Consider the following 72,089-nt stretch of genomic DNA (forward strand, 5'->3'; position numbering starts at 1 on the left):
CACCCATAATCCTCCTGCCCCCCTAAACTCACCCCAAACCCCCCAGCCCCAACCAACCCACCCGGCCCCACCAACCTCCGCAGCCCCTACCAACACCCCAGCCCCCCAAACCCGCCAGCTCCCCCAACCCCATAGCACCGCCAACCCCCACAGCACCGCCAACCACCCGCCATCCCCTTCAATCCTCCTCAGCCCCCCAAAACCCCGCAGACCTCCAGCTCACCCCAACCCACCCAGCACCCAAAGCAATCCCCAAACCCTGCCAGGCCCCACAATCCTCCCAAACGTAAGCAGACCCGCCCAACTCCCCCAGCCCCCAAGTCTCCCATCTCACCCCAACCCATCCAGCCCCCATAGCTCCCAAACCCTAGCAACCCCACAGCCCCCCCGGACCCCCACCCAACCCCCCAGTCACTGCAAACCCGCCCAGCCCCTGCCAGCATCCCCTAATCCCCCCCCAACTCGCTCAGGTCCCCCAACCATCCCCAACCACACGCCAGCCACCCAGCTCCCCTAACAACAATAACAACAACAAAAAGATTACATTTGTATAGCGCCTTTAACGTCAGGAGGACGTCCCAAGGCCCTGGACAGTGTACAGCATTTCAGACCCAAGCTGGGGTCAAACTCAAACCCCCAGCCCCCCCAACCACCCGCTAGCCACCCCAAACCCCCAACCCCCACAACTCCCCACCAACCCCTCGCCAGCCCCACCAACTCCCCAGAACCACCCCAGCCCCCCAACTCTCCAGAACCCCCCAGCCCCCCGCCAACCACACGCCAGCCCGCCCAACCACACACCAGACACCCAACCCCCAGCCACAACCAACCCCCCAGCCCAACCAACCCCCCCAAGCAACTACCAAACCCCCCCAGCCCCTCCAACCCCCCCAGCCCTCAAACCCCCCAGCCCCCTTAACACCCGCCAGCCCCTGAACTGCATGCTAGCCACCCCAACCCCCCCAGCTCGCCAACAACCCCCAGTACCCCAACTCACACCAACGCCGGCCAAACCCACCCCAGTCCCCACAAACGCCTCGCTTGCCCCCACCCAACCACCCGCCAACGACTCGGCAGCACCCCCAACCACCCGGCAGCCCCCCCAACCACCCGGCAGCCCCCCTGAACCCCCAGTCCGCCCAACCACCTGTCAACCCCCCAACCCCCCAACAACCCGCCAGCTCCACCAAAACCCCCAGCCCCCACCAACCAACCCAACAACCACAACCACCCCCCACCAACCATCCCTGTCCTCACCGATCGCCCCATCCCCCACAACCACCCGCCAACCCTCCCCACCTCCCGCAACCACCCGCCAGCCTCTCCAATCACCTCCAAACCCCGCATGTATACACCTCACACATCCTATACACACCTCACACATCCTATACACACCTCACACACCCTGTACACGCCTCACACACCCGGTACACACCTTACACACTATATACACTTCACACACTATATACCATCACAAACTGTATCCACACACAGCTACACATCATGTACACATTCTATACACGGTCACACACTCTATACACAGTGAAACACCCTACACAGTGAAACACCTTGTACACAGTCAAACACTGTATATGCACACCCTATACACAACCGTCACACACCCTGTACACAGTCACGCACCCTGTACACAGTCACACACCCTGTGCACAGTCACACACTGTATACCTATGCATGCCTCACACACCCTATACACACCGCACACACCCTAATAATAATAATAATCCTTGCATTTGATATAGCGCTTTTCACGTCGGGAGGACGTCCCAAAGCGCTTCACAGAACACACTGTAAAGTGAATTGACTGTATATTTGTGGGCGAACGCGGCAGCCAATTGCGCACAGCAATGTCCCACAAACAGTCGTAGATTGAAAATGACCAATTTTTTTTTATTATTATTTTTGGTTTTTGAAGGGATTATTATTAGGCGTGTGGAGTAAGGAAACTTGCCCAAGGTTTCGCCCTGCCGGGAATTGAACTCAGATCTCTCGCTTGCAAAGCGAGTGCTCTAACCACTGAGCTACAGGACTCCACCCTGTATACACCTCACACACTATGCACACTTCACACAGACTATAGACACCTGACACACACTATACACACCTCACACACCCTGTGCACACCTCACATACTTCACACACTATACAAACCTCCCACTCACTATACACACCTCATACACACTATACACTCCTCTCCACACCCTGTCCACACCTCACACACAATATACACATCTCACACACAATATACACACCTCACACACACTCTATACGCACCTCACACACACTATACACAGCCTACACACATCGGACACAAACACTATACACACCTTACACACACTATGTTGTGGAGTCCTGTATCTATCTCAATGTTTAGAGCAATCGCCTTACAAGCCAGAGTCCTGGGTTCAATTCTTGGGAAACTTGGGAAAGTTTCCTTACTCCACACTCCTCATCATAATCCTTCAAGAAAAAAAAATAATAATTTGGTCACTCAGTCTACAACTGTTTGTGGGACACTACTGTGTGTAATTGGCTGTCGAGTTTCGTCCACAAGTATACAGTCAATTCACTTGTATATTCTGTGAAGCGCTTTGAGACATCAAGAAGACGTGAAAAGCACTGTATCAGATGCAAGGATTATTATTATTATACACACCTCACACATATACACACCTCACACACACACTATACACACCTCACACACTATACACACACTATACACACCTCACACACAAACTGTGCACACCTCACACGCACACTCTACACACCTCACACACCCTGTACATACCTCACACACCCTGTACACACTTCACACACCCTATGCACACCTCACACACCTTAGCACACCTCACATACCCTATGCACACACACATACACTATACACACACCGTATACGCAGTCACACACCCTGTGCACAGTCACACGCTCTATACACAATCATACACACTTCACACACACTATACGCACCTTACACACGCTATACTCACCTCACACACCCTTACACACCTCACACACCCTTACACACCTCACACACCCTATACACATCTCACACACCTTAGCACACCTCACATACCCTATGCACACACACATACCTTATACACACACACTATACACACACCGTATACGCAGTCACACACCCTGTGCACAGTCACATGCTCTATACACAATCATACACACCTCACACACAATATACACACCTCACACACACTATGTACACCTCACACATACCTATACACACCTCACACTCACTATACACACCTCACACACTATACACACACCTTATACACACACAAACCCTATACACATACAAATCCTATATACACACACACGATACTGTGATGATTTGAGGAGGGAGTTCAAGGAGCTGGGAACTAAATTAAAACAAAGAACATCAAAGGTAGTGATGTCAGGATTGCTGCCTTTGACATGTGCAAATTGGTACAGGAATAAGCAAATTAGAGAGTTAAATGCATGGCTGAGGGAGTGGTGTGGAACGCAGAGGTTTCATTTTAAGGGCCACTGGCACCAGTATTGGGGGAAAAGGGGTCTATTTCAAAAAGATGGGCTCCACTTAAATCGGGCTGGGACAAATGTCCTAGCAAACCGAATACACGGAGGTAAATAAAGCTTTAAACTAGTAACGTGGGGGGGTGGGGGGGATACAATTAGAAATAATCGCAAGCCAGCAATATTAAAAAAACTAAAGGTGGCAGAACAGAATAGCTCGGGAGATAAACAGAATAGCTCAAAGAGGGGTAAGAAGCTCAGTAAAGAAGATAGGGCATCAGGGAGTAGGTAAATGGTAAGAAATTAAAATCGCTATATCTAAATGCACGAAGCACTCAGAATAAGATAGATGAATTAAAGGCACAGATAGATATGAACAGGTATGATCTAGTAGCCATTACTGAAACATGGTTACAGGGAGATCTGGGGTGGGAGTTTAATATTCCGGGGTTTTCAGCTTATAGGAAGGATAGACAATGTGGAAAACGAGGTGGCGGGGTAGCCTTGTTAATAAAGCATGGAATAAAAACAGTAGAGAGGAAGGATTTCAAGTCCAATAACCAGGATGTAGAAACGGTATGCTTAGAATTACCAAATAAAAAGGGGCAGAAAACATTAGTGGGAGTAGTTTATAGACCCCCAAACAGTGATCACAGCATAGCGCAGGGTATTAATCAGGAAATTAGAGGAGCATGTAGCAAAGGTAATACAGTAATAGTGGATGATTTCAATCTTCACATAGATTGGGAAAACCAAATAGGCAAAAGTAGGGTAGAGGAGGAGTTTATAGACTGCATGAGAGATAGCTGTCTGGAGCAGTATGCAGAGGAACCAACTAGGGAATAGACCAACCTAGACCTTGTTTTGTGTAACAAAACAGGGCTAGTCGTTAATATAGATATTAAGGCTCCTCGAGGGCAGAATGATCATAACACGATAGAATTTAGTATTAAGTTAGAGAGCGATGTAGTCAAATCTGAAGCAAGGGTCTTAAATTTAAGTAAAGCTAACTTTGCAGGTATGAGGGAAGAATTAGCTAAAATAGACTGTGGAATTAGATTAATGGATATGACAATAGACCAACAGTGGCAAACTTTTAAAGATGTAGTGCAAAATTCTCAGCGATCACGTATTCCCTTTAAGGAATAAGAATACCACAGGGAAAGCAGTTCATCAGTGTCTAACTAGAGCAGTTAAAGAGAAAGTATAAAACTAAGGCCTATAAAACTGCCAAAAAGAGTAGCAAACCTGAGGACTGGAAGTGTTTTAGGGACCAACAAAGGAAAACCAAAAAGCTCATTAGAGTGAGAAAATGGATTATGAGGGGAGGAACATTAGGAACATTAAGACAGATTGTAAGAGTTTTTATAAATACATTAAGAGGAATAGGCTAGCAAAAGTAAATGTGGGTCCATTACAGGCAGAGACAGGAGGAATTATAATGGGGGATAAGGATATCGCAGAGTCCCTAAATAAATACTTTGCTTCTGTCTTCACGTTAGATGACACAAGAAGTTTACCAGAAATAGAGATGAACCAAGGGGCTACTGATAGGGAGCAACTTAGGGAGATTTACATTAGCAAAGAATTGGTGCTAGGGAAATTGTTGGCATTAAAAAGTGACAAGTCCCCTGGACCTGATGGTTTGCATCCTAGGGTTTTAAAAGAGGTAGCTCATGAGATAGTAGAGGCCTTGTGTCCAATCTTCCAAAATTCTTTGGATTCTGGAATGGTTCCCATTGATTGGAAGATCGCAAACGTCACACCACTATTTACGAAGGGTGGGAGAGAAAAGATGGGGAACTATAGACCAGTTAGTCTGACATCGGTGGTAGGGAAAATTCTAGATTCCTTAATTAAGGATGTTGTAGTGGGATACGTAGAGGATCACAATATGATTAGACAGAGTCAACATGGCTTTACAAAAGAGAAGTCATGCTTAACAATTTTTTAAGTTTTTTTGAGGACATATCAAGTAGATTAGAGGGGAATCAGTGGATGTGGTGTATTTAGATTTCCAAAAGGCATTCGATAAGGTGCCGCATAAAAGGTTGATTCACAAGATTAGAGCCCACGGAATTAAGGGGAATATATTAGCATGGATTGAAGAACAGCTAACGGGAAGAAAATAAAGAGTAGGGATAAACGGGTCCTTCTCAAATTGGTGGGATGTGACTAGTGGAGTGCCACAAGGATCAGTGCTTGGGCCTCAACTATGTACTATCTACATCAACGATCTAGATGAAGACATCGAACTTAATATATCCAAATTCGCGGATGACACTAAACTAGGAGGGAGAGTAAACACCGAGGATGACATTAAAAAAATGCAACGAGATATAGATAGGCTAGGTGAGTGGGCAAATAGGTGGCAGATGAAGTATAATGTAAGGTCGTCCATCTAGGTGGAAAAACAGCAGAGCAGATTATTTTTTAGGAGAGAGACTAGATAGTGTTAGCGTTCAGAGGGACTTGGGTGTCCTTGTACACCAGTCACAAAAAGTTAGTTTGCAGATACAGCAAGCAATTAGGAAGGCTAACAGTATGTTGGCATTTGTTACAAAAGGGTTAGAATATAAGTGTAGGGAAGTCTTGCTGCAACTGTATAGGGCCCTGGTGAGACCACACCTAGAATATTGTGTGCAGTTTTGGTCTCCTTATTTAAGAAAGGATGTACTTGCCTTGGAGGGGTTACAACGTAGATTCACAAGGTTGGTACCAGGGATGAGGGGGATGAATTATGAGGATAGATTGAGCAATTTAGGCCTATATTCTTTAGAATATAGAAAAATGAGAGGTGATCTTATAGAAACCATTAAGATTATTAAGGGGCACGACAGAATAGATAGTGGGAGACTTTTGCCCCTGGTTGGAGAAACTATAACCAGGGGTCACAGTCTTAAAATTAGGGGTAAGCCCTTTCGCACTGAGTTGAGGAAAAACTTCTTCACTCAGAGGGTAGTGAATTTATGGAATTCTCTGCCCCAAAAGGGCTGTAGATGCTCAGTCCTTGAACATGTGGAGTCCTGTAGCTCAGTGGTTGAGCACTCGCTTTGCAAGTGACAGACCTGAGTTCAATTCCCGGCAGAGCGAAACCTTGGGCAAGTTTCCTTACTCCACACAGAGCCTAATAATAATCCCTCCAAAACAAAACAATAATACATTGGTAATTTTCAATCCACGACTGTTTGTGGGACACTGCAGTGCGCAATTGACTGCCGCGTTCGCCCACAAATATACAGTCAATTCACTTACAGTATATTCTGTGAAGCGCTTTGGGACGTCTAGAAGACGTGAAAAGCACTAATCAAATGCAAGGATTATTATTATATTATATATTATTATATTCAAGACTGAGATTGATAGATTTCTTGTAGATTAAGGGATATGGGGATAAGGCAGGTAGGTGGAGTTAGAATAGATCAGCTATGATTTTATTGAATGGCGGGGCAGGCTAGAGGGGCCGAATGGCTTACTCCTGCTCCTAATTCTTATGTTCTTATGTTCTTATACACACCTTATACACACCTTATAGACATACCCTAAACATACACACATTATACACACTCCCTGTAGGCACACCCTACACACACACTGTACACACACCATATACATAGTCACACACCCTGTACGCAGTCACACAACCTATACACAGTCACACACCCTGTACACAATCATATACCCTATACATACCTCACGCACCCTATACATTCCTCACACACCCTATACACACCTCACACACCCTATGCACACCTCACACACTATACACACACAAACTCTATACAAACACACACGCTATATACACACACCCTAATGCATCACACTTTACAGACATATCCTATACACACACACACACACACTATACATACTCCCTGTAGACACACCCTATATACACATATTGTACACACACCCTATACCCACACTGTACACACCCTATACACAGTCACACACCCTTTTCACAGTCACACACCATATACACACACCCTGTATACAGTCATACACAGTCACACACCCTATATAGGATACGTCTATAAGGTGTGTGTATAGGGTTTGTGTGTATATAGGGTTTGTGTGTGTATAGGGTTTGAATTCAAGATCCTCATCCTTACCTACAAGGCCATTCATGGCCTTGCTCCCTCCTACCTCTCCGACCTACTATCCCCCTACCTACCTGCCCGTACCCTCCGTTCCTCTGGCTCCGGTCTGCTCCACGTCCCCCGCCCCAACCGCCCTACCATCGGTGGTCGGGCCTTCAGCCTCTCAGTCCCGAGGCTCTGGAACTCTATCCCCCAGTGCCTTCGCCGCCTCCTCCCTTTCCTCCTTCAAGGCCGGTCTCAAGACCTTTCTCTTTGACCGTGCCTTCAGCTCCCCTCTCGACTCTCTACGCCCTCCTCGCTCCTTCCCTTCCCCTCACCCTGACCATTTCCCCCTCCTCGCTCCCTCCCTTCCCTCCCCTAACCCTGACCATTTCCCCCCTGCTCGGGTCCTGACCCAACTGTCCAGCACCTTGGGACGTCCTCCCGATGTGAAAGGCGCTCTATAAATGGAATCTTGTTGTTGTTTTTGTGTGTGGAAAGGGTTTGTGTGTGTATAGGGTTTGTGTGAGTATAAGGTTTGTGTGTGTATTAAGGTGTGTGTATAGTGTGTGAGGTGTGTATAGGGTGTGTGAAGTGGGTATAGTGTGTGTGAGGTGTGTTATAGCATGTGTGTCAAACACCCTGTACACAGTCACACACCCTGTACACAGTCACACACCCTATGTATCCTGTGAAGCGCTTTGAGACATCTCAAAGGCGTGATGAGGCTCTATATCAAATGCAAGAATTATTATATATATCGATCCGTCGCTTCACGGCTGTTGTGCTGTGTTTATGTTTTTCACTAGACAAAGTGGGTGATGATTTGCATGATGATCAGAAGCTGAGGAGGCTATCGTGTGTGTGAGTGTCACATTGCTGCTCCAGGGAGGCACGGTTATAGCAGGACCATGAGATGTGACTGTGTGAGCAGGGAGCAGTGCAGTGGATGTCGCCGCAGTGGCTCTGTGTGAGCGATGGCTTCTCTGGACTTACCCTATCGCTGTCCTAGGTGTGGGGAACACAAGCGTTTCAGGAGCCTGTCATCATTACGAGCTCACCTGGAATATAACCACACGTATGAAACTTTGTACGTCCTCTCCAAGTCTAATAGTGTCTGTGACACCAGCCTGCTGTCTCCCAGTGACCTGCCAGTCCTCATACCCGCTGTCCGCAAGGACATTTTTGAAAGCACATCTTTCAGGAGCAAAGAACAGCGCCATCTGTACGACTTACAGTGCGGAGAAGACGTGGCTCAGAGCTCTGCCAGTTACATGCCCGAGGGGAAGCTTCCAGTCAATGAAATACTGATGAAGAAGGCGCTGAGCTCTCCCCCTGCCTCAATAGCGGGGGACACTGTGTACGAGGAGGGCGAGACTCGTCTGAAGGTCCAGGCATTAGAGACATTGAACCTGAACCAGCATCTGGAGAAGCTGTCACAGGAGGTGGAGCAGAAGATCGCAGCGCGGGTGGACAGGCTACAGGGCGAGCTGGAGAAGAGGAGCTGTGAGCTGGAGAGGGCGAGGCAGGACAGCCTGAAGCTGAGCCGAGAGAAGCGGGACATGGAGGAGAGGGCCTCAGAGCTGTCCCGACAGGTGGACGTGAGTGTGGAGATGCTGGCGGCCCTCAAACAGGACCTGGTGCAGAAAGATCAGGAGCTCGTCCACAAACAGCAGTGAGTCGGTAATGTTCTTCTCACATACAGCAAGAAAGAGGCCAGAGAGACGGAGAGAGCGAGAGAGAGAAGCCACAGAGAGAGAGCACATACAAAGAGAGAGCCCAGAGAGAGTGAGTGAGAGCATAGAGAGAGAGAGCACACAGAATGAGAGAGCACCGAGAGAATGAGACAGCAGAGAGAGACAGAACATGGAGAAAGAAATGAGCGCAGAGAGAGAAAATGAGAGAGCAAAGAGAGAGATAGAGCAGAGAGAGAGAAAGAGCAGAGAGAGAGAGAGACAGAGCATGAAGAGAGAGAATGGGAGAGCAAAGAGAGAAAGTACGGAGAGAGCACAGAGAGAGAATAGAGAGAGAGAGAGAGAGAGCATAGAGAGAACAAAGAGAAAGAAGAGAGAGAGGGAACACAGAGGGAGAGAGAGAGGGAATGGAGAGAGAGCACACAGAACAGAGAGAGAGAACAGAGGGAGAGAGAGGGAACAGAGAGAAAGAGAGAGCACAGAGAGCGAGAACAGAGATAGAGCACAGAGAGAGAGCAAACAGAGGATAGCGAGAGAGAGCGAGCACAGAGAGAAACAGCATAGAGAGAGAGGGACAACACAGAAAGAGAAAGAGCACAGAGAGAGGGAGAGCATAATAGAGAGAGAGACCACACACAGAGCATAGAGAGAGAGAACAGAGAGGAAGAGAGCACATAGAGAGAAAGAGAACAGAGACAGAGAGCACAGAAAGAGAGAGAGCAAGAACAGAGAAAGCAAACAGGGAGAGCACAGAGAGCGAGAACAGAGAGAGAGAGAGCACAGAGAGCGAGAATAGAGAGAATAATAATCCCTCTAAAACAAAATAATAATAAATTGGTCATTTTCAATCTACGACTGTTTGTGGGACATTGCTGTGCGCAATTGACTGCCGCGTTCGCCCACAAATATACAGTCAATTCACTTTACAGTGTGTTCTGTGAAGTGCTTTGAGACGTCCTCCCGACGTGAAAAGCGCTATATCAAATGCAAGGATTATTATTATTATAGAGAGAGAGCACAGAGAGTGAGAATAGAGAGCACAGAGAGTAGGAAGAACAGAGAGAGAGAGAGAACAGAGACACAGAGAGAGAGAGAGAGAGAGAGCACGGAGAGAGATCAGAGAGAGTGTGAGCACATAGAGAGAGATAAAGTACAGAGCGCGAAAATGAGAGAGCAAAGAGAGAGAGCGCACAGAGAGAGAGAAAGAGTGAGAGCAGAGTGAGAGACCGAACATAGAGAGAGAGAGCGCGCATAGAGAGAGAACAGAGGGAGAGAGCACACAGAAAGAATGAGAAGAGAGAGAGACCAGAGAGAGAGAACCCTCCTCTTCGACCGTGCCTTTGGTCAACCTCCTACCCACAAACTCCCTGCCCTCCACCCCCACTGACTGTCCAGCACATTGGGACGTCTTCCTGACGTGAAAGGCGCTGTGTACGTGTCATGTGTTGTTACTCACCAGTTTGCTGCTCTTTGGAGTCTCGCTGATCTCTGAGAGAGGAAACAGGTGACAACACATGTTGTTGTTGTTGTTGAAGCTGTTGCTATTTACTGAGTTCTTGTTCTGTTCATTCATGATTTTTCCACAATGTGTCTTATTTGTGGATAAAAATTCTAAAACCTACAAACAACAACTTGCATTTACAGAGTGACCCTCACCCAGGGCAGAGTCCTTCACCCAGGGCAACGTCCCTCACCCAGGGCAACGTCCCTCACCCAGGGCAACGTCCCTCACGCAGGGCAGAGTCATTCATCCAGAACAGCGTCCCTCACGCAAGGCAGCGTTCCAGAGCTTGACAGTAGCGGAGGTGACCATAGGCATGGTCGAATAGGAAGGTCTTCAGGCTCGACCTGAAGATGGGAAAAGAAGGGGCATGGTGGAGGAATAGAGCGACAGTGTTCCAAAGTTTCGGGGTGTAGGGGCTTAAAGCGCGGCCACCAATGGTGGAATGGAGGGACATGCAGGAAGCCGGAGCCAGTAGAACAGGCCTTCAGCCACTACGACCTGAAACTCTGGAACTCTCTCCCTCAATCCCTCCACCTTGCCCCTCCCTCCCCACTTTCAAATCCCCGCAAAAGGCCTTCCTTTTGATCGTGCTTAAGGTTACCCCCGTCTTCCCTCTACCCCTGGCTCAGTGTCAGACTCCTCCACTGTCAAGCATTCCAGCACGTTAACCCGTGTGAAAGGTACTATATAAATGCAAGTTGTTGGAAACAATATGTAGAGTCCTTTAACTCAATGGTTGCAGCTCCGCAACGTTGCCCAGCTCCGCCACTGTCTCACACCGCAGGCCGCCAAAACCCTCATACATGCTTTCATTACGTGGAGGCTTGAATATGCAAACTCATTGCTTGTCGGCCTCCCCAACTCCTCCCTCCATAGGCTGCAGATCATCCAGAACTCTGCAGCCCGTGTCCTCTCCTGCATTAGGCTCCGTGATCCTGTCACCCCCATCCTCGCCCAACTCCATTGGCTTCCCATCACACAGAGGATACAGTTCAAGATCCTGGTCCTCACCTTCAAAGCCCTCCAAGGTCTTGCTCCCCCCTCCCTCTGTGACCTCCTAACCTCCTACCATCCTGTCGCTACCTCCGCTCAGTGAGCTCCGGCCTGCTTCACGTCCCCGCCTCGCTCGCCCCACTATTGGTGGGCAGGCCTTCCGCCACTCTGCCCCCACCCTCTGGAACTCCATCCTGCAGTCCCTCCACCTCGCCCCTTCCCTCACCTCCTTCAAGACCCATCACAAGACCCTTCTCTTTGGCCGTGCTTTCCCCCTGCCCTCCACCCTCCCTGACCCCGACCCCAAGCTCGGGTCCGTAACTCTGTCTGTCCAGCGCCTTGAGACATCCTCCCGACGTAAAAGGCACTATACAAATGTAATTTTGTTGTTGTTGTTGATTAGAGCACTCGCCTCGCAAGCAAGAGACCTGGGTTCGATTCCCAGCAGGGTGAAACGTTGAGCAAGTTTCCTTACACTACACGCCTCTGTTTACCAGCAGTAAGTAGGAACCCAGTTGTTAGTTGATTGGCGGATTGCTTTCCGGGGATAATAATTCCTTCAAAAAATAAAATAACAATAAAATAATAAAATAAAAATCACTTCAATCCAAGACTGTTTGTGGGACATTGCTGTGCGCAACTGGCTGCCCACAAAATTTACGCTTTACAATATATTGTATGAAGCGCGTTGAGACATCTCGAAGACATGATAAGCCGCTGTATCAAATGTAAGAATTATTATTATTACTAAGCAGTGCCTGTGACGTCTGTGGGCTAATGTTGTGGGGTCTCTATTGATGTTGACAGGGAGGTATTACAGATCGACAGGTTCTTACAAGAGACGGCTGCTCGGGAGGCCACGGCCAAGGGGCGTCTGCAGCAGTTTATTGAGGAGCTTTTGGACAGAGCAGACAGGGCGGAGAAGCAGCTGATGGTGATCAGTAGTTGTGCCAGCACACCCAACGGCAGTGTGGGGAGGTGCAGCATCTCGCGGAACAAGGGCATCAGCAGACGTCAGGTACTTGGGCTTACGTCTAGCTAATGATGAGCATATCACAGTCACAGTGTTATCAGCGTGTTGGCAGGTTTCAGAGCCTGAGCACAGGGTCAGACAATAGCCTCACAATATTACCCCTTTCTAATCACAGAGATTCTGAAGAAACAAATTATATAATTAATGATGTAAATTGTATCTCACATTATATCATGGAGCTGGCAGGGCAAAACCTTAGGCAAGTTTCCTTACTCCACACACACGCCTCTGTTTATCAAGCAATAAGTAGGAAATCAGTAGTTAGTCGATAGTCACATCGCTTTTCCAGGAATATTACTCCCTTCAAAACAAAAATAAGTTTAAAAAAAAATTTGGTCACTCAATCCCGACTATTTGTGGGACACTGCTGTGTGCAATTGGCTGCCTCGTTTTGCTCACAAATTATAGTCAATTCACTTTACATTATATTCTGTGAAGCACTTTGAGACGTCTCGAAAATGTAATAAGGCGCTATATCAAATGTAATATCAAATATCAACTCCGCATCCAAACACTCCCCACCCTCTCAACACTCCCCACTCTCTCAACACTCGCCATCCCAACACTTCCCTTCCCAACACTCCCCACCCCCCCAACACGGCCCATCAAACCATTCCACATCCCAACAATCCCCATCCCCAAACTCCCCAACTCATCACTCCCCACCATCTCAACACTCCCTATCCCATCACTCCCCACCATCTCAACACTCCCCATTATCCCAACACTCCCCGGCGCAACAATCTCCATCCCAATATTCCCCATCCCAACATTCCCCACCATCCGTACACTCCCCATCCCAAAACTCCCCACCATCCCAACATTCTCCATCCCCAAACTAACCATACCAACACTCCTCATCATCTCATCACTCCCCACAATACCAACACTCCCCACACCAACACACCCCATCCCCACGCTCCCTAACATTCCCCACCATCCTAACACACTCGATCCCAACATTCCCCACCATCGCAACACTCAACACTACCTATCCCAACACTCCCCACCATCCCAAACTCCCCGGCGCAACACTCCTATCTCAACACTCCTCATCCCAACACTCTTGATCCCAACACTCCCCAACATCCCAACACTCCCCACTCCCCACCTTCTCAGTACTCATCATCCCAACAGTCCCCATCCCAATACTCGACATCGTCTCCACACTCCCCATCCCAACATTCCCCATCTCAAAACTCACGACCATATCAACGCTCCCCATTCCAACATTCCCCACCATGCCAACACTCCCCTTACCAACACTCCCTATACCAACACTCCCCATACCAACACTCCCCATACCAACACTCCCCATACCAACACTCCCCATCCAAACACTCCCAACACTACCCATCCCAAATCTCCCCACCATGCCAACACTCTCCATCCCAAAATGACCCATCGCAACACTCCCCACCATTCCAACTATCCCAATAATCCCCACTATCCCAACACTCCCCACTATCCCATCACTCCCCACCATCCCAACACTCCTCATCCCAACACTCCATGCCATCCCAACACACCCCATCCCAACATCCCCACCATCCCAACACTCCCCATCCCAACACTTCCCAACATCCCAACACAGCTGTCTCCACACTCCCCATCACAACATTCCCCAATCTCCCAAAACTCTGCACCATCCCAACACTCCCCAATATTCCAACAATCCCGAACCTCTCAACACCCACTATCACACCACTCCACTTCCCAACACTTCACTTCCCAACATTTCCCATCCCAACACTGCATCCCAACATTCCACATCCAAACACTCCCCATCCCAGCACACCCCACCATCCCCAAACACCCATCCCAACACTTCCTAACCGAACACTTCCCATCCCATCCCTATACTCCCCATCATAACATTCCCCATCCCAACACTTCCTACTATGCCAAGACTCCCTACCATCACAAAACTCCCATACCCAACACTTCCCACCATTCCAATACTAGCAATCCTAACACTCACCACCATCCCAAGAATCCCCATCCCAACATTCCCCATCCCAACACTCCCCATCATCTCAATGCTCCCCAGCATTCCAACAATCCCCAACATCCCAACACATGCCACCATCCCAACACTCACCGCCATCCCAATAATCCCCATCGCAACACTGCCCACCATCTCAGCACTCCCCACCTTCCCAACACTCTCCATCCCAACACTCCCCAAACCAACAATCTCCGCCATCCCAACACCCCCCATACCTACACTCCCAACCTTCCCAACTCTCCCCAGCTTCCCAACACTCCAAGCCTTCCCAACACTCCACACCTTCCCAACACTCCCCACTTTCCAAATACTCCCCACCTTCCCAAAACTCCCCTCCATCCCAACACTCCCCTCCATCCCAACACTCCCCATCCCAACACTCTCCACCCCAACACTCCCCATCCCAACACTCCCCATCCCAACACTCTCCACCATCCCAACGTTCCCCACCATCCCAACGTTCCCCACCATCCCAACGTTCCCCACCATCCCAACATTCCTCACCATCCCAACGTTCCCCGCCGTCCCAACGTTCCCCACCGTCTCAACGTTCTCCACCATCCCCACATTCCCCATCCCAACACTCCCCACCATTCCAACACTCCACATTCCAACACTCCCCACCATCCCAACACTCCCCATCCCAACACTCCCCACCATCCCAACGTTCCTCACCATCCCAACACTCCCCACCATCCCAATACTCACCAACACCCCAACAATCCTCATCCCAACATTCCGCACCATCCCAGCACTCTCCACCATCCCAACACTCCCCGCCCAACACTTCCCACCATCACAACGCTGTCCATTCCAACATTCCCCATGATGCCAACACTACCCACTATCCCAGCACTCCCCACTCTCCCAGCCCTCCCCACTGTCCCAACGTTCCCCAACGTCCCAACGTTCCCCACCCGCCCAACGTTCTCCACCGTCCCAACGTTCTCCACCGTCCCAACGTTCCCCACCATCACAACACTCCTCAAGAACCCAACACTCCCCATTCCAACCATGCCCACTATCCCACCACTCACCACCTTCCCAACACTCCCCGCCATCATAATGCTCCCCGTGTCAACGCTCCCCACCATCCCAACACTACCTACCATCCCATCCCTTCGCAACACTCGCCACCATCACAACACTGCCCATCCCAAAATTCACCATGACCCCAACACTACCTATCTTCCCAACACTCACCAACATCCCAACAATCCCCATCCCAGCACTGCCCACCATCCCAGCACTCCCCATCATCCCAACACTCCCCGCCCAACACTCCCCACTATCCCAGCACTCCCTACCATGCGAACATTGCCCACCATCCCAACGTTCCCCAACGTCCTAACTTTCTCCACCATCCCAACACTCCCCACCGTCCCAACGTTCCCCACCCTCCCAATGTTCCCCACCCTCCCAACGTTCCCCACCCTCCAAACGTTCCCCACTCTTCCAACGTTCCCCACCGTCCCAACGTTATAATAATAATAATAATCCTTGCATTTGATATAGCGCTTTTCACGTCGGGAGGACGTCCCAAAGCGCTTCACAGAACCCACTGTAAAGTGAATTGACTGTATATTTGTGGGCGAATGCAGCAGCCAATTGCGCACAGCAATGTCCCACAAACAGTCGTGGATTGAAAATGACCAATTTATTATTGTTTTTGGTTTTGGAGGGATTATTATTAGGCTCTGTGTGGAGTAAGGAAACTTGCCCAAGGTTTCGCCCTCTGCCTGGAATTGAACTCAGGTCTCTCGCTTGCAAAGCGAGTGCTCTAACCACTGAGCTACAGGACTCCACGTTCCCCACCATCCCAACACTCCCATCCATCCCAACACTCCTCACCATCCCAACACTCCCCATTCCAACCATGCCCACTATCCCAACACTCCCTGCCTTCCCAACACTCCCCACCATCATAACACTGCCCGCTCAACACTCCGCATCCCCACACTCTCTGTCCCAACACTCCCACATCCCAGCACTCCACATCCCAACACTCCCTACCATCCCAAAACTCCCCTTCGCAACACTCGCCACCATCACAACACTGCCCATCCCCAAATTCCCCATGATCCCAACGCTACCCAATTTCCCAACACTCACCAACATCCCAACAATCCCCATCCCAACACTGCCGGCCATCCCAGCGCTCCCCATCCCAACACTCCCCATCCCACCACTCTCCACCATCCCAACGTTCCCCACCATTCCAACGTTCTCCACCATCCCAACGTTCCCCACCATCCCAACGTTCCCCGCCGTCCCAACGTTCCCCACCGTCCCAACTTTCCCCACCATCCCCACACTCCCCACCATTCCAACACTCCCCATCCCAACACTCCCCACCATCCCAACACTCCCCATCCAAACAATCCCCACCATCCCATCACTCCCCACCATCCCAACACTCCCCACCATCCCAACACTCTCCACAATCCCAAAGTTCCCCAACATCCCAACATTCCTCAACATCCCAACGTTCCTCACCATCCCAATGTTCCCCCACACGCCCCACTTTCCCAACACTCCCCACCATCCCAATACTCACCAACACCCCAACAATCCTAATCCCAACATTCCGCACCATCCCAGCACTCCCCACCATCCCAACATTCCACGCCCAACACTTCCCACCATCACAACGCTGCCCATTCCAACATTCCCCATGATGCCAACACTACCCACTATCCCAGCACTCCCCACTCTCCCAGCCCTCCCCACTGTCCCAACGTTCCCCACCGTCCCAACGTTCCCCACCGTCCCAACGTTCCCCACCCTCCCAACGTTCCCCACCGTCCCAACGTTCCCCACCCTCCCAACGTTCCCCACCGTCCCAACGTTCCCCACCCTCCCAACGTTCTCCACCGTCCCAACATTCCCCACTGTCCCAACGTTCCCCACTGTCCCAACGTTCCCCACCGTCCCAACACTCCTCAAGAACCCAACACGCCCCATTCCAACCATGCCCACTATCCCACCACTCACCACCTTCCCAACACTCCCCGCCATCATAACACTCCCCGTGTCAGCGCTCCCCACCATCCCAACACTACCTACCATCCCATCCCTTCGCAACACTCGCCACCATCACAACACTGTCCATCCCAAAATTCACCATGACCCCAACACTCCCCGCCCAACACTCCCCACTATCCCAGCACTCCCTACCATCCCAACATTCCCCCCCATCCCAACGTTCCCCAACATCCCAACTTTCTCCACCATCCCGATGTTCCCCATCATCCTGATGTTCCCCACCATCCCAACGCTCCCCACCATCCCAACGTTCCCCACCATCCCAGCACTCCCCACCATCCAACGTTCCCCATCCTCCCAACGTTCCCCACCCTCCCAACGTTCCCCACTGTTCCAACGTTCCCCACCGTCCCAACGTTCCCCACCATCCCAACACTCCCCATCCCAACACTCCCCATCCCAACACTCTCCACCATCCCAACGTTCCCCACCATCCCAACGTTCCCCACCATCCCAAAGTTCCCCAGCATCCCAACGTTCCCCACCATCCCAACATTCCTCACCATCCCAACGTTCCCCGCCGTCCCAACGTTCCCCAACATCCCAACTTTCTCCACCATCCCGACGTTCCCCATCATCCTGATGTTCCCCACCATCCCAACGCTCCCCACCATCCCAACGTTCCCCACCATCCCAGCACTCCCCACCATCCCAACGTTCCCCATCCTCCCAACGTTCCCCACCCTCCCAACGTTCCCCACTGTTCCAACGTTCCCCACCGTCCCAACGTTTCCCACCATTCCAATACTCCCCACCATCCCAACGTTCCCCACCGTCCCAACGTTCCCCACCGTCCTAAAGTTCCCCACCGTCTCAACGTTCCCCACCGTTCCAACGTTCCCCACCGTTCCAACGTTCCCCACTATCGCAGCACTCCCCATCGCAGCACTCACCATCCCAACACTCCCCACCATCCCAACACTCCCCACCATCCCAACACTCCCCACCTTCCCAACACTCACCACCATCACAACACTGCCCATCCCAACACTCCGCATCCCCACACTCCCTGTCCCAACACTCCCACATCCCAGCACTCCACATCCCAACACTCCCTACCATCCCAAAACTCCCCTTCGCAACACTTGCCACCATCACAACACTGCCCATCCCAAAATTCCCCATGATCCCAACGCTACCCAATTTCCCAACACTCACCAACATCCCAACAATCCCCATCCCAACACTGCCCGCCATCCCAGCACTCCACATCCCAACACTCCCCAACCCAACACTCCCCATCCCTTCACTTCCAACCAACTGAACACTACCCATCCCAACAATCCCCACCATCCCAACACTTCCTACCATCACAACACAATTCATCCCGGCACTCCCCATCCCAGAACTCCCCACCGTCCCAACACTCCCCATGTCAACACTCCCCTCCATCCCAATACTCCCCATCATCCCAACACTCCCCTTCCCAACATTCCACACCATCCCAACAGTTCCCACCATCCCAACACTTCCTGCACCGCGCATTTGTGATCGGAGCTGCTCCTCCCACAGTAGCAGCCTGGAGCCAACAGCATGAGTGGCCAGGCGTCTAGGACACTGTGTGTACAAGTGTGTAGTGGAGGTGGGAGTTTTCAGCTGATTCCGCAGAAAAAGTACAGCTGCACTTTTCTACTGGCCCAGGTTATTACTGATTATTATTGGGTATAATTGTTGGTTATTACTGGTTATTACTGTTGGTTACTAATTACTGTTGTTCCTTACGCCTCTTGTAGGGCAATCGAAGCAACAACTCAACAAGTGTTTCTCGAGGGAATATTTCCGATCAACAATCACTGCCAAATGTTAGGTACAGTACAGTGCTGGTCACCGTCTGGTGTGTGTAACCCTAACCCTAGTCCTGGTCAAGAAAATAATAAGTGATGCAAAAGGGGAATCTGAGAAAAAACTTGCAAGGAATATCAAGGGCAGCAGTTAAAGTTTTTATAAATATATTTAGAATGGTAAAGAGGGATTTGGGCCCATTAAAGCCAGATGTAGGTGAGACAATAATGAACAAGAAGGAAATGGCAGACTTGGTGAGTGAATACTTTGCTTCTGTTTTCACAATAGAGGAAGTGGAAAAAATACCAACGGTACAAGGGAACCTAAAAAATAAGCCAAAGGGAAGTACTAAATTGATTTAATATAAATTTAAAATATGGTATTGGACAAAAATAATGTGAGTAAAGATAGACAAATCTCCAGGACCTGATAGATTCCATCCCAAGGTATTAAAAGAAGTAGGGGAGGAAATTGCAGATGTGGTAGTCATAATTTTCCAAAGCACTCTGTATTCGGGAATTGTGGCCTTGGATTGGAGAATTGCAAATGTCACTCCATTATTTAAGAAAAGAGGGAGGGAGAAACCAGGTAACTACAGATGTCAGCTTAACTTCAGTTGTGGGGAAGTTACTGGAATCTCTCAACAATGACATAGTGACTGAGCACTTGAACAAGTATGAGCTAATCAAAGAGAGTCAGCATGGATTTGTGAGGGTAGATCAAGTCTAACGAATCTAATTGAATTTTTGGAGGAGGTCACTAACATGGTGGATAAGATGTTGTCCAGATGAACTTCCATGTGACATTTCATAAGGTTCCGCACAAGAGGTTATTAGCAAAAATAAAAGATCATGGAATTGGAGATAACTTTGTGATGTAGCTTGGTAATTTGTTACATTGCTAATTGGTTGGGAGGCAGGAAACAGAGAGTAGGCATAAGGGGAACATTCTCTGATTGGCAGGGTAGGTGACAAGTGGTGTTCCCCAGGGGACTGTACTGCGGCCTCAGCTTTTCACTATATATATGTGTATATATATATAAATACAAACTTGGATAAAGGAATAGAGAGTTTTATTTCCAAATTTGCAGATGACACAAAGTTAGGAGGCACAGTAAATTGTGTATGGGAGCAGGAAGATACAGAGTCATAGACAGATCAAGTGACTGGGCAAAACTGTGGCAGATTGAATTCAATGTGGGAAAGTGTGAGGTCATCCACTATGGATCTAAAAATAGCTAAGCAGAATATTTTCTAAATGGGGAGAAACTCAGAATTATGGAGGAGCAAAGGGAATTGGGTGTCCATACACACATCACTAAATACAAGCTCACTGGTACAAAACACTATCAAAAAGGCTAATGGAATTTTGGCCTTTATTTCAAACGGGTTGGAATATAAAGGAGAGGAAATGATGCTTCAACTATATAGAGCCTTGGTCAGACCCCATCTGCAGTAATGAGTTCAAGTTTGGGTACCGCATATTAGGAAAAATATATTGGCTCTGGAGGGGGTGGAGTGCAGATTCACCAGAATGATACTAGAGTTTAAAGGGTTAAATTATGAGGACAGTTCCATAAAGTTGGGTCACTATTCCCTTGAGTTGTTGAAGGTTAAGGGGTGATCTGATTGAGGTTTTTAAAATAATAAAGGGATTTGATAGGGTAGATACAGAGAAATTATTTCCTCTGATGGGGAATCCAGAACAAGGGTCATCATCTTAAAATTAGACCTAGGCCATTTAGGAGTGAAATTAGGAGGCAGGTTTTCAACCAAAGGGAAGTGGAAATCTGGAATTCTCTCCCTCAAAACGCTGTGGATGCTGGACCCATTCACATTGTCTAGACTGTGGTGGATAGATATTTGTTAGATCATGATATGAAAGGTTACGGTGCAAGGGCGGGTAGCTAACTGGACTTGGGTACAGATCAGCCCTGATCTTAAATGTCGGAACAGGCTTGAGGGGCTGAATTGCCTACTCCTGTTTCTATGTTTCTATGGTCACTATCTGATACCGGACAGTGAGGTCAGTGTGTGGTGCGAGACAGTGTGGTGTGACACAGTGAGGTCTGTGTGTGTTGTGACACAGTGTGGTCACTGTGGTGTGAGACCGTGTGGTCAGCCTGTGATGTGGGACAGCGTGTGGTGTGAGACAGTGAGATCACTGTGTGATGTGGTGTGCTGGTCAGTGGGTGTAAAATAAGCTGAAATGAATTCTGGATGATGTTTATTTTACTACAGAAAAATATCAGCAAGAGAGAACCTCCCGTCAGCACCTTCTCTCCTCACTGATGCACGTTTCACCTTGTGGAACCAGTGCAGGCCCTCCTGATCTTGGTGTACTTGTTCAGCGAGGACCACACTCCCCGCTAGGGCTTTGGCTTGTAGAGTTAAACAGGAGATGAGTGGGAAGAATCTTGCTTGACACCTTTTAAATCCTTTAAACTTCACATCTGTGATCTGACCCGTTCAGCTTTCCCCGAGCTTTGTAACATTGCCCAACTCTGCCACCATCTCTCCCCTCAGGCTGCTGACACTCTAATCAACAACAACAACAACAAATTGCATTTATATAGTGCCTTTCATGTCGGGAAGATCGCATCCAGGCTAGATTAGGACAAGTCTCTGCTCACTAGGACTACCCAGCTCTTCCCTGCACAAGCTACAAACCACCCAGAACTCTGCAGCTCATGGCCTCTCCCTCACCAAGCTCTGAAGTTATTACCCCTTTCCTCACCTAGCTCCACTGAGCTACCCATTCCCCAGGAGTTCGAGTTCAAGATGCTCATCCTCACTTTTAAATTCCTTCCAGTCTTGCCCAACTAGACTCACAAAGCAAGAGGATCTGGGTTCGATTCTCAAGCAGGGCGAAAAGTTGGGCAAGTTTCCTTACTCCACATGCCTCTGTTTACTGAGCAGTAAGTAGGAACCTGGTTGTTAGTCGATTGGCAGATCGTTTTTCTGGGGGTAATAATCCCTTCCCAAAAACTAGATTAAAAAAATGGTCACTCAGTCAACGGGCTGTTTGTGAGACACTGCTGTGCACAATTGGCTTTCAAGTTTCGCCCACAAAATATAATGAAGAGATTTGATAGGGTAGATACAGAGAAATTATTTCCTCTGGTGGGGAATCCAGAACAAGGGTCATCATCTTAAAATTATGCCTAGGCCATTTAGGAATGAAATTAGGAGGCAATTTTTCAACCAAAGGGAAGTGGAAATCTGGAATTCTCCCTCAAAACGCTGTGGATGCTGGACCCATTCACATTGTCTAGACTGAGGTGTTATGAAGCGCTTTGAGATGTCTCGAAGACATGATAAGGCCCTATATCAAATGCAAGGATTATTATATGATTATCCTGCCTACCTCTGTGACCTCCTCAAATCCTACCAACCTGCACGCTTCCTCTGCACTGACCTGTTTCATGACCCCCCCCCCCCACCACACCCTCCCAGCGTCAGCGATCAGGCCTTCACCCCAACTGCTCTCACTGTCAGGAAGTCCCTCCTACAGTCAGTTGTCGGTTGTACATTAGTGATAGGATAGATTGTAGATTCAGTACTAGTTACTGAGGTCAGACTGTAGATTTAGTATTAGTTACCAATTCTCCCACTGTAGATGTAATGATGAAATGTTTGGGGTAGGGAGTTATCCAACTCAATTCCTGTTAACCCTGAAAGCCAAAGCCCTAATGGATAGGTGATCCTAGCTGGACAAGCAGTCGGAAATGGCAAGCTATGTGATTTTAGCTGGATAGGCTCCAGCAGTTACCCCAGCACACAACCTGGGGTCCCCAAGCCTTGGCTCTTGCCAACCTGCAACTAATACTTTACGGAATTAGGTAAACAGGATGTGCCCTTCCAGGGAGAGAGAGTGCATTCCAATCCAACAATCTATCTCTGGGATTTCCATGTTTAGGTGGGATGCATGGAATTCTCAGGTTGGTTTGGAGACTCTTAAGCACAGTGATGGATTTCCGCATGTGTCAGACACCTGGCTGACTGAAAAAAAATAGTGCTGACATGTTTCTCTCTAGACCAAAGCCTGTTCCCCATGCGGTTCGATGCTATGACAGTGACAGTTTTACTCCGTCTGTGGCTGTCCCCCGCTGTGATCAGAGCACAGAGAGGAACTATCACCACAAGCAGAGCCACAGCGCCGAGGGCAGGTTCAGCAGAGACCCTGCGTCACGGAGCTCAGCGCTCCGGAGACAAGCCGTGGAAAACTGGCATCGCAGACCGGATCGTAACAGCACTGAGGGAGAGGAGGGCGACGTGTCTGATGTGGGCTCCAGAACCACCGAGTCAGAGGCTGAGATGTGGGAACAAGAGAGTAAATGTCCAGCACTCACACAGCACTTCGGGTCCAACCGAGCCAAGGCACATCGGCTAGCAACAGGTAGGGACCCAGGTACAGCATCGGTCACCAGGTCACAGGCTGAGCAAGAAACACACACACCTCACAATGTGACCATTGTACACTGTATACGTATATCCTGTAGGCACTTTGTATATACTGTGTATGTATCACAGTGCAGATTGTACACACACAGTGTATACACATCACTGTAATTCTTGTTATAATCCCCTCCAATCCGGCTTCCGCGCTGCCCACAGCACGGAAACAGCCCTGGTCAAAGTCACTAATGACATTCATCTGTGATCAGGGCTCCCTCTGCCTCCTTGTCCTCCTCGACCTTTCTGTCGCCTTCGACACTATCGACCACTCCATCCTCATACACCGCCTCTCCTCTTTACTCAGTCTTCACGGACCTGCCCTTGCCTGGTTCGATTCCTTTCTCTCTCACCATCTCCACTTTGTTGCCTCTTACCGGTTTCTCGTCCAGCCCCCGCACTGTCACATTTGGCGTCCCTCAGGGCTCTGTCCTTGGCCCTCTCCTCTTTAATACCTACATGCTCCCCCTTGGTGACATCATCCGCAGACATGGGGTCAACTTCCTTATATATGCGGATGACACCCAGTTCTATCTTTCTGCTTCCACCCTCAACTCCAGGACCACAGGACCAGGACATCAAATCCTGGATGAGGGCAAATTTCCAACAGTTGAATGTGAACAAGACTGAGGCCCTCCCGATTGGCTCGCGCCAGCGCCTCAACACCTCAGGCTCTGGCAGCATCAACCTCCATGGTTGCACACTACAACTCACCAAGCCAGTCAGGAACCTCGGTGTCTTGTTCGACCCTCAACTGTCTTTTCTTCCCCACATCCAAACCATGACCTGCTCTGCCTTCCCTCACTTCCATAACATCGCCCGACTCCGCCACTACTTCACCTCTCAGGTCGCTGAAACTCTTGTTCATGCCTTCATCATCTCCAGGCTCGACTGTGCAAACGCCCTGCTTGTCGGCCTTCCCAACTCCTCCCTCCACAGGCTGCAGATAATCCAGAACTCTACAGCCCGTGTCCTCTCCCGCACCAAACTCCGTGACCCCATTCTCGCCCAACTCCATTGGCTGCCTATCCTTCAGAGGATCCAGTTCAAAATCCTGGCCCTCACCTACAGAGCCCTCCATGGCCTCACCCCACCCTATCTCTGTGACCTCCTACCCCCTACTAACCCGCCCGCTCCCTCCGCTCAGCTGGCTCCGGCCTGCTCCATGTCCCCCGACCCACCCGCCCCACCATAAGTGGGAGAGCCTTCAGCCACTCTGCCCCCAACCTCTAGAATTCCATCCCCCAATCACTCCGCTTCGCCCCCTCCTTAGCCTCCTTCAAGTCTCGCCTCACAACCCTCTTCGACCATACCATCGGCCACCCCCTTCCCCTCCCTTCCCTTCTCCCCCACTGACCCCAGCTTGGGTCTGAAATGCTGTACTCTATCCAGCACCTTGGGACGTCCTCCCGACGTGAAAGGCGCTATACAAATGTAATCTTCTTGTTGTTGTTATTGATAATGAACAATTTGATTCTGCCAGAGACAGAGTTGGAGACATGCCAAGTCTGCTCTGTTGGTTCCTAGGTAACAGCAGACCCGTCAGCTACAAAGCAGCCAAACTCGACAAAGGAAGCTCGTGCCAGTCAAAGGAGGTGATCAGTCCTGAGGTGCTGAAGATGAGAGCTGCATTATTCTGCATTTTCACTTACCTGGACACCAAGACCTTGCTCCGAGCAGCAGAGGTTTCTCGAGATTGGAAGTATGTGGCCAGACACCCCGCGGTGTGGACACGAGTCTTGCTGGAGAACGCGAGGGTCTCTCCCAAGGTACACACTGCACAAAGGGTAAACACTGCTGCAGGTGCACACTGCCCCAGGTGCACAAAGCCACAGGTACACACTGCACAGTTGGAACTGGTACACCAGTGCAGCCCTGGGCATTGCACAACTCACTCACTACATCCACAGGAGAAGCTGTGCTGTTACAGGGGATCAGTTACAGTGTGTTATTACTAGAGGCTCAGTAGTAGTGTGTTATTACTAGGGGCTCAGTAATAATGTGTTATTACTAGGGGCTCAGTTATAGTGTGTTATTACTGTGACAGGTGGAATCCTGTAGCTCAGTAGCTAGAGCACTCGCTCCTCGAGAGGAGCTGGGTTTGATTCCCAGGAAGGGCGAAACATTCAACAAGTTTCCTTACTCCACATGCCTTTGTTTACCAAGCAGTAAGTAGGAACCCAGTTATTAGTTGATTAATAATAATAATTTAGTGACTCAATCCACCACTGTTTGTAGGACACTGCTGTGCGCAATTGGCTGCCACGTTTCACCCACAAAAGACACAGTCAATTCACTTAACAGTATATTCTGTGAAGTATATTCTCAAAAGACGTGATAAGACACTATTAAATGCAAGAAATATTATTATATTGCTGTATTTCAGTTCATGATGACTCTGTCTCAGTGGTGCACACAGACGCACTCGCTCACTCTGCAGAATGTCAAGCCTCGGCCAAAGGGGAAGAAAGAGAGTAAGGAGGAATATCTGAGGAACACACAGTAAGTCTCCAGTCTTTTGATCAGTGATCAGAGGGTAAAAGGTATAAAAATTGATATAAGTATTTAAATGGTGTACTAGAGTCACAGAATGATATGGTATGGTAACTGGCCACTCGGCCAACTGGGGCATGGGGTGGTGATAGGTGCACCCTGACAGGTGCACCCTGACAGGCACACAATGACAGGCACATTACTGACAGGCACACAGTGATGGGCACACAGTGACAGGGACAACAACAACAAATGATATATATACACAGCGCTTTTCACATCGGGAGGATGTCCCAAGGCGCAGGACAGTGAGCGATTTGAACTCGAGCAGGGGTTTGGGATCAGGAGGGATGGAAGGCAGGGAAGATAGGGGTATGAAGGTGACAGAGGGCACGGTCGAAGCGAGATGAAGTGACCATGGGATAGAGTTCCAAAGAGTGGGGGTAGGAGAGGCTGAAGGCCTGACCGCCGATGGTAGGGTGGGCCAGGCGGGTGGGGGACATGGAGCAGGCCAGATTCTGCTGAGCGGAGGGAGTGGACAGGTTGAAAAGGGGTTAGCAGGTCACAGAGGTAAGGGGGAGCAAGGCCATGGAGGGCCGTGAAGGCGAGGATGAGGATTTTCAACTCTATCTTCTGAGGAACGGGGAGCCAGTGGAGTCGGGTGAGCATGGTGGTGATGGGGGTCATTGTGTCAAGGACACGGGGTGGAATGTGCGAGTATTGACTGAAGCCTCAGGGTGACTCTGTGGCTCCTGTTTGGCGCCAGCTGCTTTGTGGGTTATCTCAGGCAGGTCGCTGAACCCAACACGTTGGACATTGATAGTCACATGTCACAAGTCCTGCCGCTGGTCACTAAAACCAACATGCTTCCCTCTGTGCCAGTGGCTCCCTGGAGATGGGGCTGGAGTCGATGCTCAAAGCTGCAGGACCCAATCTGCTCATTCTAAAGATTTCCCACTGTCCGACTCTCCTGACTGACCGCTCATTGTGGCTAGCTAGCTGTTACTGTCGTGCCCTGCAAGCCGTGACATATAGGTGAGTGTGCGAGAGTGCCAGTGTGAGTATGTGCCTCCACTACTTCGCCCTCCTCACACACAACACTGTTGAAACCCTTATCCATGCTTTCATGCCTCGATTATTCCTCCGTCTCCCAACTCCACTGTTCACAACATCCAACCGATTCAGAACTCCACTCCCATATCCTCACATTCTAAACTCCGTACCCCTTCAGCGCAGTCCTCGCCAGGTACCACTGGCTCCCCATTGAACCAGTCCTCGACAGACTACACTGGCTCCCTATTACACGCACTAAACTCCGTAACCCCATCACCCCAGTCCTCATCTCCACAAACGGTTTCTCCTCTAGCCCCCGCACTGTCTTGTGCGGTGTTCCTCTGGGCTGTGCCCTTGGTCCCGTCCTCTTCAATAGGGAAAGGGAAAAAGGAGGTTGCAATACTCATTAGGGATACGGTCACGGTCCTGGAAAAGGACGATGTGTCAGAGGGTCCAAAAATTTAATCTATTTGTTTAGAGTTACAGAGCAGAAAAGGAGCTGTTACTCTGTTAGGTATTTACTATAGACCTCCAAATAGTGGGAAGGAAATAGATGAGCAAATCTGCAAGCAGATTTCGGAGAGATGCAAAACCAATAGAGTAGTGATAATGAGGGACTTCAATTATCCTAATATAGACTGGGAAACACACAGTGTAAAGGGCAAGGAGGGAGAGGAATTCCTGAAATATGTGCAGGAGAACTTTCTGGATCAGCATTTTTCCAGCCCAATAAGGAAGGAAGCAGTGCTGGATTTAGTACTGGGAAATGAAGTGGGGCAAGTGGAGCAGGTTTCAGTAGGAGAGCATCTGGATAACAGTGATAACAATATCATTAGGTTTAGAATATTTATGGAAAAGGACAACAATCAATCAAAGGTAAAGACCCTCAACTGGAAACGGGCTGATTTCAGTGAGCTAAAAAGGGACCTGGCCAAGATAGATTGGAAAGAAAGATTGCCGGTAAGGCAGCAAACAAACAATGGGAAGCCTTCAAGGAAGAGATAGTTCGGGGACAGAGCAAATACATTCCCACAAAGGGGAAAGGTAGGACAGTCAAACCTCTCTGGATGACTAAGGAAATTGGGATTACAATAAAACAGAAGAAGGAGGCTTATGACAAATGTCAGGTCCAAAACACACAGGATAATCAAATAGAATATAGGAAGTACAGAGAAGTGAAAAGGGAAATAAGGGCGAAGAGATTGTGCGAGAAAAGATTAGCAGGAAACATAAAAGGGAACCCTAAGGTATTTTATAAACATATCAAGAATAAAAGGTTAGTCAAAACCTTTTAGGGTTTATCCAATTAGGGACCCTAGTGGAAATCTTCTTGTTGAGGCAGAGGGTATGGCTGATGTACTAAATAATCACTTTGCAACTGTCTTCACAAAAGAAGACGATGCAACCAATGCCACAATATCGCAGGTGTGTGAACAGAAATGGGATATGATAAAAATCAACGGAGAGGGGGGACTAAAAAGGCTGTCGGTGCTCAACATAGGTGCGTCTTGGTCCAGATGGGATGCATTCTAGGTTACTGAGGGAAGCAAAGGTGGAAATAGCGGAAGCTCTGACCACAATCTTTCAATCCTCTTTGGACACTGGAGTGGTGCCAGAGGACTGGAAGGTTGCAAATGTTACTCCCCTGTACAAAAAGGGGCAGAAGGACAAACCTGAGAACCACAGGCCAATCAGCCTAACATCATTAATAGGGAAACTTCTGGAGACTATAATCTGGGACAATATAAATTCTCACTTAGAAAAATATGGCTTAATAAAGGACAGTCAACATGGATTTGTTAAAGGCAGATCGTGTCTGAAAATCCTAATAGAATTTTTTGATGGATTGATGAAGGAAGTGCAGAAGACGTAGTTTATCTAGTTTTTCAAAAGGCATTTGACAAAGTGCCACATAAGAAACTTATAAACAAAATAGAAGCCCACGGTATTAAAGGGACTGTGGCAACATGGATCCAGAACTGGCTAGGAGACAGAAAGCAGAGAGTGGTAGTGAACGGTTGCTTTTCTGACTGGAGGGAGGTGTGTTAGTGGTGTCCCTCAGCGGTGGGTATTCTTTCTGATCTATATTAACGATCTGGATGTGGATACTGGGAGCACAATTTCCAAATTTGCAGACGATACTAAGCTAGGAAAAGTAGTTAATGCTGAGGAAGATAGCACCAGACTCCAAGAGGACTTAGACAGATTGGTAAAATGGGCAGAAACGTGGCAGATGAGGTTTAATGTGGAGAAATACGACGTGTTGCATTTTGGTAGGAAGAATGAGGAGAGGCAGTTATAAGTTAGATGGTACAATCTTAAAGGGGGCAAATGAACAGAGAAACATGGGGGTCCACATAAGCAAATCTCTGAAGGTGGCAAGACAGATAGATAAAGCTGTTAAAAAAGCATATGGGATACTAGGTTTTATAAATAGGAGCATAGAATTCAAAAGTCAGGAGGTTATGTTGAATATTTATAAAATGCTGGTATGGCCTCAGTTGGAGTACTGCATTCAGTTCTGGGCATCGCACTTTAGGAAAGATGTTAGGGCATTGGAGAGTGCAAAGGAGGTTTACCAGGATGGTACCAGTAATGAAGGACATTAATTATGAGGAGAGGTTGTTCGGATCTGGAATACATTACCTGAAAGGGAAGCCGATTCCACAACAACTTTTATGAGAGAAGTAGATGGGTATTTGGGGAGGACAAGATTGCAGGGCTATGGAGAGAAAGCGGGCCAGTGGGATTGAGTTGGATTGCTCTTCGGAGCTGGGTCAACTTCCACATTATGCGGATGACATCTCTCTACCTCCAATCTTGACTCCAAAGCCACTGCTGTCTTGACAGAATGTCTGTCAGACAGCAGGTCCTGGTTGAGAGCTAACTTGCTATAGTTGAATGTCAACAACACCAAGGCCCTCCTGATTGTTTCCTGTCAGGTCCTTCACACCTCAGGCACTGACAGCATCACCATCCATGGTTGCACACTCCACCTTGCTAAGCCGGTCCGGAACTTTGGCATCTTGTTTGACCCTCAACTATGCTTTCCACCCAACATCCATGCCATGTCCCGCTCTGCATTCCCCCACCTCCACAACATTGCCTGGCTCCGCCACTGCCTTCCCCTCAAGCCGTCAAAATCCTGATTCATCAAGGCTGGATTATGCCAACTCCCTGCTAGTCAGCCTTCCCAACACTTCCCTCCACAAGCCTCAGATCATCCGGAACTCTGCAGCTCCTGTCCTTTCCCGCACCAGGCTCTGTGACCCTATCAACCCCACCCGCGCCCAGCTCCACTGGCTCCCCATCCCCCAGAGGATATAGTTCAAAATCTTTGTTTTCACCTTCAAAGCCCTCCACACAACCTTGTCCCTCCCTACATCTGTGACCGGCTAACCCCTTATTCACCTGTACTCTTGCTCTGCTCAGCAGGCTCCGGCTTGCTCCAAGTCCCTCGCCTGGCCCGCCCCACCATTCGTGGTTGGGCCTTCAGCCTCTCTGCCCCCCACCCTCTGGAAATCCATTCCACATTCCCTTAGCCTCGCTCCTTCCCTTGCCTCCTTCAAGGTATGTCTCAAGATCCTGCTCTACGACTGTGTTTTCGGGCACCCTCCCTGCCTGCCACCCACCCTTCAGCTCAGCTACAAATCCATGACAGTCCAGCATAGTGGAACGTCCTCCCGACATGAAGGGCACTGTCCAAATGTAATTTTGTATTGTGTTGCATAGCATCCCGATCACATTATTTCTTGCCACTACTGTTTCACAGCGAGTGTGAGAGTGTGCCAGAGTGAGAGTGTGCAAGAATGAGAGTGTGCCTGAGTGAGAGTGTACCAGTGAGCCAGAGTGAAAGTGCAAGAGTAAGAGTGTGCCAATATGCCAGAGTAAGAGTGTGCAAGAGTGAGAGTATGCCAGTGAGCCTGAGTAAGAGAGTGCAACAGTACCAGTGTGCCAGAGTGAGTGTGCAAGAGTGACAGTGTGCTATAGTGAGAGTCTGCCAGTGTGAGAGTGTGCCACAGTGAGAGTGTGCAAGAGTAAGAGTGTGCCAATATACAGAGTAAGAATGTGACAGTGTGATAGTGCGCCAATGTGCCAGAGTAAGTGTGCCAGTGTACCAGAGTGAGACTATGCCAGAGTGAGAGTTGCAGAGCGAGTGTCAAGTGAGTGTGCAATTGTGCCAGTGTGAGTGTGCAATACTGAGTGTCCCAGAGTGAGAGTGTGCAAGAGTAAGAGTATGCCAGTGTGCCAGAGTGAGAGTGGGCAAGATTGAGAGTGTGCCAGTGTGCCAGAATGAGTATATGCCAGAGTGACAGTGTGACAGAGTGAAAGTGTGCCAGAGTGAGAGTGTGCCAGTGTAAGAATGAGTATATGCCAGTGTGCCAGAGTGAGACTGTGCCAGAGTGAGAGTATGCCAGAGCGAATGTCAAGAGTGAGAGTGTGCAATTGTGCCCAAGTGAATTGTGCGAGTGAGAGTGTGCAACAGTGCCAGTGTGAGAGGGTGCCAGTGAGAGGGTGCCAGAATGACAGTATCAGATTGTGCCAGTGCGACAGTGTGCCAGAGTGAGAGTGTGCTACTGTGAGTGTGTCAATGTGAGAGTGAGCCAGTGTGCCAGAGCGAGAGTGTGCCAATGTGCCAAAGTGAGAGTGTGCCAGAGTGAGTGTACCAAAGTGAGAGTGTGCCAGAGTGAGTGAACCAAAGTGAGAGTGTGCCAGAGTCAGAGCATGCCAATGTGCCACAGTGAGAATGTACCAGAGTGAGAGTGTGTCAATGTGAGAGTGAGGGTGTGACAGTGTGAGAGTTTGCCAGTGATAGTTTGTGTGTGACAGTGTGCCAGAGTGAGTGTGCCAGTGTGAGAGTGTGCCAATGTGCCAAAGTGAGAGTGTGCCAGAGTGAGTGTACCAAAGTGAGAGTGTGCCAGTGACAGTGTGAGAATGTGTCAGAGTGACAGTTTGAGTGTGACAGTGTGCCATAGTGAGAGTGTGCCAGAGTGAGAGTGTGCCAGTGAAAGTGTGCCAATGTGCCAAAGTGAGAGTGTGCCAGAGTGAGTGTACCAAAGTGACAGTGTGAGAATGTGCCAGAGTGACAGTTTGAGTGTGACTGTGTGCCAGAGTGACAGTTTGAGTGTGCAAGAGTGACAGTTTGAGTGTGACTGCGTGCCAGAGTGAGAGTGTGCAAGAGTGACAGTTTGAGAGGGTGCCAGTGCGACAGTGTGCCAGAGTGAGAGTGTGCTACTGTGAGTGTGTCAATGTGAGAGTGAGCCAGTGTGCCAGAGTAGAGAGTGACAGGGTGAGAGAGTGACAGTGCGAGAGTGTGCCAATGTGCCAAAGTGAGAGTGTGCCAGAGTGAGTGTACCAAAGTGAGAGTGTGCCAGAGTGAGTGAACCAAAGTGAGAGTGTGCCAGAGTCAGAGCATGCCAATGTGCCACAGTGAGAATGTACCAGAGTGAGAGTGTGTCAATGTGAGAGTGAGGGTGTGACAGTGTGAGAGTTTGCCAGTGATAGTTTGTGTGTGACAGTGTGCCAGAGTGAGTGTGCCAGTGTGAGAGTGTGCCAATGTGCCAAAGTGAGAGTGTGCCAGAGTGAGTGTACCAAAGTGAGAGTGTGCCAGTGACAGTGTGAGAATGTGTCAGAGTGACAGTTTGAGTGTGACAGTGTGCCATAGTGAGAGTGTGCCAGAGTGAGAGTGTGCCAGTGAAAGTGTGCCAATGTGCCAAAGTGAGAGTGTGCCAGAGTGAGTGTACCAAAGTGACAGTGTGAGAATGTGCCAGAGTGACAGTTTGAGTGTGACTGTGTGCCAGAGTGACAGTTTGAGTGTGCAAGAGTGACAGTTTGAGTGTGACTGTGTGCCAGAGTGAGAGTGTGCAAGAGTGACAGTTTGAGAGGGTGCCAGTGCGACAATGTGCCAGAGTGAGTGTGTCAATGCGAGTGAGCCAGTGTGCCAGAGTAGAGAGTGACAGGGTGAGAGAGTGACAGTGTGAGAGTGTGCCAGTGTGAGAGGGTGCCTGTGGGAGTGTGCCAGAATGACAGTGTTAGATTGTGCCAGTGCAACAGTGTGCCAGAGTGAGAGTGTGCCAGAGTGAGTGAACCAAAGTGAGAGTGTGCCAGAGTCAGAGCATGCCAATGTGCCACAGTGAGAATGTACCAGAGTGAGAGTACCAGAGTGAGAGTGTGTCAATGTGAGAGTGAGGATGTGACAGTGTGAGAGTTTGCCAGTGATAGTTTGAGTGTGACAGTGTGCCAGAGTGAGTGTGCCAGTGTGAGAGTGTGCCAAAGTGAGAGTGTGCCAGAGTGAGTGTACCAAAGTGAGAGTGTGCCAGAGTGAGTGTACCAAAGTGAGAGTGTGCCAGAGTGACAGTGTGAGAACGTGTCAGAGTGACAGTTTGAGTGTGACAGTGTGTCAGAGTGAGTGTGCCAATGTGAGAGTGTATCAGTCAGAGCATGCCAATGTCCCAGAGTGAGAGTGTGCCAGTGTGCCAGAGTGAGAGTGTACAAGAATGACTGTTTGAGAGGGTGCCAGTGTGACAATGTGCCAGAGTGAGTGTGCCAATGCGAGTGAGCCAGTGTGCCAGAGTAGAGAGTGACAGTGTGAGAGAGTGACAGTTTGAGAGTGTGCCAGAGTGATAGTATGAGTGTGATAGTGTGCCAGAGTGAGTGTGTGCGAGAGTGAGTGTGCCAGAGTGAGAGTGTGGCAGAGTGAGAGTGTGCCAGAGTGAGAGTGTGCCAGAGTGTGTGACGGTGTGACAGAGTGATTGTGTGATAGTGTGCCAGAGTGAGAATGTGCCAAAGTGACAGTGTGCCAGAGTGACAGTGTGAGAATGTGCCAGAGTGACAGTTTGTGTGTGACTGTGTGCCAGAGAGTGTGCCAGAGTGAGAGTGTGCCAGAGTGAGAGTGTGCCAGAGTGAGAGTGTGCCAGAGTGAGAGTGTGCCAGAGTGAGAGTGTGCCAGAGGGAGAGTGTGCCAGAGTGAGAGTGCGACAGTGTGACAGAGTGACTGTGTGACAGAGTGACAGTGTGGATTGTGTGACAATATGACAGACTGACAGTGTGCCAGAGTGAGTGTGCTGGAGTGAAAGTTTGACAAAGTGACAGTTTGAGAGTGTGCCAGAGTGAGCGTGCGACAGAGTGAGCAAGCGACAGAGTGACAGTGTGACTAGAGTGGATAGTGTGACAGTATGATAGAGTGACAGTGCCAGAATGAGAGTGTGACAGAGTGAGAATGCGACAGTGACAGTGTGACAAGAGTGGATAGTGTGACAATGTAACAGAGTGAGAGTGTACCAGAGTGAGAGTGTACCAGAGTGAGAGTGTACCAGAGTGAGAGTGTACCAGAGTGAGAGTGTGCCACTGTGTCAGAGTGAGGGTGTGCTAGACTGAGAGTGTGCCAGAATGAGTGTGGCAGAGTGACTGTGTGCCAAAGTGATAATGTGACAATATGACAGTGTGCCAGAGCGACAATGTGACATAGTGACAGTGTGACAGAGTGAACTTGTGCCAGAGTGACAGTGTGACATAGTGGCAGTGTGTCAGAGTCACAGTGTGACACAGTGGCAGTGTGATAGACAGTGTGACAGAGTGAGTGTGCCAGAGTGAGTCTGTCAAAATGAGTGTGACGGAGTGAGTGTGAGAATGTGCCAGTGTGACAGTGACAATGTGCCAGAGTGACAATGTGCCAGAGTGAGTGTGCCAGAGTAACAGTGTGCCAGAGTGAGTGTGCCAGTGTGAGCGTGTGAAAGTGACATTGTGACAGAGTGTGAGTGTGCCAGAGTGCGTGTGCCTGAATAACAGTGTACAAGAATGAATGTGCCAGAGTGAGAGTTTGCCAGGGTGACAGTGTACCAGAGTGAGTGTGCCAGAGTAACAGTGTGCCAGAGTGAGTGTGCCAGAATGAGTGAGCGTGTATGACAGTATGTGAGAGTATCAGAAGTGAGTGTGTTTGCATGTATGTGGATATGGGGCTGTGTGTGTGTGGATATGGGGCTGTGTTTGTGTGGATATGGGGTTGTGTGTGTGGATATGGGGCTGTGGTGTATGTGTGGATATGGGGCTGTGGTGTATGTGTGGATATGGGGCACGTGTGTGGATGTGTGTCACTGAGTGTCTGTCAGTGAGTGAGAGTGGGTCAGAGTGATTCTGTGTCAGAATGAGTGTAAGAATGTGTGACTGTGTGTGCGAGAGTGAGAATGTGAATGTCAGAGTAAGTGTAACAGTGCGTGTGATTGACGTCTTTCTGTGGTTGGTTTCAGGAGCTCCACTGATCCTGTTGGTCATGAAGTGATCTGGGCTTTGGGAGCCGGGTGTCGAGACATCATCTCCCTGCAGGTGGCACCATTACACCCATGGTGAGACGATAGCACAGCCTGATATCCACACACACATAGCACCATCTCCACACACACGCACATACACACGCAGCCCAATATCTACACACGCAGCCCCATATCCACACACACACACACACACACACACGTACAGCCGCATATCCACACACACACAGCCCCATATCCATATATACACACAGCCCCATATCCACATACACAAACATGCAGCCCCACATCCACACACACACACACAGAGCCCATATCCACACACACACACAGTCTCATATCCACACACACACCTCAGCCCCATATCCACACACACAGCCCCATATCCACATACAGCACCATATCCACACACACATCACAGCTGCGCATCCACACACACCACCCCATATCCACACACAGCACAACCCCATATCCACACATACACCACAGCTCCAAATCTGCACACAAACACAGTCCCATATCCACATGCACACAAGTGCAGCTCCATATCCACACACACACACACAAACAAATACAGCCACATATCCACACACACAGCCCCATATCCACATACACAAACATGCAGCCCATATCCACACACACATAGCCCCATATCCACACACACACAGCCCCATATCCACCCACCCACACACACACAGCCCCATATCCACACTGACACTGTACAGTGTATGATATATATTGTGTTTGAAGCCTGTATATACACACACATACTTTGTGAAGTCCTTTAGCTTAGTGGTTAGAGCACTCACCTTGTAAATAAGAAGACTTGAGTTCGATACCCAGACCAGGCAAAATGTTGGATGTTTCCTTACTCCACACAACTCTGTTTACCTTGCAGTAAGTAGAAACCTGTTTATTAGTTGATTGGTGCATCGCTTTCTGGGGATAATAAACCCTTGACAAAATAATAATAATAATAATAATTTGGTCACTCAGTCCATGACTGTCTATGGTGTGGTTTATATGGACTTTCAGAAGGCATTCGATAAGGTTCCACACGAAAGATAATTAGCGAAAATGGAAGTACATGGAATCGGAGGTTAACCTTGTGACTTGGCTTAGTAATTGGTTGGGAGGAAGGAAACAAAGAGTAGGGATAAAGGGAGCGTTCTCTGATTGGTGGGACTTGACAAGTGATGTTCCCCAGTGGTCTATACTGGGACCTCAGCTATTCGCTATATATATAAATGACTTGGCTGAAGGAATAGAAAGTTATATATCCAAGACTACACTAAGCTAGGAGGCTCAGTAAGTTGTGTAGATGGGAGTAGGAAGTTACAAAGGGACTTGGACAGATTAGAGTGGGCAAAGTTGTGGCAGATGGAGTTCAATGTAGGGAAGTGCAAGGTCACCCACTATGGACTGAAAAAAAATAAAGCAGAATATTTTCTTAATGAGGAGAAATTAAAAACTGTGGAGGACCAAAGAAATTTGGGTGTCCATATCCACAAATCACTAAAAACTAGTGCCCAGGTGTAATCAAAATGGCGAATGGAATGTTGTCCTTTATCTCAAAGGGTCTGGAATACAAAGGGGAAGAAATGATGCTTCAGCTGTATAGAGCGTTAGTTAGACCCCATCTGGAGTACTGCGTTCAGTTTTGGGCACTCACCGCAGGAAAGATATATTGACCCTGGAGGGGGTGCAGCGCAGGTTCACCAGAATGTTACCAGGCCAAAAAGGCTTAAGTTACGAGGAAAGGCTGCGTAAACTTGGGTATTCCCTTGAGTTTAGAAGGTTTAGGGGTGATTTTGATAGAGGTGTTTAAGACAATAAAGGGGTTTGATAGGATAGATACAGAGAAGCTATTTCCTCTGGTCGGAGAATCCAAAACAAGAGGGCATAGTCTTCAAATTAGAAACAGGCCATTTAAGAGTGAATTCAGGGAGCATTTTTTCACTCAAAGGGGGGTAAAAATCTAGAATTCTCTCCCCCAAAAAGCTGTGGATGCTGGATCCATCCACACCTTCAAGAGTGAGGTTGACAGATTGAAAGGATTAGTTGAGGTACAGATCAGCCATGATCTAATTAAATGGCAGAACAGGCTTGAAAGGCTGAATGGCCTCCTCCTGTTCCTATGTTCCTATGACAGTTTGTGGGATGTCGATGTGTAATACTGGCTGCCACATTTTGCCTACAAAGTATAGTCAATTTACTTTACATTATATTCTGTGAAGCACTTTGAGATGTCTTGAAGACTTGATTAGGCGCGATATCAAAGCAAGTTTATTATTATATCATTATTACTCACAGTGTCCAAAATGGCCCACAAACTCACATGTACTCAGACACGTGTATTAACACACATATATTCACACACTTATACTCACAAACATGTATTTACACAATGGGACTCACTCTCATACACATACTTACACAGTGTTTAGCATAATCACATGTGTACTCACCCTCCTTTACACATGTGTGGTCACTCTCTCACACACAAACTCATTCTGCCATATTTTATTCCCAGCCAACAACCTACTCGCTTCAACAACCGTAGTCTGCAGATGATTGGTCGCTGCTGGCCTCACCTCCGTGCACTGGGAGTGGGCGGTGCTGGATGTGGTTTACAGGGACTATCCTCTCTAGGTAACTGCCTCGAGAAGCTATATTGTCTCTGGAGGGGGTGCTGGGCAGATTCACCAGAATGATAAAATAATAATAATAATAATAATCCTTGCATTTGATATAGCGCTTTTCACGTCGGGAGGACGTCCCAAAGCGCTTCACAGAATAGACTGTAAAGTGAATTGACTGTATATTTGTGGGCGAACGCGGCAGCCAATTGCGCACAGCAATGTCCCACAAACAGTCGTAGATTGAAAATGACCAATTTATTATTGTTTTTGTTTTGGAGGGATTATTATTAGGCGTGTGGAGTAAGGAAACTTGCCCAAGGTTTCGCCCTGCCTGGAAAAGGCTTAAAGGGTTAAATTATGAGGACAGGTACCATAAACATAAATGGTCTCTCTTCCCTTGAGTTTAGAAGGTTGAAGGGTGATCTGATTGAGATGTTTAAAATAATAAAAGAGATTTGATAGGGTAGATACAGAGAACCTATTTCCTCTGGTGGGGAATCTGAGCTCTGAGTGCCTTCTCATAATGGGCGATTTCAACCTCCACCTAAACTCCCCTTGCACCACTTCTGCCGACTTCGCTGCCCTCCTCTCCTCCCTAAACCTTACCCTCCATATAAATTCACCCACCCACAATCGTGGTCATGCACTTGATCTCGTCATCACCCACGGCCTTGACATGTCCGACCTCAGCATAGTGGACAAGGCCATTTCGGACCACTTTTTCATCTCCTTCTCCTCTCACATCCCTCTCTCCTCCACCAAGCCCTCAACCATCCTCTACCGCCCTTGGAAAAGGCTACCCCCGAGACCCTCAAAAAGGCCCTCTCATTATCAAACATCCTATCCCTCTGGCCTTCCACCCACGGAGATCCTGAAGCAGCCGTCCAGCTGCTCCATGATTGCCTCTCCTCCACCTTCAACTCCCTGATCCCTCTAAAATCCAGGACTATCTCCAAACCCACCCAATCCCCCTGGTATAACAACTATCTCCGCCGCAAAAAACCCAAACGTGTCTGCTCGAGCGCAGATGGCAGAAAACTGGCCTGACAGTTCACCACCAACTGTGGCTCGAGCATCTCCACAGCTACCGCCATTCTTTGACACGCGCAAAAATGGCCTTCTACTCCAACATCATCTTGGAGGCTAAACACAACCCCAAAATCCTTTTTTCCACCACCCACCATCTCCTCCATGACCCCCCTCAGGCCTCCTCAATGCCAAGTGCAAGGAGGTCATGGACTTCTTTTCATCTAAAATATTTAACATCCGCCAGACAGCCTCATCCACCACCTTGTCACCCACCACCGTGCCCTCTCTGTCCCCCTCACCTGCCTCATCATCCGCTCCTACCACCACTCCCATTCTACATTCCTACCTCCCCATCTCTAACCTCTTCTCTCTCACCCACCATCACTTCCATGAAACCCACCACCTGCTGCCTCGACCCCCTCCCCACCAACTTATTAGTCACCCAGCTCCCCTTCCTCTGCCCACTACTGGCTGACATCATCAACCAGTCCCTCTCCTCCGGATCAGTCCCTGCCTCCCTCAAAACTGCTGTCATCACCCCCCTCTTGAAAAAACCCTCCCTATATCCCTCAAACCCCAGCCGTTACTGCCCTATTTCTAATCTGCCCTTCCTCTCAAAAGTTCTATAATGTATTGTTGCCAATCAACATCGCACACACCTCTCCTCCCACTCCCTCTTCGAACCCCTCCATTCCGGTTGCCTCACCAGCATCGCTTTCTTTCACCTCCGACGCATCGCCCGTCTCCTCCAATACCTCTCCCCAAAAGCCGCTGAAACCCTGGTCCATGCCTTTGTCACCTAAGTGACAAAGTTACTACTCTAACGCCCTCCTCGTCAGTCTCCTCTCCACTACCATCCATAAAATCCAAATCATTCAAAACTCTGCCGCCTGCATTCTCACCCGCACGAAACTCCGCTTCCCGATTACTCCAGTCCTTGCCAGACTGCACTGGCTGCCAATCCCAAAGAGGATCGACTTGTATTCAAGTCCCTGCACTCCTCTGCACCCCCCTTACCTCTCTGACCTCTTCTCTCCTCAAAACAGTACCCGTTGCCTTTGTTCCTCCGGATCTGGCCTGCTCCTTGCCCCCCGAGTCCTCCGCTCCACGCTCGGCGGCTGTGCCTTCAACCACTATGCCCCAAGGCTCTGGAACTGCCTTCCTCACTCCTTCGTCTCACTCCATTCCTTCCCATTTTCAGGTCTCTGCTGAAGACCTTTCTTTTCAACCGTGCCTTTGGTCACCTTCCGCGCCCCCTCCCCCTGGCTCGGTCCCAGGATCCGTTACTCTAAAGCCCTCTGAGAAGTTGTCCGGCGTGGAGGGCGCTACATAAATCCAAGTTGTTGTTGTTATTGTTGAATCCAGAACAAAGGGGTATCATCTTAAAATTAGACCTAGGCCATTTAGGAGTGAAATTAGGAGGCAGTTTTTCACCTAAAGTGAAGTGGAAATCTGGAATTCTCTCCCCCAAAAGGTTGTGGATGCTGGACCCATTCAGATTGTGAATAGATATTTGTTAGGTCAGGGTTATAAGGGATACAGTGCAAGGGTGGGTAACTGGAATTGAGGTACAGATCATCCCTGATCATATAGAATGGCAGAATAATCATCCCCACCCTCACCCCCTCTCACCATCATTTCCACCCGCACCCCACCTCACCCTCACCCCTCCTCACCCTCACCCCCACCACCCTTACCCCAACCCTCATCCCCCACCACCCTTACCCCAACCCTCATCCCCCTCACCCTCACCCCCACCCTCATCCCCACCTTCACACCTCCTCACCCTCACCCCCACCCTCACCCACACCCTCACCCTCACCCACACCCTCACCCCCCACCCTCATTCCATCCACACCCTCACCCCCCCACCCGCACTCCACCCACATCCTCACCCCTCCACCTTCACCCCACCCACACCCTAACCCCACCACCCTCACCTCCCACCCCTCAACCCCACCACCCTCACCCTCTCCCCCCACCCTCACACCCACCCTCACCCCACCCTCACTTACCTCATCCGCCTATCCCTCCCCCCACCCTCACCCCACTGATAACAGTGATGGGTTTCAGTGTGCGTGAGATACCCAGTGACGAAAAACCAAAACTGATGTGTGGTTGACGTGTAGTCGCTGTTTGGTTGGTGTGTGGTTAGCGTGTGGTTGTGTGGTCAGCGAGTGATTAACATTTGGTTGGCTTGCAGGTGTCATGTGGTCAGCATCAGTTGGTGTATGCAGTTGTCAGTTGGTGTATGGCCAGCACATGATTAGCCTGAGGTCAGTGTGTGGTTGATGTGTGATTAGCATGTGGTTGACATGTGGTCGACATGTGGTCAACCTGTAGTTAGTGTGTAGTTGGCCTGTGTGCCGTATTATGTGGCCTCACAGTCTGTATCAATCTTCTTCAGCTCGAAACTGTATCCGTCTCCAAGTACTGGAACTCGATCACGTGACTGAAATCAACCAGGAAGTGGCCGCTGAAGTTTGCCGCGAGGGACTGAAAGGCCTGGAGATGTTGGTGCTCATGTCCTCCCCCATCACCCCCAAAGCTCTGCTCCACTTTAACAGTGAGTCGCCATCACATCGGCTGGACACCCGCTCAGTACACAATAATCGCACCAGCCTTACACAAGTGAAACAAACAGTGTGTGAGAGAGTGTGAGTTTGAGAGAACAAGTGTGGGAGAGCCAGAGCGAGTGGGAGTGTGCGAGTGTGTGTGATTCTATCCAGGTTTACACTACGCTAGGAGGTGTGCTAAATTGTGAGGATATCAGTGGAAAATTGCAGAGGGACATTGACAGATTACAAGTCTGACAAAAGGAGTTCAATGTGACAAAATGGGAGGTGGTTCATTTTGGACCTAAGAATGTCAAGTTGGACTACATTCATGATGGAGAAACACTTAGCAGGTTAATGAGCAAAGTGATCTAGCTGTTCAGGTTCTTAAATCTTTAAAAAGTAGTACACAGGTGCAGAAGGTAATCACAAGGGGATTTGAAATACAAGAGTCAGGAAGTGCTGTTACAGTATACAATGCTGGTCAGATACATATGGAGTATTTTGTGCTGACCACATCGAGTCCCTGACCAGGACTTGCCTTCCTCTACCTCCGTCACATTGCCTGCCTCCGACTGTACCCAACCCCAGACACAGCTGAAAAGTCGTCCATTATCTCGTCATCTCCTGACTGGACTTCTCAAATGCCCTCCTCGCTGTCTCCACAGCTTTCAGCCCCTATGCCCCGAAACTCTGGAAGACTCTTCCTCTACCCCTCCACCTTCTTGCCTCTTCCTTCCCCATCTTCATATTGCGCCTGAAGACCTTCCTCTTCGACTGTGCCTATGGTCATCTCATCCCAGCTTGGTGTTGTGCTCCACCACTGTCAAGTGCTCTGGGACACTATCTTACATGAGGTGTGCTGTGTAAATGCAAGTTGTTGTTGTTTTGGGCACCAACCCTTAGTAAGGATATATTTGCTTGAGAGTGTGTTGATTTATTAGAATGATTCCTGGTGAAGTTTTTTTTAGTCAGCTGGGAACATGCTTAGAAGTATCCAAATCAAGCTGAGAATTCCATGCATCCCACCTATTCATGAAATTCCAGATAAATTGTTGGCGTGAAATGCGTACTCTCTCCCTGGAGGGACACATGCTGCTTACCTAATTCCGTAAAGTATTAGGCACGGGTTGGCAAGAGCCATGGCTTGGAGAATCTCAGAGTATGTGTTGGGGTAACTGCTAGATCTAACCAGCTAAAACTGCATAGGTTGCCATTAAGAGCACTGTCTGACAAGCTTTCCTGCTGCTTATCCAACTTGGACCACCCTACCCGTTTGCTTTGGCTGTAGGGTTAACAGGAGCTGAGTGGGATGACTCCCTGCCCCCAGTGACTGCTCTGCCCTTCCAGGTCCTGCCAATGATCCAGGTGCTGTTATCAGCAGTGCCCTGGAATACTGTGGACCCGCCTGGCTCAGGAACCGGACTAGAGACCAGCACAGAGGGCTGGCTCGATTCCGACATTCCGTTGCCAAACATGTCACCCTGGAGCCAGTTCAGCACCAAGGAGATCCTATGCCCTACCCCAAGGAGGACAGTCACTATTTGGTCATTTGACATCCGACAAGGGTGGGATTGAGGCTCACTGGGGGGATGGCAGGTATCATAGGATTATACAGCACAAAGGGAGGCCATTTGGCCCATCTTGCCTTTGCTGGCTCTTTTAAAAGAGCTATGCAAATCAATCCCACTCCCCCGCGCTCTCCCCATAGCCCTGCAAACTTGTCCTCCGCAATAAATATCCAGTTCTCTCTTAAAAGTTGTTATCGAATTGGCTTCCACCACCCTTTCAGGCAATGCATTCCAGATCTGAACAACTCGCTGTGTGAAAAAATTTCTTCTCACCTCCCCTCAGTTTGTTTTAACAACTATTTTAAATCAGTGCCATTGGGTTACCGATCCACCCTCCAGTGGAAATAGATTCTCCTTGTTCACACTGTCAAATCTCCTCATAATTTTGAAAACTTCTATTCAGTCTCCTCTTAAGCTTCTCTGCTCCAAGGAGAATAATCCTAGCTTCTCGAGTCTCTCCTGATAACTGAAGTCCCTCATTCCTGGTACCATCCTGGTAGATCTCCTTTGCACCCTCTCCAAAGCCTTGACATTCTTCCTAAAGTGTGGTTCCCAGAACTGAACACAGTACTCTAACTGAGGCCTAACCAGTGTTTTATAAAGGTCCATCATAACTTCATGACTTGTGTATTCTATGCCCCTAGAGCACTCGCCTCACCAGCAAGAGACCTGGGTTTGATTCCTGGAGGATGAAACGTTGGCCAAGTTTCCTTATCACAGCTGATGATAATCCCTCAAGAAAAAAAAACAATAATAATTTGGTCACTTCAATCCATGACTGTTTGCGGGACCCCACTGTGCGCAATTGTTTGCTGCGTTTCCCATAAATATACAGTCAATTCACTTTACAGTATATTCTGTGAGGCGCTTTGAGACATCTAGAAGACGTGAAAAGCCCTATATCAGATGCAAAAATTATTATTAAACGTCATCTGCCACGTGTCTGCGCATTTTACCAGTCTGCCTGTGTCCATTTGCAATCTGTTACTATCCTCCTCACTGTTTACTATTTTCCTAGTTTAGTATCATCTGCAAACTTGGAAATTGTATTCCCTGTACCCAAGTCCAGGTCATTTATGTAGATCCAAAACAGCAGTGGTCCCAATACTGACCCCTGGGGGACACCACTGCACACTTCCCTCCAGTCAGAAAAACAACTGTTCACCACCACTCTCTGCTTTCTGACTTCCAGCCAGTTCTGTATCCATGCTGCCACTGTCCTTTTAATACCATAGGCTTCTTTTTCCTTACAAGCCTCTGATATGGCACTTTATCAAACTCCTTTTGAAAATCCATATAAACTACATCAACTGCACTACCTTCATCCACCCTCTCCATTACTCCGTAACAGGTTTGTTAGACATGATTTGCCTTTTAATAAACCCATGTTGGCTGTCCTTTATTAACCCATATTTTTCTAAGTGAAAAATTATTTTGTTCTGGATTATAGTCTCTAGAAGTTTCCCTACTACTGATGTTAGGCTGACTGGCCTGTAGTTCCCAGGTTTATCCTTCTGCCCCTTTTTAGTACAGTCCTCTGGCACCACCCTGGTGTCCAAGGAGGATCGAAAAATTGTGGCCAGAGCCTCCGTTATTTCCACCCTTACCTCTCTCAGTAACCTAGGATGCATCACGTCCGGACCAGATGACTTATCTACCTTGGTACCAGGAACTCCCTGTGAGCTTCCTGGTGGCAACACAGCTCATCACAAAATGTTTGAGATAATTGCCACTGTCTTCCTGTCCAGAGTTCAGGTGTACATCCTTTCCCACTGCACCAAGGTTCCATAAGTTGGAGGTGCGGAGTTTGCTTAAAGTATGATAAAAGGATGTAAAAATACAACACTTGGACAGTATTCTCTGGAGTTCAGGAGGCTAAGGGCTGATCTGATCGAAGTGTATAACATTAGGAAGGGATTTGACAATATGCTGAATAGTTAGTGTTTCCTCTGACAAGAGAATTGAGGACGAGAGGCCATCATCTTAAACTTGAGGCTAAAGCGTTTAGAAGTGAAATAATAAAGTGATGGGAGTATGGAATTCATTCTCCCAGAGGACAGTACAGGCAAAGTCAACAGAAGAATTTAAAAGGCAAATAGATAAATAATTGATGGACAGGGTATTAGCAGATATAGAGAGAGGGCGCTGAGATGGAATTGAGTTGTGGATCAGCTTCGATCTTATAATAATAATAATCCTTGCATTTGATATAGATTTGATTATCACGTTTTATCACGCTTCACAGTAAAGTGAATTGACTATTTCGTGAGCGAAACATGACAATCAATTGTGTACAGCAGTGTCCCACAAATAGTCGTGGATTGAGTGACCATATTATTCTTTTTGTTTAGTTTTTTGGGAGGGATTGTTACCCCTGGAAAAGTGATCCTCCGATCAACAACTGGTTTCCTACTTACTGCTAGGTAACCATGTTTCTATGTGAGAGAGAGTGTGACAATAATTCAGTGTCTCTTTGCTAGGTGTTTGCCGTGATCTGAAGTCCATCGTGGTTCATATTGCGATCGCCGACTACTTTGAGGAGCCGGATATGCCTGAGGCACGCAAGCTGTTTGAGGAGATGGTGAATAAACTTCAGGTAACGTGAACAACAACTGGCATTTGTGTAGTGCCCTTCACAGGGCAGCGTTTCAGTTGAACCCCATGGAATCAATCCCCTGACTATTCCCCCACTGTGCGTGTACTCCCCCTCCCCCCGCCCCATCCCGAGTACATACTCAGCCAATTTACTCGAGCGTATATAGTAATAAATATGCTGTATGCAGATAACACCAACTCTGCCTCCACTCTCGACTCCAGGACCAAGACCACTCTGTCTTGACTGATTGCCTGTCAGATCAAGTCATGAATGAGAGCCAACTTCCTACAGTTGAATGTTAACAACGCAGCGCCGCCTCACCTCAGCACTGAAAGCACCAATCCTCCACCTTACGGAGCCAGTGCAGAACCTCTGTTTTGTTCGAATGTCAACTGTCATTTAAACCCCACATCTGTGCCCTGACTCATTCATGTTTCCCCTACCTCTGCAACATTGCCTGCCTGTGATGCTGCCTCTCCCCTCAGGCCCTTATCCATGCTTCCATTATGTCTGGGCTTCACTACACCAACTCTCTGCACTCCCCAAACTTCCCTCCACAAGCTGCAGACCATCCAACAATCTGCAGCTCGTGTCCCACACTGGGCTCCGTGACCCTATCACCCCCATCCTGAGGGGTCCTGTAGCTCAGTGGTTGGAGTGCTCGCCTCGCAAGCGAGAGGACCTGAGTTCAATTCCTGGTAAGGCGAAATGTTGTGCAAGTTTTGTTACTCCACACCACTCTGTTTACCTAACAGTAAGTAGGAACCTGGTCATTGGTCGATTAGCAGATCGCTTTTCCGGGGGGTAACAATTTCTTAATGGATTGAGGCAGAGAGTTCCAGAGTCTCGGGGTGCAGTGACTGAAACCACAGCCACCGATGTGGAACAGAGGGAACGAGGGATGTGAAGAATATGGTCACTCAATCTATCACTGTTTGTGGGACACTGCAGGGCACAATTGGCTGTCATGTTTCACCCACAAAATATAGTCAATTCACTTTACAGTATGCTCTGTGAATGTCATTCGAGGGGAGGGAGCAAATAGTGGGGTCAGAAGTAAGTAAGTCGAAGAGGGAGGTACCAAGGAATTAAATGATGTGTACAGGTGTAAAGATGTTGAAATCGATCCGTCTTGTAATAGGAAACCAGTGGAACCTGACAAAGCCTGGGATGATGGAGGTACAGAGTTAGGTGAGGATATGAGTAGTAGTAATTAATTTGATTTTAAGACTGCTGAGAGCTGTGGAGACCAGCGAGGAGGGCTTTTGAATAATCAAGGTGGGTGGTGACCAATGCCTGGATAGCGGTTTCGGCACATTGGGTGTGAGGTACGGTGTGAGGTGCGTATGAGGTACAGTGTGACATGGGTGTAAGGTTCAATATGAGGTGGATGAGAGGTGGGTGTGAGGTACGGTGTGAGGCGGGTGTGAGGTGGGCGTGAATTGCGGTGTGAGGTTCGGTGTGAAGCAGGTGTGAGGGGGGTATGAGTTGGGTGTGAGGTAAGGTATGAGTTAGGTGGGTGTGAGGTACAGTGTGAGGCGGGTATGAGTTGGGTGTGAAGTAAGGTATGAGTTGGGTGTGAGGTGCGTATGAGGTACGGTGTGTCGTAGGTGTGAGGTGCATATGAGGTACGGTGTGACATGGGTATGAGGTTCACTATGAGGTGGATGAGAGGTGGGTGTGAGATACGGTGTGAGGCGGGTGTGAGGTGGGCGTGAATTGCGGTGTGAGGTGGGTGTGAGGTACGGTGTGAGGTGGCTGTGAGGTGGGTGTAAGGTACGGTGTGAGGCGGGTGTAAGATGGACGTGAATTGCGGTGTGAGGCGGGTATGAGTTGGGTGTGAGGTGGTACAGTGTGAGGTAGTACAGTGTGAGGTGGGTGTGAAGTGGTACAGTGTGAGGTGGGTGTGAGGTGAGTGTGAGGTACGGTGTGAAGTGGGTGTGAGGTACGGTGTGAGGTGGGTGTGTAGTACAGTGTGAGGTGGGTTTGAGGTACGGTGTGAAGTGGGTGTGAGGTGGGTGGAGGAAAGCGATCCTGGTCAGGAACCGGACATGCGGTTGGAAGTACAGCAATGGGTCGAACCTGATGCCAAGGTTACACACAGGTTCAGTAAATCAAAAAAATAGGCCGGAGAGTTTAAGGCTGGAGCTGCGAGTCAGAAGACACTGACAGGAGCCATGGAGTATGGCTTCCATCTTGTCAACATTCAGCTGCAGAAATTTGGCGCTTATTCAGACCTTTGCTTTTTTGGGGGTCTGTCTTGACACATATTGAAATCCATCACTGTGCCTGTGCTTAAGAGTATCCAAACCAAGCTGAGAATTCTATGAATCCCACCTACACATGGAAATCACAGCTTTGCCTTGCAGGGTCAGGAGCTGAGTGGGAGGATTCCCTACCCTCAGTGACTGGTCTGTCCTTCCAGGTCCTGCCGATGAGCCAGGCTGGGCTGTGCTGTATTAGCAGCGCCCCGTAGTCTGGCCCAGGAACCAGACTAGAGACCGTAACAGAGGGCTGGCTCGATTCTGTCATTTTGTTGCCAACGGGTTAGGGTTAGGTCACCTGTTAGTTCAGCTGTTTGTGGGAAAATTGCTGTGCAGAATATAGCGACACTATATTTACTGCGCAACTTTAGATGTTTGTAGATAACCATAAAAATTCAAGTTTGTTTTGTTATTTAAAACTATTAATGCATCGTAATAATAATCTTTGCTTAATATAACACCTTATATAACCTTATCACCTTATAACACCTTAATATAACGCCAGGATCCATTACTGTAAAGCATTCTGAGACGCCATCCAGCGTGGAGGGCGCTATATAAATCCAAGTTGTTGTTGTTATCACACCTTCGAGATGTCTCAAAGCACAGAATATACTGTAAAGTGAATTGACTATATCTTGTAGCCAAAACACGGCAGTCAATTGCGCACAGAAGTGTCCCACAAACAGTCGTGGATTGGGTGACCAGATTATTTTTTTTTAGCTAATTTCATAAAGATATTGTTTTGTTTTCATCCTCAGGCTCTGAAAAAAAGACCAGGTTTTGCAAAAATTCTTCATATCAAAGCTGAAGGAATGTGAAGTGTCCAGTAACCAACTGAGACCAGTAACTATTGGTCCAACACCAATAATTAACCAGCGAACACCAGTAACTAACCAGCCAACATAAGTAACTAGCTAACCAACATCAGTAACTAACTAATCAATACCAGTAACTAATCAATACCAGTAACTAACCAGCCAACACCAGTAACTAACCAGCCAACACCAGTAAGTATCCAGCCAACACCAGTAACTAACCAGCCAACACCAGTAACTAACCAGCCAACACCAGTAAGTATCCAGCCAACACAGTAACTAACCAGCCAACACAGTAACTAGCCAGCCAACACAGTAACTAACCAGTCAACACAGTAACTAACTGACCAAAACCAGTATAGACCACACCCACTCTCTGAATACACCACACCCACACTCCATATAGACCGCACCCACTCTCCATATAGACCACAGCCACTCTCCATATAGACCACACCCACTCTCCATATAGGCCACACCCACTCCCATATAGACCACACCCACTCTCCATATAGGCTACACCCACTCTCCATATAGGCCACACCCACCCACTCTCCATATAGGCCACACCCACCACTCTCCATATAGACCATACCCACTCTTCATGTAGACCACAACCAGGCTCTACAGGTGGCCTTGCACCCGTTCTGACATTGTCCTCATCCACCAGTCAATGTCCCGAGGTGCTGTACAAGTATTTCCCGACTGGCCAGAAGCACAAACATTTTTCCATTTCCACATCTTAAATCTTGTCGTCCTGCCTCCTTGACCACACCAATCATCACAGTGTAATATTTGTCCACACAGTCTGCCCGACACAGTCATCAAAGCCAGGGCTCTGGTGGGTTACATTGTCTGAGCGGTGACAGTGCACACGCAATGAAGATTTTTGTTCTAATTTCGATGCCTGGGTGTGCTTAATCGTCTTAAATTGGTGTCTCTGGTTCTGCTCACAATCGGAGTCAAATCTCCTGCTCACATCTACCTCATTGACGCCTCTCGGCCCTGAGGGTAGGGGCTCAGGCCGAACCACAGGCTGCACAGAGAGGACTAAGGAGCAGACTGTGTGTGTCACTGTGTGTTTGTGGGTATCACTCTGTGTGTGTGTCACTGTATGTGTCATTATGAGTGTCCATCACCGTGTGTGCGTCACCGTGTGTGTGACGGTGTGTGTGTGCGTCACTGTGTGTGTGCGTGTGTCACTGTGTGTGGGTGTCACCTTGTGTCACCCTGCGTGTGTCATTGTGTGAGGGTGTGTGTGTGTGTCACTGTATATGTGTGTGTCACTGTGTGTGTGAGGGTCTCACTGTTTGAGGGTGTCACTGTGCATGTGAGAGTGTCTCTGTGTGTGTGTCACTATGTGTGTGTTTGTCACTGTGAGGGTGTTGCTGTGTGTGTGAGGGTATCATGATATGTGTGTTTTTCACGGTGTGTGAGTGTCACTGTGTGTGTGGGTGTCACTGTGTGTGTGGGTGTCACTGTGTGTGAGGTTGTCACTGAATCATAGAATTATACAGCACAGAAGGAGGCCAATCGGTCCATCATGTCTGTTGAGGCCTAACCAGTGTTTTATAAAACACTATGTGTCAGGGTGTCACTGTGTGTGTGGAGGTGTCACTGTGTATGTGGGTTTTACTGCAAGTGTCACTGTGTGTGTGAGGTTGTCCCTGTGTGAGTGAGGGTGCCACTGTGTGTGAGTGCCACCATGTGTGGCTGTCACTGTGTGTGGGTGTCACTGTGAGTGTGACACTGTGTGTGGGTGGGGGAGTCACTATGTGTGGGTGTCACTGTGTGAGTGTTGCTGTGTGTGAGGCTGTCACTATGTGGATGTTACTGTGTGTGGGTTTCACTGTGAGAGTGTCACTGTGTGGGTGTCACTATGTTGGTGTCACAGTGTGAGTGTCACTGTGTGTGGGTGTCACTGTGTGTGGGTGTCACTGTGTGTGAGGGTGTCACTGTGTGTGAGGGTGTCACTGTGTATTTGGGTGTCACAGTGTGTCACTGTGTTTGTGAGTGTCACTGTGTGTCACTGTGAGTGTCGTGTGCATATCACTGTGTGTGAGTGTCATTGTGTGTTAGCGTTTCACTGTGTGGGTGTCATTGGGTGGGTGTCATTGTGTGTGAGTGTCACTGTGTATGAGGGTTTTTTTCACTGTGTATGGGTGTCACTGTGTGTGTGAGGTGTCACTGTATGTGTGTGGGTGTCACTATGTCTATGTGGGTGTCATTGTGTGTGAGGGTGTCACTGGGTGAGGGTGTCACTGTGTGTGTGTGCCAATGTGTTTGTATGTGTCACTGTTTGTGAGGGTGTCACTGGGTGTGGATGTCACTGTGCGTGAGGGTGCCACTGGGTGTGTGAGTGTCACTGTGCGTTTGAGTGTCACTGTGTGATTGTCACTGTGTGTGGGTGTCACTGCTTGTGTGTGGATGTCACTGTGCATGAGTGTCATTGTGTGTGTGTGTGTGTCACTGTGTATATGTGTTACTGTGTGTGTGCCTGGGTGCCACTGTGTGTGACGGTGTCATTATGTGTGTGTGTGTGTCATTGTGTGTATGTCACTGTGTGAGTGTCGCTCTGTGTGTTTCACTGTGTGCGGGTTCACTGTGTGTGTGTGGGTGTCACTGTGTATGTGAATGTGTCAGTGTGTGTATGGGTGTCACTGTGATTCTCACTGTGTCAATGTGTGGGTATCATTGTGTGTGTGTGTCACTGTGTGTGTGAGGGTGTCACTGTGTGTGTGGGTGTCACTGAATGTGTGAGGGTGTCACTGTGTGTGTGGGTGTCACTGTGTGAGTGTCACTGTGTGTGTGAGAATGTCACTGTGTGGATGGGTGTCACTGTTTATGTCGGTGTCACTGTGTGTGGGTGTCACTGAATGTGAGGGTGTCACTGTGTGTGGGTGTCACTGCGAGGGTGTCACTGTGCGTGAGGGTGTCACTGTGTGTGTGTCACTGTGTCTGGGTGTTACTGAATGTGTGAGGGTATCACTGTATGTGGGTGTCACTGTATGTGTGTGGATGTCACTTTGTGTAAGGATGTCACTGTGTGTGAGGGTGATACTGTGTATGTGTGTCACTGTGGGTGTTTGTATCATTGTATGTGTGTGGGTGTCACTGTGTATGTGAGTGTCACTGTGTGTGAGTGTGTCACTGTGTGTGGTGAGTGTCACTGTGTGTGAGAGTGTCACTGTGTGGGAGTGTCACTGTGTCTGGGTTCACTGTGTGAGGATGTCACTGTGTGTCTGGGGATGTCAATGTACGTGGGTGTCACCATATGTGTTTGTATGTCACTGTGTGTGAGGGTGTCACTGTTTGTGAGGGTGTCACTGTTTGTGGGTGTCACTGTGTGTGAGGGTGTCACTGTGTGTAGGTATCATTGTGTGTGCGTGTCACTGTGTAAGGGTGTCACTGTGTGAGGGTGTCACTGTGTGAGGATGTCACTGTGTGTCTGTCACTGTGTGTTGGTGTCACTGAATGTGTGAGTGTGTCACTGTGTGTGGGTATCACAGTATGTGTGTGGGTGTCACTGTATGTGTCTGGGTGTCATTTTGTGAGGGTGTCACTGTGTGTGGGTGTCACTGTGTGACGGTGTCAAAGTGTGTGTGTTATTGTGTTTGTGTCACTGTGTGTATGTGGCTGTCACTATATGTAAAGATGTCACTGTGTGTGTGAGGGTGGCACTGTGTGTGTGGGTGTGACTGTGTGAGGGTGACACTGTGCAGTGGGTGACACTATGTGAGTTTCACTGTATGTGGGTGTCAATCTCACTGTGTGTGAGGGTGTCACTGTGTCTGGGTGTCATTGAATGTGTTTGTATGTCACTGTGTATGAGGGTGTCACTATGTATGTGGGTGTCACCATATGTGTTTGTATGTCACTGTGTATGAGGTTGTCACTCTGTGTGAGGGTGTCACTGTGTGTGGGGGGCGTGTCACTGTGTGTGTGATGGTGTCACTGTGTGTGGGTGTCACTGTGTCTGTGGGTGTTACGTATGAGGACGTCACTGTGTGTGAGGATGTCACTGTGTGTGTGAGGGTGTTACTGTGTGTGGGTGTCACTGAATGTGCGTGGGTGTCATTGTGTGTGGGAGGGTTTCATTGTGTGAGGGTGTCACTGTCTATAAGGGTGTCATTGTGTGTGTATGGGTGTCGCTGTGTGTGAGTGTCACTGAGCTTGTGAGGGTTTCATTGTGTGTGACGGTGTCATTGTAGGTGTGGGTGTCACTGAGTCTGTATGGGTGTCACTCTGTGTGTGTGAATGTCACTGTGTGAGGGTGTCACTGTGTGAGGGTGTCACTATTTGTGAGGGTGTCATTGTGGGTGAGGTTGTCACTGTGTGTGAGGGTTTCACTGTCTGTGAGGATGTCACTGTGTGTGTATGGGTGTTACTGTGTGTGTGAGTGTCTCTGTGTGTGGGTGTCACTGACTGTGAGAGTGTGCGAGGGTGTCATTGTGTATGAGGTTGTCTCCGTATGTGAGGGTGTCACTGTGTTGGGGATATCACTGTGTGTGAGGGTATCACAGTGTGTGTCACTATGTGTCACTGTGGGTATCACTGTGTGAGGATGTCACTGTGTGTGTATGGGTGTTACTGTGTGTGTGAGTGTCTCTGTGTGTGGGTGTCACTGACTGTGAGAGTGTGCGAGGGTGTCATTGTGTATGAGGTTGTCTCCGTATTTGAGGGTGTCACTGTGTTGGGGCTATCATTGTGTGTGAGGGTGTCACTATGTTTGAGGGTGTCACTGTGTGTGAAGGTGTCACTGTGTGAGGGTTTCACTGTGTGTGGGGGTGTCACTGTGTGTGCCGATATCACTGTGTGTATGAAGGTGTCACTTTGTGTGTGAGTGTCATTGTGTCTGTGGGTATCACTGAATGTGTGAGAGTATCATTGTGTGTCTGAGGATGTTATTGTGTGTGTGGGTATCATTGTGCGTGTGAGGGTGTCACTGTGTGTGAGGGTGTCATTGTGTGTGTGGGATATCGCTGTCTTTGAGGGTCTCATTGTGTGTGTGAGGGTTTTATTGTGTTTGTATGGGTGTCACTGTGTTGTGTGAGTGTCACTGTGTGTGGAGGTATCACTGTGTGTGAGTGTCATTGAGTGTGTGAGAATGTGCGAGGGTGTCCTTGTGTGTGAGGGTGTTCTTGTGTGTGAGGGTGTCACTGTATGTGAGAGTGTCACTATGTGTGGGGATATCACTGAGTGGGTGTCACTATGTGTGAGGGTGTCATTGTGTGTGAGGGGTGCCACTGTGTGTGAGGGTACCACTGTGTGGGGATGTGATTCTGTGTAAGAGTGTTACTATGTGTGGGGGTGTCACTGTGTGTGGGTGTCACTGAGTGTGTGAGGGTATCACTGTGTGTAGGTGTCACTGTGTCTGTGAGGGTGTCTCTGTGTGTGTGAATGTCACTGTGTCTGTTGGTGTCACTGAATGTGTGGGTGTGTCACTGAGTGTGAGTGTGACTATATATGTGTGGGTGTCACTATGTGTGGGTATCATTGTGTGTGTATTGGTGTCACTGTGTGTGTGAGGGTGTCATTGTGTATGTGAGGGTGTCACTGTGTGTGGGTATCACTGTGTGTGTATTGGTGTCACTGTGTGTGTGAGGGTGTCATTGTGTATGTGAGGGTGTCACTGTGTGTGGGGGTATCACTGTGTGTGAGGGTGTCACTGTGTGTGGGGGTTTCACTGTCTGTGAGGATGTCACTGTGTGTATGGGTGTTACTGTGTGTGTGAGTGTCTCTGTGTGTGGGTGTCACTGACTGTGAGAGTGTGTGAGGGTGTCATTGTGTATGAGGTTGTCTCCGTATGTGAGGGTGTCACTGTGTTGGGGATATCACTGTGTGTGAGGGTGTCACTATGTGTGAGGGTCTCATTGTGTGTGAGGGTGTCACTATGTGTGAGGGTCTCATTGTGTGTGAGGGTGTCACTGTGTGTGGGGGTTTCACTGTCTGTGAGGATGTCACTGTGTGTGTGGGTGTCACTGACTGTGTGAGAGTGTGTGAGGGTGTCATTGTGTATGAGGGTGTCACTGAATGTGTGAGGGTGTCATTGTGTGTCTGAGGATGTTATTGTGAGTGTGGGTATCATTGTGCGTGTGAGGGTGTCACTGTGTGAGAGTGTCATTGTGTGTGTGAGGATATCGCTGTCTTTGAGGGTGTCATTGTGCGTGTGAGGGTGTCACTGTGTGTGAGGGTGTCATTGTGTGTGTGAGGGTTTTATTGTGTTTGTATGGGTGTCACTGTGTTGTGTGAGTGTCACTGTGTGTGGAGGTATCACTGTGTGTGAGTGTCATTGAGTGTGTGAGAATGTGCGAGGGTGTCCTTGTGTGTGAGGGTGTTCTTGTGTGTGAGGGTGTCACTGTATGTGAGAGTGTCACTGTGTGTGCGGATATCACTGAGTGGGTGTCACTATGTGTGAGGGTGTCATTGTGTGTGAGGGGTGCCACTGTGTGTGAGGGTACCACTGTGTGGGGATGTGATTCTGTGTAAGAGTGTTACTATGTGGGGGTGTCACTGAGTGTGTGAGGGTATCACTGTGTGTAGGTGTCACTGTGTCTGTGAGGGTGTCTCTGTGTGTGTGAGTGTCACTGTGTCTGTTGGTGTCACTGAATGTGTGGGTGTGTCACTGAGTGTGAGTGTGACTATATATGTGTGGGTATCACTATGTGTGGATATCATTGTGTATGTGAGGGTGTCATTGTGTGTGTGAGGGTATCATTGTGTGTGTATAGGTGTCACTGTGTGTGAGGGTGTCACTGTGTGTGTATATGTGTCACTGTATGTGATGGTGTCACTGTGTGATGGTGTCACTGTGTGAGGGTGTTATGACTATGTGTGAGGGTATCATTGTGTGGGTGTGACTGTATGTGTAGGTGTCACTGTGTGGGTGTCACTGTGTGTGCGTATCATTGTGTGTATGTTGGTGTCACTTAGTGTGAGGGTGTCGCTGTGTGTGTGAGGGTGTCACTGTGTGTGTATGGGTGTCACTGTATGTGAGGGTGTCACTGGGGATATCACTATGTGAGGGTGTCGCTGTGTGATGGTGTCATTGTGTGTGAGGGTGTCACGTTGTGTGGGGGTATCACTGTGTGTGAGGGTCACTGTGTGGGGGTATCACTGTGTGTGAGTGTGTCACTGTGTGGGGGTATCACTGTGTGTGAGTGTGTCACTGTGTGGGGGTATCACTGTGTGTGAGGGTGTCACTGTGTGTGGTTGTCGATGTGAGGGTGTCGCTGTGTGTGGTTGTCGATGTGAGGGTGTCGCTGTGTGTGGTTGTCGATGTGTGAGGGTGTCACTGTGTTACTTTGTGAGGTCGTTGCTTCAGGATATTCACTGCACCTCAGAAACTGCACAGTTGGGTTGAAGCTAAATGGATTTGGTGCTATATCAATCCCAGTATTTATTGAAGACAAGGACACGTCTCTGGGGAAGTTACAGAAATGAGAAATCAGCAACCCAATCACGAGCCAGAGTTTTAGTTACCACAAAATTAACATGCGATTGTCTCTCATTAACATCGTAGAAATGACAGCACAGTGTGTGGAGCTCACACTGGAGCCAAAGTGTCTTATAGCTCCTGAAATCCATCAAAACTGCTAATTTGCCTTCACACAGCATCACACCCTGTGGTGAACGACTTCCCCACGGGCTTGGAATCAGCCCAGTGTTTTTCCTTTCTTACAAAGTATTTGGCATTGGAACCAGAATCAGAGCCAGGAATATCTCAGTGAGACTTCACGTTGAAATGGAATTTAAACTGAATTTCTGATTTGAACCCATGATGGATGAGAGCTTTTCTGCAGGGCAGTTTGACGTGAGAAATGGAAGTCACAAGAGAGAGGGGAAGGAGTGATGGTAAATGTTGGTGCTCAGCCACTGTGTTGCAGTTTCATGGCATCACTTTGACCTGTTTCTCTACTCATCTTAGATGTCAATTGAACTGAACTGAGTTTATCAAAAGGCAAAGTACTGCAGATGCTGGAAATCTGAAATCAGTTCTGACGAAAGGTCATCGACCTGAAACGTTAACTCACTTTTCTCTCTCCATAAATGCTGCCTGACCTATTGCATGTTCCCAGCGACTTCTGTTTATATTTATGATCTGAGTTTATGTTCTTTGTATTGCTAATGTGGTGCAGTCCTTTGTGGGGAATTTTTTTATTGAACCAAATGGGGGCCTAGAAGTGTCAACTGTGTAATCTTTTATCAGGAGCTGAGCCTAAGTAGTGTGTCAGCGCTCAAAGCTCTGAGTACTGACAGTTGTAACTTACGGCAGCTATCCTAATAACAAAATAGAAAACAGTTCATCTTTGTCTGAGGATGAAGCCATTCTGATCTGTACTGGGCAGCTTATTACTGAAATGATTTGCTGATGAATGCATACTTTGTGGCTGAATTTTTTCTGCAGTCGAACTATCTTTGCCTGTGTTAAACTGCAAACTGAAGTGCTCTCTCTGCACAGTCTGGCAGCCCTGCTGCTGCTCATATGACATAAGGACATATGACATTGGCACCTTTCACCTGCATGAATGCTACAATACATGATAAAATCTGTCCCAACAAAAAGCTGATTTGGGGTAAAATGGTGCGTTGTCCTGTTTCTGAGCCCAGCCCAAGGCAATAGGATCAGATTAACATGTTTCCAGTTGTTCAGACAATCGGTGGTTGTGGACACACTACTTTGCATTATATTGTCACTCCTGTCACATTTTGGGAGTTTAATGCTGGAGGCAATGTGTACAGGAAATTCCAAAGTCTCCTTGTTAGCAAAAAAACGCTGGTACATACATTATATACATTTTAGTATCTTTGTGAAAAAATGCAAACAGAAACTGAGGAATAATTTTAAAAAGAAGGAAATAAAAATATATTTAAAAATAAAGAAACAGTAATTCCTGCAGGAGCTGGCCTCATGAGCAGTCAGAGGCCACAGCTGAATAGCTTAAAAACTAACACAGTGTAGTTACTACTTTGACTATGATATTCCACACCCCAACAACTGTCCGTGAAAATATTCCTCCTACCCCCCCCACCTCCTGCTTCCTTGCTAATTATCGTATTGCTAATTATCATGGAGTCCTGTAGTGAAGTGGTTAGAGCACTCGCCTAGCAAGTGAGAGGACCTGGGTTTGATTCCCGGCAGGGCAAAATGTTAGGCAAGTTTCCACATGCCTAGGTATAGCAGTAAGTAGGAACCCGGTTGTTAGTTGATTGGCGAATTGCTGTTCCGGAGGTAATAATTACATCAAAAAACAATAATTGGTCACTGAATCCATGACTGTCTGTACACAATAGGCTGCCGCATTTCGCCAATAAAATATATAGTCACAACACTTTACAGTATATTCTATGAAGCGCTTTCAGACATTTTGAAGATGTGATAATGAAAGGATGATTATTACTACATACCTCAATCAGGTCTGTAAATATAAAAGCAAGTCCCAATGTGTTTGATATGGGAAGGTCCTGTCTGACAAAGTTACTGGAGTATGTTGACAGGAACAACAGGGATTTTCAGAAGGTTTTCGACAAGGTTCCACACAAACAATTTGTGGCTCAGGTCAGGGGATGTGGGATCAAGGAGACAACAGCCAAATAGATAGAGAAGTTTCTAAAGGGGAGAAAACAATTGGATGGATAGATATGGTGAGTGATGTACCTCAGGGATCTGTTCTGGAACCCCAACTATTCACATTGTATATCAAAGATTTGGACCTAGGAATATATAGTGAGAAATATCAAGATGATACAAAGGTAGGGGGAATAGTTCAAAATGAAATACAGGTGTATTTGTATTTCATCTGAGTGGGCAGACAAATGGCAGATTGAGTTCAATGGAAAAGGTGTGAGGTAGTTTATTTCAGGCGTAAAAATATAGGAGGAACCTATACTTAAAAGGGATAAATCTTAAAGGGGTAGAAGAACAGAGGGACTAAGTGGTATAGGTTCACAGGTCACTGAAAGCAGTGACCCAGCTGGATAAGATCGATTAAAAAAGCCAATGCAGCCTTAGGCTTATAGCTAGGAGAATAGAGTTATGAGATCATGTTGAATCTGTACAAAACAATGATCAGGCTACAATCGTAATACTTTCTGCAGCTCCTCATTGTAGGAAAGATGTAAAGGTGCAGTTACAATAAACATTTACCAGGATATTGCCTGGAATGAGGAAATAGAGTTACAGGGAAAGGCTTGACAAACTGGGCCTGGATTTTCTATGGAGCTCAGAAGTCTGAGAAGAGATCTAATAGAGGCATATAATATGATGGGAGGCTTAGAAAGGGTGGACAGGAAAAGATTATTTCTGGTGGTAGGCAGTCTAGAACGAGAGGGCATAGTTTTAGAATCAGAACAGACCTGAAATTCGGAGGAATTTTCTGACACGGAAAGTGAGCATTGAGAGTGTGGCATTCTCTGCAACTGTCATTAGTGGTGAGCAGCAACCATGTCTACAGATGGTTAAGAGGGAATAAATTATAATAATAATATCCTTGCATTTGATATAGCGCTGTTTCACGTCTTCTAGACGTCTCAAAACGCTTCACAGAATAGACTGTAAAATGAATTGACTGTATATTTGTGGGCGAAATGCGGCAGACAATTGTGCACAAACAGTGTCCCACAAGCAGTCGTGGTTTGAGTGACCAATTTATTATTGTTTTTTTTCTTGAGGGATTATTATCAGGTGTGTGGAGTAAGGAAACTTGGCCAATGTTTCACCCTGCCGGGAATTGAACTCAGGTCTCTCGCTTACAAAGCTAGTGCTCTAACCACTGAGCTACAGGAAGTTGAGGGATATGGGGAAAAAGCCGGGATATACAAGGGATAGTCCATCCACATTAAAGTATATCCTGTGAAGCTCTTTGAGATGTCTCAACAATGTGATAAGGCACTATATCAAATGCAAGGATTATTTATCACAGGAATGGGAACTCTTGTAAAAGTATAAAAACCAGCTGGACTGGATGCACTGAATGGTCTGTTTCTGAGCTGGACCATTTATGAATCTATTAAAAATAATGAAGGGATTTGGCAGGTTAGAGAGTAGATGACTCTTACTCTGCAGATGGATTATTGGAAAGGCAGATTCTTAAAATTGGAGCTAAAATAATTTTCTGATAAAAGCACAGGGATTACATATTACAGTAATCCTGTGAAGTGCTTTGTGATGTCATTTTGGCATGAAAGGCATTCTAGCAAATATCAGGAATTTTATTGCTATAACTGAGGCTAGAAAGCTCACACTGAGGCTTGTGAAGATGTTCACCACAAGCTGTAGAACCATAGAAATGTATGGCACAGAAGAATGCCATTCAGCCCATTGTGTCTATGCTGGCTCCAAGAGCAATTCCTTTCAGTCCCATTTACCTGCCCTATTCTCACACTCCGGTAGTTGACTCCTTTTCAGATATGTCTATTTCCCTCTTGAAGGCCAATAATAATAATCCTTGCTTTCGATATAACGCCTTATCATGACTTTGAGACATCTCAAGTACTTCCCAGGAAATACTACAAAGTGAATTTGGCTGTATTTTGCGGACAAACCCTGGCAGACAATTTTGCACAGCAGTGTGCCACAAAGAATCATGGATTCGGTGACCAAATTATTATTATTATTTTTAAAGTTATTTATTTTTACTTTTATAGTCCCATAAAAATGATCTGCCAATCGAATAACAACTGGGTTCTTGCTTACTGCGAGGTAAATAGAGGAGTGTGGAGTAAGGAAATTTGTCCAACGTTTTGCAGTAATCGAACCCAGGTCCTCTCGCTTGCGAGGAGAGTACTCTAACCAATATGGATTCTGCCTCAGCCGGTAGTGCATTCCATATCCTAACTAGCCTGTGCGTGAAAAACATTCTCCTAATTTACTCCTCATTTACTAACTCTTAAATTGATGCCCTCTAGTCACTGACTCACCGACTAGTGGAAATAATGTCTCCCTATTGACTCTGCGCAAACCACCTCTGCTCTCATGTCATCTCTTGCGAGTTTGCAACGGGATGCTTCTTAAGGAATCCATTCATTCCTGCACAGTGACTGCTGCAGGAAAGATTACTTTAATTGTTAATTTGAGGTATTCATCGAACTGTGTCCTGTGAGATCCTATTGTTTGTGAATATTGCACGTTGCTATCTGCATCCGAGCTCTGAGACTAGTGGGGACCAACCACATCAATGTGAATATTTATGATATAGCAGTCTTCAACTGAACTCATTCCTCATTACTATGCTGAAATGTTAACTTGTGTTTTAAAAGTAGATTGACCTTTTTATAAGTATATATTTAGTCTTGATCAGTGATGTTGATTGAAAGCAGAAATGCCAGTACAATTAAGTAAGTTCAATATTTATATCATGTGCGAGAGATTTTACAAATACAAGTGTATCAAATGTGTCTACATGTAATGAAAGATTATGTCCATCTACTTCAACCAAACTGCCTTTTGTAAACTAGACTGTATCTCTCTAAACTAGACTGTATCTCAAAACTAGACTGTATCTCTAAACTAGACTGTATCTCTAAACTAGACTGTATCTCTCTAGACTGTATCTCTCTAAACTGGACTGTATCTCACTAAAGTAGACTGTACCTTTCTGTCTGTCTGTATCTTTCTCTCTGTCTGTATCTCACTCTGTTTCCCTCGCTCGCTATCTGGCTGCATCTCTCTCTCCGTATGTCTGTTGGTATATCTCTGCCTGTTATCTGTCTACATATCTCTCTGTATATCTCTCTGTATCTCTATCAATTAACTTTACAGTACCATGAACTGCTTTGAGACATCACAACAACTGATAAGGCGTTATATCAAATGCAAGGATTATTATTACCAGTATCTCTATCCATCTGTATCTGTATCTGTTCTCCTGAGGATATAAAACATTTCTTATTGTTGCCGTGTGTAAAGCACAATTAGACATGTGGCTGAGTATGACAATGTGACCGGGTTTTGCAATGTGACAGAGAGGCTTAGACTTGCATTATTTGTACCATTTTCATGAGATGCACTTTTGTAACTAAACGTTGGCTGTTTATTTGCTTCATTGTCACAAAACGATTCCTTTGTTCCTGTCACTGCCTTTGCTCTGATTACCTGTGACTGGCATTGAATTACACAGTGCATCATTACAGGATTGAAACAGACCAATCCCCCAACTCGTCCAGGCCAGTGTTCATACCCAATACAAGCTTCCGCCCCTGTAAACACCTCCACCCCTCTATTCCCCTCTCCCACACCCTCCCCCTCTCCATTCCGCTCTCCCACACACACTATTCCCCACTCCCACACACTCTCTATTCCCCTCTCCCACACACCCCTTTATTCCGCTCTACCAAAAAACTCTCTAATGCCGTCTCCCACACACGCTTTTATTCCCATCTCCCACACCTGTCTATTCCCCTCTCCCACAACCTCTATTCCATTCTCCCACATTCCCCTATCCCACACAACCCTCTATTCCCCTCTCGCACATCTCTCCTTCCCCTCTCCTACACCACTCTATTCCCTCTCCCACACACTCTCTAATCCCCTCCCATACACCCTTTTATTCCCCTCTTCTACAACCCTCTATTGCCCTCTCTCCCAAAAAACCCTCTTATCCCCTCTCCCACATACCCTTTTATTCCTTTTTCCCACACCTGTCTAGTCCCCTCTCCCACACACCCTTTTATTCCATTCTCTCACGCACCCATCTTTTCCCTTTTCCTACACTCCTCTGTTCCCCTCTCCCCCATACCCTCCATTCCCCTCCCACACACCCTTTTATTCCACTCTCACACACACACATCTTTTCCCCTCTCCTACACCCCTCTTTTCCTTTATTGCACACCCTCTATTCCCCTCTCCCACACCCCTCTATTCCCCACTCCCACACCCCTTTGTTCCCTTTTCACACCCCTCTATTCCACTCTCCAAAACACCGTCGATCCCCCTCTCCCACACAGCCCTCCAATCCCCTCTCCCACACACCTGTTTATTCCCATCTCCCACACATCCCTTTCTTCCACTCTCCCACACCCCTCTATTTCGCTCTCCCACACATCCCTCTAATCCCCTCTCCCACACACCCTTTTATTTCCATCTCCCACACCCCTCTACTCTCCCACATCATTTTTCCCCCTCTCCCACACATCCATTTATTCCCCTTTCGCACACATCCCTATATTCCCCTCCTACATGCTTCTATTCCCCACTCCCACACACCCTCCATTCCCCTCTGCCACACACCCCTTTATTCCCCTCTCCCACACCCCTCTATTCCACTCTCCCAAAAAAACTTGATTCCCCTCTCTCACACAGCATCTATTCCCTCCTCCCACACAGCCCTTTATTCCCCTTTTGACCATACCCTTCTATTCCCCTCTCCCACACCCTTCTGTTGCCCACTCCCACACACTCTCTATTCCCCTCTCTCACACATCCCTTTATTCCCATTTCCTACAAACCTCAATTGCACTCTCCCACTCACCCTCTATTTCGCTCTCCTACAACCCCGTATTTACTCTCCCATACCCCTCTATTACCCTCTCCCACACACACTTCATTCCCATCTCCTACACAACCGCTATTCATCTCTCCCAAAAAAATCACCTCTCCCACACACCCTTTTACCACACCTGTCTATTCCTCTCTCCCACCACCTCTATTCTGCTCTCCCACACCCCTCTATTCCCCTCTCGCACACACACCTCTATTCCACTTCCACACACCCCTCTATGCCCATCTCCCACACACACTCTATTCCCCTCTCCCACATAGCCCTTTATTCCCCTCTCCCACATAGCCCTTTATTCCCCTCTCCCACATAATCCTTTATTCCCCTCTCCCACATACCCTCTAATTCTCTCTCACATGCACCTCCTATTCCATTATCCTATAACTCTATTCCGCTCTCCTACAGCCTTCTATTACCCTCTCCCACACAATCACTATTCCTCTATCACAAAACACCTTCTCCTACTGCTCCCACACCCATCTGCTCCCCTTTCCCACACACCTGTTTATTCCAGTCTCCCACACCTGTCTATTCCCCTCTCCCACAAGCTCTATTCCCCTCTCCCACACACCCCTATGTTCCACGCTCCCAAAAAAACTCTACTCCCCTCTCTCACACACTCTATTCTCCTCTCCCACATGCTGTTTTATTCCTGTCTCCCACACTCATCTATTTCCCTCTCCCACTCCTCTCCCGCACACCACTCTATTCCACTCTCCTACACCCCTCTATTCCGCACTCCCACACACCCTCTATTCCCCTCTCCCATACATCCTTTTATTCCCCTTTCCCACACATCCCTTTATTTCCCTCTCCCACACAGCTCTCTCATCCCCTCTCCCACTCACCCTTTTATTCCAGTCTCCCACACATGTCTATTCCCCTCTTCCACAAGCTCTATTCCCATCTCCCACACCCCTCTATTCGCCTGTTGCACACACCCCTCTATTCCACTCTAAAAACCCTCTATTCCCCTCTCTCACATGGCATCTATTCCCCTCTCCCACATAGCCCTCTAATCCTGTCCCATACACCTGTTTATTCCCATCTCCCACAAACCCCTTTATTCCATTCTCCCACAACCCTCTATTCTGCTCTCCCACACACTGTCTATTCCCCTCTCCCACACAGTCCTCTAATCCCCTCTCCCACACACCCTTTTATTCCCGTCTCCCACACCCACCTATTCCCCACTCCCACACATCCTTTTATTCCCCTATCGCACACACCCCTTTATTCCCCTATCGCACACAACACTCTTATCCCCTCTCCTACACCACTCTGTTCACCTCTCACACACATCCCTTTGTTCTCCTCTCCTGCAACTCTCTATTCCCCTCTCCTATTCACCCTCTCTTGCAACCCTATCTTACCCTCTCCCACACACACTTTGTTCCTCTCTCCGACACAACCGCTATTCCTCTCTCCCACAGAAGCCCTCTAAACCCCTCTCCCATACACTTTTATTCCCCTCTCCCACATACACTCTATTTCCCCTCTCCCACATACGCTCTATTCCCCTCTCCTACACTGCTCTATTTCCCTCTCACATGCCTCTATTTCCTGCTCCCACACACCGTCTATTCCCCTTTCCCACACACCCCTTTATTCTGCTCCCCTACAGCTCTCTATTTCCCGCTCCCACACACCCTTTATTCTCCTCTCCCACACAACCGCTATTCCACTCTCCGAAAAAAAACCTCATTCTCCTCTCCCACACCCATCTAATCCCTTCTCCCACACAGCCCTCTATTCCCCTCTCCTATACACCCTCTATTCCCCTCTCCCGCACACCCTTGTTTTCCCTCTCCCACACAACCGCTATTCCTCTCTCCCAAAAAACCTTCTACTCCCCACTCCCACATCCATCTATTCCCCTCTCCCACACATCCCTTTATTCTGCTCTCCCACAATCCTCTATTCCCATCTCCCACACACCACTATTCCCCTCTCCCATACAACTGCTATTCCTCTCTCCCGAAAACCCCTTACCCACACCCATCTATTCCCCTCTCCCACACCCATCGTTTCCGCTATCCCACACATCCCTCTATTCCCCTCTCTCACACAGTATCTATTGCCCTCAGCCACACAGCCGTCTCCCGCTTTTATTCATGATTCCCAGATCATCTATTCCCACCTCACACACACCCCTCTATTCCACTCTCACTAAAAAACCTCTATTCCCCTCTCTCACATAGCATCTATTCCCCTTTTCTACATCTTTCTATTCCCCAATCCCACACATCCTCTATTCCCCTCTCCTACAACCCTCTATTCCACTCTCCCACAACCCTCTATTCCCCTCTCCCACACCCATCTATTCCCTTCTCCCACACAGCCCTCTAATCCCCTTTCTCACACACCCTTTTATTCCCATCTCCCACATACCTCTATTTCCTTCTCCCGCACACCCCTTTATTAGGCTCTCCCACAACCCTCTATTCCCATCTCCCACACACCATCTGTTACCCTCTCCCACACACCCCTCAATTCCCCTATCCCACACATTCTCTATTCCTCACTACTTTCCCCCTCTATTCCACTCTCCCGCACACTCCTTTATTCCCCTCTCCCACAACCCTCTATTCCATTCTCCCACATAGCCTCTGTTTTGCTCTCCCACACACCCTCTACTCCAATAATCTCTTATAATCCTATGTTCCCCTTTCCCAATCACCCTCTATTCTCCTCTCCCACTCACCCTTTATTACCCTCTTGCACCCCTTTTTTCCCTCTCCCACACAACCGATATTCCTCTATCCCAAAAAACCTATTCCCTGCTCCTAAACCCACCTATTCCCCTCTCCCACACGGCTCTCTAATTCCCCCCTACGCAACCTTTTGTTTCAGTCTCCCACAGCTGTCTATTTCCCTCTCCCACAAGCTCAATTTTCCCTCCCACACACCCCTCTGTACCCCTCTCCCACAACCTCTATGCCCCTCTCCTACAACCCTCTATTCCCCACTTCCACATGCTCTATTCCTCTCTCCCACACAACCTCTATTTCCCTTTCCCACACACACTCTTCCCCTCTCCCACAACCTCTATTCCTGCTACCACACCCTCTATTCCCCTCTCCCACAACCTCTATTCCCAATACCACACCCTCTGTTCCCCTCTCCCACACACCTCCTATTCACATCTCCCACACTATTCCCTTTCCTACACAGCCACTGTTTCCTTCTCCCACATCCTCTTTTCCCCGCTCTCCCACACACACTCTATTCCCCTCTTGCACACACACAGTTTTCCCCTCTCGCGCACAGCCTCTATTCCACACTCCCAAATCCTCCATTGCCGTCTAACACACACACACTATTCCCATCTCCCAAACCCTCTACTTCCCTCTCCCCCACACACTCTATTCCCCTCTCACACACCCGCTATTTCATTCTCCTACACGCCGCTCTATTGCCTTCTCCCACACACACACTCTATTCCCCTTTCCCACACACCCTATTCCACTCATCCACACATCTCTATTCCCCTCTCCTACACAACCTATTCCCCTTTCCCACACATCCATTAATCCCCTCTCCTACATCTTCTTTTCCCCCCTCTCCCACACACACTTTTCCCCTCTCCCACACACACTCTATTCCACACTCCCAAACACTATATTCTCCTCTCCCACACACACCCTAGTCCCCTCTTCCGCACCCTCTATACCCCTATCTCTGACACCCTCTATTCCACTCTCCCACAGCTGCTATTCCCCTCTCCCACACCCTTCGATATCTTTCTGCCGCACCTTCTATTCCCCACTTACACAATCCCTATTATCCTCATCCATACCCATCTATTCCCCTCTTCTACATGCCCCTCTATTCCCTTCTCCCACACACCCTTTTTCCCTTTTCCCACTTATTCCCCTCTCCTACACCCATCTATTCCCCACTCATGCACCCCTCTATTCCACTCTCCCACACACCCTCTATTTCCCTCTCCCATACACCCTTTATTGCCCTCTCGGACACCCTCTTATGCCCACTCTCCCACACAATCTCTATTTTCCTCTACCACACTCTCAATTCCCCTCTCTCCCACACCCTCTATTCCCTTCTACCATACCATCTATTCTCCTCGCCCACACACCTTCTATTCCCCTCTCCTACACCATCTTATCCCTTCTCCTACACACCCTCTATTGCCCTCTCCAACACTCTCTATTCCCCTCTTCTACACACCGTCTATTCCCATCTCCCACACACTGTATTCCTCTTTCCTACACATCCACTATTCCCCTCTCCCACATCCTCTTTTCCCCGTGCTCCCACACACGCTTGATTTCTCTCTCCCACACACACTCTGTTCCCCTCTCCCAAACCCTCTATTCCCCTCTTCCGCACCCTTCTATATGCTTCTGCCACACCTTCTTTTCCCCTCTCCCACACGCGCCTCTATTCCCTTTCCCCACACACCTTCTAATCCCCTCTCCCAATGCTCTTTTCCGCTCTCCTACATCCCTGTATTCCCTACTTCCACATTCCTCTGTTCACCTTTCCCACACCCCTCTATTCCCCGCTCCCACACACCCTCTCTACCGCTATGCCACACCCTCCATTCGCATCTCCCACACACCCTCTGTCCAACACCCATCTATTCCCTTCTCCCACAAACCATCTATATAAAATGATCAAATAGGGAAGTTGGAAGAAATTTTTTCATGCACAGAGTAATGGGAATGTGGAAAATACTACCACAAGGAGTTTTTGAGGCAAATAGCATAGATGTATTTCAGGGAAAGCAAGATAACCTATTTCTCCCTCAACTTAGTTGAAGAAGGGCAGGAGGAGGCTCATGTGGAGCACAAACACCAGCATAGACTAGTTGGGCCGAATGGCCTGTTTCTGTGCTGTATATTCTAATGTAAACCGTTTATTCCCCTCTCCCACATACCCACTATTCCCCTTGTGCACACTTTTATTCCCTCCTCCCAAATATCCGTTTGTTCATGTCTCTCATAGTGTCGATTCCCCTCTCTCATACAGCCCTATATTCCCCTTTCCCACACCACCTCTGTTCCCCTCTTCTACATACCCTCTAATCCCCTCTCCCACACCCATCAATATCCCTCTTCTCTTCTCTTCTCTTCTCCCACAAACACTATTCCCCACTCCCACACCCTCTGTTCCCTCCTCTCCCACACACCCTCTATTCCCCTCTCCCACACCCATCAATATCCCTCTCCCACTCTCTATTCCCCTCCATGATACATCCTCTATTGCCCTCTCCCACATACCCTCTATTCCCCTCTCCTCCACACCCTTTATTCCCCTCTCCCACACCTCTCTATTCCCTTCTCCCACACCCTCTATTCCACTCTCCCACACACCCCCTAATCCCCTCTCCCAGACACCCTCTATTTGCCTCTCCTATACCCCTGTATTCCACTCTCCCACTTTATTCCCCTCTCCCACACACCCTCTGTTACCCAATCGCACACACTCTATTCCCGTCTCCTAAACTCCTCTATTCCCCTCTCACACATCCATCTATTCCCCTCTTCCACACCCCTCTATTCCCCTCTCACACACCCATCTATTCCCCTCTTCCACACCCCTCTATTCCCCTCTCCCACACTCCCTCTATTTTCTTCTCCCACAACCTCTTTTCCACTCTCCTACACCTCTGTGATGATAAAACTCGGAAGAGACAAGGACGGGAGTTCCCTGTAGACTCTGATGGAGAAAGGAGAGGGTGGGTCCATCCCACCCAACCCCTCCTTTCTCTGTCGGAGTCCACAGGGGCTGTATATTATCCTGTACTGTCTACACTGTGGGCAACAAGTTCATTTTGTGGCAGTCTGCAACGAGTTGTCCTACAAAAAGGTGGGGCACACTTCAAGGCAATGCCCCTCCTCCAACCGTTGTCGCCTTCGTGGGAAAGAGGGACACCTGTACAGGTGTGGCCCCAAAAGAGTGTGTAACAACTGCCCGAGTCACAGCAGCCCGAGGCCGGGAGTAGGGCACAGCATTGGAGCAGCCACAGGAGGAAGAGATCCAGAAGGAGATGGAAACTGACTACCGAATCAAATGCAAGGATTATTATTATTACCGAGTAACCTCAGCCAAGGAGGAGGAAAACATCACCTCCTGTACCCGTGACTGCTCCTATCTGGAAGAGAAGGAACACCAGGACGCCAGCAACCGGGAGTCTGGGAATGGGAATGTGGTCCGCAACCCCCAACCCAGTGAGCACAGAGGGTGCGCATGGACAGCGGCTACAGGTCCCCAAACAAACACCAACATCACAAACCAGAACAGAAGCGAGAGGTGAAAACCAACAAAACAGAGGGGAGAAACCCTGACACGAGGATCTCTTTCTCATTCGCCCTCTCTCTCTCTGTCTCTCTCTCTCACACTCAGTCTCTCTCTCTCTCTCGCTCACTCAGTCTCTCTCTCTCTCTCGCTCACTCAGTCTCTCTCTCTCTCTCGCTCACTCAGTCTCTCTCTCTCTCTCGCTCACTCAGTCTCTCTCTCTCTCTCTCTCTCTCTTTCTCAAGTCTCTCTCCCTCAGTATATCTCCATCTCTCTCTCACTCTCTCTCTCAGTCTCTCGCTAACTCAGTCTATCTCTCTCTCTCTCTCTCTCACTCTCTCTCTCTCTCTCTGTGTCTCTCAGCCTTTCTATCTCTCAGTCTCTCTCTCTCTCAGTCTCAGTATTTCTCTCTCTATCAGTCTCTCTCTGTCTCTCTCTATCTCTCTCACACAGTCTCTCTCTTTCACTCTCTCTCAGTCTCTCTCTCTCTGTCTCACTCAGTCTCTCTCCCTCTCTCTCTCGCTTTCTCAGTCTCTCTCCCTCTCAGTCTATCTCCGTCTCTCTCTCTCTCTCTCCCTCTCCCCCCCCCCACACTGAGAGAGATGTAATGTTATAATTTTTTTTGAAATTATCAAAATGTGTTCAGCGGTGTGTATGAGTTCCTGTGCAGCTTTTTCAAAAAGAAATAAAATTTTAAACTATACATTTTAATCATTTAATTTTTTCAATTTTTTTTAATTTTACTAATTAAAAATTTAAAATGGAGTATTATAAAATTTTTAAACTTATCAAACTGTGTTTAGGAGTGTGCAAGAGTTCCTGTGCAGCTTTTTCAAAAATAAATTAAATTTCAAAACTATACATTTTAATAATTTAATTTTTTTCAATTTTTTTTAGTTTACTGATTTCAAAGCTGAACAAGATAGATTACAGGAGGATTTGACCATATTTCGGAATTGGGCAAATCGATGGCAAGTGAAATTCAATGTGGAAAAATGTAATGTACTTCACATGGGGACAAAAAAAATCCAGGAAGGGACTATTATTTGAACAGAAGGAAAATAATATGTATGGAAAATGAAAAGGACCTGGGGGTTCTGATTGACAAAAAATTGAAGCGCTCGCAGCAATGCTCTGTGGCATTGAACAAAGCAAACCAGATGTTAGGATGTATCAAAAGAAAATAGCAAGCCGAAATAGTGGTATAATCCTGACACTGTATAAATCATTGGTGAGACTGTACCTTGAATACTATGTACAGTTCTGGTCACCTCAGTATAACAAGGATATGGGAGAAATCGAGAGGATTCAGAGGAGAGTGACCAGAATGATTGAGGGAATGGAGGGACTGGACTATGAAGAGAGACTAAGTAAATTGGGCTTGTTCACACTGGAAAAAAAGATTGAGAGGACATATAATTGCTGTTTTTAAGATTCTAAAAGGGCGAGACAATATAGATCATAACAGGCTGTTTCAACCAGTTCAGAATAGTGAAACCAAAGGACATGGTCTGGATTGAAGGGGCGTAAATTCAGAATGAATCTATGGGAACACTATTTCAGTGAGCGAATAGTAAACCTGTGGAACAGGCTCCCTAGGGAGATGGTTGAAGCAGGAAATGTTGATTCCTTCAAACACAGATTAGATAGTTTTCTTTTAGGAAAAAACATTGTGGGATATAGTACATAGGTAGCTTGGGACATTGTGCCAGGAAGGCTCACTAGATGGACCTTGGTCTTTTTTTCATCTAGCAGGTCTTACGTTCCTGACTGACTAACTCACGCATGATCACGGACAATAGTATAACAATTATTTAATTGAGTCTCAATTTGGAAGCGGTTTCCACAATTCTGCATACTATTAACCTTTAATTCAAAATGGTCTTACAAACTAAGACTGGGTGAAATTTCAGGCTTTACATAAGAAC

At 48.2% G+C, this 72,089-nt stretch overlaps 1 protein-coding gene across 1 annotated transcript; it reads left to right on the plus strand.

Moving 5' to 3' along the window:
- Positions 1-8,410: 8,410 nt before the first annotated feature.
- fbxo41 (F-box protein 41) lies at positions 8,411-50,300 on the plus strand. The gene is made up of 12 exons (XM_007891507.2): positions 8,411-9,276; positions 12,600-12,810; positions 19,612-19,685; positions 23,697-24,058; positions 25,642-25,883; positions 26,501-26,616; positions 27,490-27,642; positions 35,907-36,002; positions 38,461-38,579; positions 42,006-42,164; positions 46,205-46,320; positions 49,346-50,300. Exons 1-12 carry the CDS (start codon positions 8,579-8,581, stop codon positions 49,403-49,405), a joined length of 2,406 nt encoding a protein of 801 aa, XP_007889698.1. The 5' UTR covers positions 8,411-8,578; the 3' UTR covers positions 49,406-50,300.
- Positions 50,301-72,089: the final 21,789 nt, after the last annotated feature.

Source organism: Callorhinchus milii, unplaced genomic scaffold (assembly GCF_018977255.1).
Source record: "Callorhinchus milii isolate IMCB2004 unplaced genomic scaffold, IMCB_Cmil_1.0 Scaffold1, whole genome shotgun sequence".
In the NCBI taxonomy this organism is placed as follows: domain Eukaryota; kingdom Metazoa; phylum Chordata; class Chondrichthyes; order Chimaeriformes; family Callorhinchidae; genus Callorhinchus; species Callorhinchus milii.

Excerpts from the sequence above, each read along its gene's own strand:
- fbxo41 (XM_007891507.2), top strand. The coding sequence starts at position 8,579 with ATGGCTTCTCTGGACTTACCCTATCGCTGTCCTAGGTGTGGGGAACAC. Across the intron at positions 12,811-19,611 it reads AGGGCATCAGCAGACGTCAG|GGCAATCGAAGCAACAACTC; the intron begins GTACTTGGGCTT and ends CGCCTCTTGTAG. Across the intron at positions 19,686-23,696 it reads CAATCACTGCCAAATGTTAG|ACCAAAGCCTGTTCCCCATG; the intron begins GTACAGTACAGT and ends GTTTCTCTCTAG.